Raw genomic sequence first — 60,948 nt, 5'->3', positions numbered from 1 at the left:
TGCGCAAGGCATCGTGGGATACAAATGTGAAACAGGAGAGAAAAATGAAGGACGTGAGTGTGCAAATGAAACGTGAAAGACGGACGACAGTAACAGAAAGCGAGAAGAAAAGACGTTATATTATATATATGTAGGAAAGGAAACGCAGGACCAAACTAATAAATATCGGTGGTCAGCGAGCACTTCGGTGTGATCAGCTGTTCATTTAGTGACAGAATGATGGAACTGTCAGTGCACACTCAAAGTAAACCTGTAGATGGCAGTAATGCAACACTGTGGATCCCAGCTGCTGTAAAACCCACAAGAAGAAGAAGGTAAACCTGCGCATGCGCACACGGACTTCCTCTGTCTGCTTGACTGTGCAATTTCATGCACATTATTTGCTTGGGAAGCCCCTCAAATTAAATAACTTCCCAGCCACAGAATGGTCTGATGTTTTTGTGAGAGATTGCAGAAATAAACATATATCACAATGACCAAATTTCAGAGGGAATTCCATTTCACTGTTTTTATGAAATTGAAAGGCCATCTCATTTTGAGCCTGGTTTATGTTTTCACCACTTCCCGCTGAACCAGAATGATGAGAAAAATGGTGAGCTGCAGTTAAACAGGAAGACTGGATGCCACAAAGCATTCCCGTGTGTGTGAATAACATTTTATATCAGGTTAGTATGAAAGCTCTGTTCAACATTAAAATGTAGATCTGAATGTGGACTTTTGTTTGAACGTGATATATTTTATTAGGGGCGGCACAGTGGTGTAGTGGTTAGCGCTGTCGCCTCACAGCAAGAAGGTCCGGGTTTGAGCCCCGTGGCCGGCGAGGGCCTTTCTGTGTGGAGTTTGCATGTTCTCCCCGTGTCCGCGTGGGTTTCCTCCGGGTGCTCCGGTTTCCCCCACAGTCCAAAGACATGCAGGTTAGGTTAACTGGTGACTCTAAATTGACCGTAGGTGTGAATGTGAGTGTGAATGGTTGTCTGTGTCTATGTGTCAGCCCTGTGATGACCTGGTGACTTGTCCAGGGTGTACCCCGCCTTTCACCCGTAGTCAGCTGGGATAGGATCCAGCTTGCCTGCGACCCTGTAGAACAGGATAAAGTGCCTAGAGATAATGAGATGAGATGAGATAAATAAAAGCAGGTCACCACATAAAATATAGACCATGGAATGCCACTAAAAATATGAATGAAATTTGCTTTTTTTTCAATTGCTGAAGAAAATTAAATCACTTTCTTGAATGACTTTTAAAGACCAGATAAATCTTTTCATGGATTCATTTATTGTAATTTACTGACATTTAGTGCCATTTATAAAGCATGTGTATTGAATACCTTTCGACATATTTAGACCTCGCTTATTAACTTTATAACTGAACACCAGCCTTCAGTCCCTTTAACAACTGATCTATTTCAGATGTTTTAATTGAATCATCATTTACAACTGAGGCAGCATGGTGGTGTAGTGGTTAGCACTGTTGCCTCACAGCAAGAAGGTTCTGGGTTCAAGCCCAGCGGCTGACGAGGGCTTTTCTGTGTGGAGTTTGCATGTTCTCCCCGTGTCTGTGTGGGTTTCCTCCGGGTGCTCCAGTTTCCTCCACAGTCCAAAGACATGCAGGCTAGACTAACTGGTGGCATAGAGGGATTAGTAGTTGACCTTTGCTCTGACAATGGCTCCAAATGGGAAGAACTCCATACAGCTGATTGTCATCCATATTGTAGTCCAGGTTGTTGATGAACAGTTCAACTCCCTACAGAACAGAAGGTAAAATCAACATCCAGTGTGTTAATTAAATTCATCAAAAAGCTTGGAATTTGAGCACAATACCTGGTCTAAAGCATAAAGTTGATAGTTTATAGTGAAGTTAAGGGAAAAGTGTAAAAAGTGTGTGGTGACAGTATGAGAGAGAGAGAGAGAGAGAGAGCAGAAGTGTGTGAGTTTGAGGTCAGAGAGAAGAGCAGTGAGGAGTGAAAGTGTGTCGCTGTCCGTGGTGTTGAAACGCTCATGACACAATGCACTGGTTGCCAGATCAACATAAATGACAGAACCTCAGTCAGCTACAAGTACACAACATGGGGTTGGGTGGGGTTTAAACTGTACTGCAGCCAGCCACTAGAGGGCCTTAGAGACACGGATTTACTTTTGAAGAACTGTCACAGTGTCCACCTATAGATACAGTCACTGCTGAGATTCTAGAACATTACAAGGCACCTGACAACACAAAATCAGCAGTTTAATCCTCCTGTGTTTCTTTTCATCAATAAACACACATAACTTTGCCTCATTTGGGGTCATGAATAAACTTGCAAAATGTCAACACTCTCATGTGTTGTCGAATATCTGTACAGTTTGTCCTGATGTCATTGTTTTGACTGAGTCTGACTGCACCTGCTCAGGGGGTTAAAAGAGTTTCCCCAAGATTCTTTCTTCAATACTGGAACAGACTTTCCTGACAGAGCAGCTCAAAAGGACACAAAGACCAGGACGCAATAATATACTGGATATCAAAGTGAACCCAAGTATCGCGTTTCATTTAATAGATCAAATGGTTCTTATAGTACAGACTGGTTGATGTTTAAGTCCCAAGTGTGCCAGTTTACTCAGAGCTGATCGCTACTGTTCAACAATTTCTATTCAGTGATGATAAATAAAAACTCCAGGGGTCCAGATTTACTTGCTGTTCTGTATCTTTGTCTTTGGTATGTGACAATAACAGTGATTTAAATTGTAAAATTAAGATTTATAGTGGTAGTGGCTACCATGCCACAATACTTAGTGGGAGGGGGGAGGGGAGTGAATGGTTTTATTTTTGAACTGAAAGTGGTCCCTGGCTGCAAAAAGTAACAATGAAGAAGGAACATAAAAGAAATACTGTGTCACTAAATGGAGGCAGTGCAGTGTGACAGGGTTCATAGAGGAAAACTCTGACATGGAAAGGGTTAAGGAGCGTGAGAACTGATGAGTTAGAGTCACAGAAGAGGACTGGAGAAGAAGAAGAAGAAGAGGAAGAGGAAGAATGCACTTATAAAATCTGAAACAAGAATGATCCCTCATTCCTCACAGGACTGCAGTAAATAAAAAGTTATGATGTCAAGACAAATCCATCTTTATTACCATAAGAAACTGTATTTTCACTATTTTCACTAATGCAGTAAGATGACAGCTTGCCTGTGACCCTGTAGGACAGGATAAGCGGCTACAGATAATGGATGGATGGATGGATGGATGGATGGATGGACTTGCCCTGCCTTCAGGACTCAACCACAAGACAGTCCATGTGTTCTGTCCATACAGTATCGATAACACTGTGAAAACACAGTGACAGGTTTAAGACAAGAAGAAATCCAGCTCAGTACGGTACACAGACATGCAGAGGATTCACTGTTACCAGCCTGAAGTTGATTATTTTCCTATGACAGCACAGCCCAAAGTGTTTTATTCCTCTTACACCACAGCAAATTTCCAATGATAACATCAGCCCAGTTCTCCTATTTATAGTATTTACAAAACATGAATAAAGAAGAGACGGCGGTCACAGCTACGAGTGTTCCTGAGAAATGGCACCTGCAGATGTTTGATGAGATCAGGACAAGTGAAGAAGGAGCTTTCTGCCCTGAGGTTTGTGATCTGGTGGATTATAAGAAGCTCCGCCCACTAACCTCGAATCAGGAAGTTCAGGGCGGGGTGTTGAGCTGCTGCTGAATCTCGGCCTGACACATGAAGGGGTGAGAACTTTTCGTGTCTGTTTTTCACTCACACATGAACAGACATGTTGGGCATCAGCAGTGTGTTTAATATTAACACCTTAAAGTAACAGCATTATAATGAATTACGGCTGCTGGCTGGTGGGTGGAGACTGAGAGGTGACCAAACTGAGGGTTAAAACAAACTAACTAACAAACAAACTAATAAATGAAAAAAAAAAAACCTTTCCTTTTCAGTATGTAATAAATGTAAATATTCTCTAATAACTGATATACCCATCATATTTTGCCTTAATAACCTCTTTCTTATCTTTTCTTTATTTATTTTTTATCTCTTTAGATATATTTTTGCATTGAAATGGTAAAAACAGATTCTTATATTTCACATCCAAAAACCTAGAGGGATGCAAACTTTTGCACTCGGCTCTATGCACAAGTCAGACGTGAATTTTCACAGCTCTGGGTCTCATAAGAAGCTCGTTCCCCTTCACTGTCCCTCAGCACACACAGAATGCACACACAGGTCTGGTGTGGGAAGTTAAAGCTGAGAGTGGTGTGGAACAGTCAGTGTGGGTTTTGCTCGCTGTGCCTTCCTGTTTACCCGAGCACACAGATTTATACTGAACAGCAAACTAATAAAATGAGCTAAAATAAAGTAAACAAACATTTTTGCCTCACAAACACACACAGTTTTGCATATTGACAAAATATTGATAAGTAAAACCAGAACTATAAAATTAATGTGGATGAAATAAACTTCATGTCAATAAATATACAGAATGAATGTGCAATTAGTTGTCCATTAGAAACACTGATGTCTCTGTGATCAATTAAAACTGATCCATATACAGTTGTGGTCAGAAGTTTACATTCCCTCATCATGGACATGAATATCAGGGCAATATTGGGCTTCCAGTGATTTATTTGAACTTTTCTTTTTCTGTTCATGGAAATCATTGAAAGCTCAATATTGCTATTACATTCATGTCCATGATGAGTGTATGTAAACTTTTGACTGCAGTTGTACCTTCTGCAAGGCCTCTACACACACACACACACACACACACACACACACACACACACACACAGAGTGACACAATGTGTAAACAGACAACAGTGATGTTTTCATCATCATCATCATCATCATGAGGATGAAGTGAATCTGAGTAACTGAGTGTGTAAATAACATTCTATCTGATGGCTTATAAACTCCGTGACCATGCTGCTGTGTGTTTAGAGCAGATTAAAGTGAAATCTGGTGCTTTAGAAGAGAGGAGTTACAATTTCACACATTTATAGAAAGGCTATGAAGATGATTCTAATTCTGTATCGTGTCTGAAAAACAACAGCGTGGCCTGAGAGAGAAAAAAATAACCGCACATCCTGTGGAAAGTTTGAGAGGTGAGAACCTGCAGGCCGCTCTGACCGCCTGAGTCGCTTTCTCAGAAACACCATCAGAGATGAAACACTCAGAGCTGCAGTGTGTCAAAGAGCAAAGAGATAAACAGAGCTACAAAACCACACACACACTTTACATACAGAAATAAAGACCTGTTTGTTCATCTTTGTGAGAAAACCTGTATTCATGCATGTATTTAACCTCCATCCAAATATTACATCATAATATATTTGTCTATAAAACGCGATCATATTCACTGAGCACCGAATTCTTTTTATTTCGCTTCTCTGATCCTGATTCATTAAAACTCATTTACAGAAAACCTGCACCACATGGTCTATCTCCTGACAGTTCATTTTAATATTTCAGTTTTGAGTCTTCAGTATGAAAGAGTGGGTGAGATCCGGGGTGGAGCGAGAGAGAGAGAGAGAGAGAGAGAGAGAGAGAGAGAATTTGATTGGTTCGAGTCACAGAGTGGTGAAGGAGGAGCCGCATTAAGGCCTGAATAAAACTCCAGCCGTATCAACACAAAAGTCTCACATCTCCTCATGATCATAATTCAGAAAAAGAGGGATGAGATTTTCCTAAATCTTTGGTCGTTGGTCAAAGTCAGGAATCAGTCGAGGAAGAAGGAGCTTGTAGAGGTTTGTAAGGGTTTTTCAAGGGTTCTTTAGAATATTAAGAGCTTTTATCTTCATAAAAGTGCTGCTACTAGGAACCCTTACTGAGAGACAAATACTCAGCTGGACTTTTACACTCTATACACTATATGGCCAAAAGTATGTGGACACCCTCCTATCACATCCATGTGTAGTTTTCTCTAAACTGTTACTACAAAGTTGGAAGCACACAATTGTACAGAATGTCTTTGTACGCTGCTGTAGGATTTACAATTTCCCTTCACTGGAGCTCAGAGGCCCAAAGACCTCGAGTGTCCTGTACAGAGCCCTGACTGAACTCAACCCCACTGAACTGAACCTCAGGCCTCTTCACCAACATCAGTGCCTGATCTCAGTGATGCTCTTGCAGCTGAATGAACACAAATCCCCACAGCCACGCCATCAAATCTAGTGGAAAGCCTTCCAGAAGAGTAGAGGATATTATAATAGCAAAGAGGGAATAAATCGAGAATGTGATGATTGGGTGTCCACATACTTTTGCTCTTTTGTGTATGTGGACAGCTGACCATCACACACATTTCATATGTGGTTCTTCCCCAAACTGCTGCAAGGCAGAAGCACAGAATTGTCCAGGATGCCTTTCTCTGCTGGAGCACTAACATTTCCCTTCACTGGAACTCAGAGGCCCAAACCTGTTCCAGCCTGACAATGCCCCTGTGCACAAAGTAAGGCCGAAAAAAGGCTGAAGTTGGCATAGAAGAACTCTAGTGTCCTGCACAGAGCCCATTGAACACCTCTGGAGTGAATTTAATGCTGAATGAGCGCCAGGTCTTTTTGCTGAACATCAGTGCCCGACCTCACTCACTCTCCTGTGGCTGAATGCCCCGGGGTTTGGAATGGGATGTGAAACACATACGGGTGTGATGATCGGATGTCTGAATACTTTTGATCACACTGTGTGGAACGCCTTAAGGATGTCAGGAGGAGGATCTCAATAATAAGTGCAGAAGCTTATGGGCCTCAGGTTGACCTCAAGGTCATGAGGTTTAATTCCCCAGGAAGTCGAGTGAATTTTACCTGCAGCTGAATCTACAGGATGAAATGTACACAGTGCAGGATGTGTTAATTATTTACACAGGTAAAGATACAACTTCCCTTTATAATCACTATATTTAATTTACTTTTAATTTAGCCAGACAAAGTGGTTTACAAGAGGCAGAACGCAGAGAGCCATTAAAGGAGAACACGGAAAGATCACAAAAAGGTTCGGCCAACAAACTAAGTGCAAGATAAAGTTAGAAAATACAGAAACTTCAGATTTATATATATATATATATCAGCTGGATAGTACAGTGGTAATGCTCACTGACTACGACGCAGGAGATCGGGGTTCAAATCCCGGTCGGGGCAAAACATCATCCAGTAAGGGTCCTTAGGCAAAACCCCTCATGATATATCAGCCTACCTCAGGAATGAGTGAAAACATAACTGATAGAGTCATACCGGCTCAGACGTCGCCCGGGTCAACAAGGTCTGCGTCAGTTGCTAGGGAACCAGGGCAAACTGATGAGAAATGGGCTACTGGAACAAGACATCGATGGACGAGGACAGAAAATACGGATTTGCTGGAATGCTACTATACAAGCAATCCCAGAGAGAGGGGATACATGCAGCGAATGTGGGACCATTGGATACTTCGAAACCCACAATCAAGGCTAACAAAGAAACAGCTATTAGCCCAGTGTTCCAACATCCATAATCGAAATCTGCTATCACAACTAGAGATTAATGAAATACAACAACGATGCTACGGCAAGGGGGAGCCAGGAAGACAGGTCAGTGGGGAGATGTCATCATCCCCACAACCAGAGATTGGGTACCAAGCCCCAACAGCTAACAGCCTCAACACAAGAGCTGCTGACCTGAGAAGGAAGATCGTGACCCAACTGGAAACCTGGAGCCCCCGACAAATACCGAAGCTGAGTTGCCAAGTACCTTCAGAAGATCTACTAGTAGATGTGAATGCTGCTCTGAAGACAATCTCCACAAGAACCATCACTGAGACCAACAAGCTGATACACAGTACAGCAACAGTAATCATGGAGATGCTTGGACACAAGGTGGGCTCGGGACATAACAAACAGTATCCACCATGGAAGAGACGATTAGAGGCCAAGATAAAGGCAGCAAGGAGAGAAGTTAGCCAGCTAGCTGAACTACAGAAAGGGAACATGGTGAATAAAGGGGCGCCCAGGAAGTACAACTCACTCTCCATACCAGAGGCACTCGAAACTGCCAAACAGCGACTAACAGCTCTGGCCACCCGGTTGAGGAGATACACCAAGGAAGGAGAGGCCAGGAGAATAAACAAGCTGTTCTCCACTGAACCAGCCAAGGTGTACTCTCAATGGCAGGGGAACAACAACCGGTCAGACCCACCAAGAGCTGAGGTGGAAAAATACTGGAAAGACATATGGGAAAGAAAGGCATCACACAACACCGATGCCCAATGGTTAGTGGACCTAAGAGCTGACCACAGCAACCTCCCAGAACAAGAACCAGTAACCATCTCAATGGCAGACGTCCAAGAAAGAGTGTCAAAGATGAAGAGCTGGACAGCACCAGGCCCCGATATGATCCATACGTACTGGCTGAAGAAGCTAACTGCACTCCATGAACGCCTAGCAGCACAGATGAACCAGCTGCTGAGGGATGGAACCCACCCAGAATGGCTAACCCAAGGCAGGACAGTCCTAATCATGAAGGACCCCCAGAAGGGACCCATCCCATCCAACTACCGGCCAATTACCTGTCTCTGCACAACATGGAAGGCCCTGTCAGGCATCATTGCGGCAAAAATGAGTAAGCATGTGGCTCAATACATGAGCGAGGCACAGAAAGGAATTGGCAGTAACACCAGAGGAGCCAAGCACCAGCTACTGGCCGATAGAACAGTCGCCCGAGACTGTAAGAAGAGACAGACCAACCTGTGCACTGCCTGGATTGACTACAAGAAAGCCTACGACTCAATGCCACACACATGGATACTGGAATGTCTGGAACTGTATAAGATCAACAGGAACCTAAGGACCTTCATACAGAACTCAATGGAAATGTGGAAGACAACCCTAGAGGCCAACTCAAAACCCATTGCCCAAGTCAACATCAAGTGCGGCATATACCAAGGAGATGCGCTATCACCACTGCTGTTCTGCATAGGCCTGAACCCCCTCAGTCAGATCATCACGAAGAGCGGCTACGGGTACCGATTCCGTAGTGGGGCAACAATCAGCCACCTGCTCTACATGGATGACATCAAGCTGTATGCCAGGAATGAGCGAGAAATAGACTCGCTGATCCACACCACCCGGATCTACAGCGATGACATAGGGATGTCATTCGGATTGGACAAGTGTGGCCGGATGGTCTCAAAGAGAGGCAAGATGATCCGGACTGAAGGGGTTGACCTACCAGAGGGCAACATAGGTGATATCCAAGACAGCTACAAGTACCTTGGCATCCCACAGGCTAATGGAAACCATGAAGAGGCCACAAGGAAGTCAACCACAGCCAAATACCTGCAGAGAGTAAGGCAGGTCCTGAAAAGTCAGCTGAATGGTAAAAACAAGGTCCGAGCCATCAACATGTACGCACTACCAGTCATCAGATACCCCGCTGGTATCATAAACTGGCCAAAGGAGGAGATAGAAGCCACAGATATCAAGACTAGAAAGCTCCTCACCATGCATGGAGGGTTCCACCCCAAGTCCAGCACCCTGAGACTATACACTAAGCGGAAAGAGGGAGGCCGAGGGCTAGTGAGCGTCAAGACCACGGTCCAGGATGAAACATCGAAAATCCGAGAATACATCAGAAAGATGGCCCCAAAGGATGAACTGCTAAGTGAATGTCTCAGGCAGCAGAACCCTGATGAGAGTGCAGAGGAGGAGGAGGAACAGACAACCTGGAGAGACAAACCCCTACATGGCATGTACCACCGTCAGATAGAGGAAGTGGCTGATATCAAGAAATCCTACCAGTGGCTGGATAATGCAGGACTGACAGACAGCACAGAGGCACTAATCATGGCAGCACAAGAACAGGCCATAAGCACAAGAGCCATAGAGGCCAGGATCTACCAGAGTAGATCAGACCCAAGATGCAGACTGTGCAAAGAAGCCCCTGAAACAGTGCAGCACATAGTAGCAGGGTGTAAGATGCTAGCTGGATCAGCGTACATGGAGAGGCACAACCAAGTGGCTGGGATAGTATACAGGAACATCTGCAACCAGTATGGAATAGAAATACCCAAGTCCCAATGGGCCATACCACAGAAGGTGGCTGAGAACAACAGGGCCAAGATTCTGTGGGACTTCAGCTTCCAGACTGACAAACAGATCCTGGCTAACCAACCGGACATAGTGGTGGTGGACAAAGAGCAGAAGAGGGTGGTGGTGATAGATGTGGCGATCCCAGCTGACGCCAACATCAGGAAGAAGGAACATGAGAAACTTGAGAAGTATCAAGGGTTGAAAGAGCAGCTGGAACAGATGTGGAAGGTCAAGGGTTGCGTGGTCCCCGTGGTAGTGGGGGCACTTGGGGCAGTAACCCCCAAACTGGGAGAGTGGCTCCAGCAAATCCCAGGAACAACATCTGAAGCCTCAGTCCAGAAGAGCGCAGTCCTAGGAACATCGAAGATACTGCGCAGAACCCTCAAACTCCCAGGCCTCTGGTAGAGGACCCGAGCTTGAGGATGACATGGATACCACCCCCCCCGCCGGGGGTGAGAAGGAGAGATATATAACACAATCATGATTGAAAAGAATCACGAAGGAATTTGGATTTGCTCAGCTGCATCAATTTGAAAATAAACATCGTGAAAACTTCAGAATAAAACCTTGAATTAGAACTCTAATCTATTTTTGAACAATAAAATATATTTGTAAAAGCAAGGAAACAAACAAACAAACAAAAACATTCCTTTTATAATTAAAATATTTATGTCATGGCCCGTGATAGCAGATGGAGTTCAGGAACTTGTTCTTCTCTTTTATATTCTACTTTGATTCACCAGTTTATTCAGTGAACTGATTTACTAATGAACCAGCATTTCATAATAAATAAATAAATAAATAAATAAATAAATAGATTTCTTTTGTCTCATATTCTCTGTCTTATTTTTATCTCCTTCACTCTTCTTATTGAATATCAGGACTCAGTGTCACAGGGCTGCAGTGGTTATCATTGTCTCCTCACAGCGAGAAGGTTCTGGGTTTGAACCTCACGGCCTTCCTGTGTGGAGTTTGTACGTTCTCCTCGTACCTGAGAAGGTTCCCTCTGGGTGCTCTGGTTTCCTCCCACAGTCCAAAGACATGTATTGAGGTCAGCTGGCTTCTCTAAATGATCCCCAGGTGTGAATGTGAGTGTGATTGGGCGTCTGTCTCTCTGTGTGAACCCTGAGATACAGTAGATTAGTGACCTGTCCAAGGTGAAGCCCATCTCTCACCCAGAGTCAGCTGGGATCAGCTCCAGCTTCCCTCCCGACCCTGAGCGATAAACGCTGTAAATAACGGATGGAACGGAAATATTTTTACTGAAGTCTTTAAAAATGATAGAAATGTGATCTCAATTTAATCACAAGACTCATTCATGACAATCATTATTTTTTTAATTATTAAACTTGCCTTTATAAAGTTCAGTTAAATATGAGGGTATTAGTCACTGTATTATGATGCAAAAAAACAAACAAACAAATAAACAACAACAACAACAATACACACAGGGGAAAAAATAGTGATTGGTCACAGGGTTGCAAAAGAGAGAAAAGTTCAATCAAACAGGAATTGATTTGCTCAATATCCTGACATGAAAACACAGAAATAAAAAGAGGATTGTAGGCCTCATTTCCTCATCCTTGAAGAGGATGTTGAAAGAGTTGTGAAGCGTGTGTTCAAATACCTTGAGGAGGGGCCACAGTCTACTATCTACTGCTTTGCTTTCTAGTCTAGATTGTGTCTCAAAAAAAAAAAATACCCTGGAAGTCTGTGATGTCAGAGATGTGATGTGATGTCACACCATCAGTCTTTGCCCAAAGTGAGCAGTGCTCAGTTTGACCGTCGATCAGTGCAGCGAGAGGAGACATGCTGTACACAGAGCTCACACTGAAGATGATCACACTGATGTGGATCACAGTGATGCTTTTTAATCAAACTGGTAAGTGTGGATGGTTCATTATGTTTCTGCTCATCAGTGTGCCGCTGTAATAAGGATTACTGACACAAAAACAGTTTCTGATCTTAATATTACGGGGTTGTGTCTGGATGAAGAGCTGTTTTAAGGGAAATCAGAATTTTTTAAATCTCAAATTGTTCCTATGAAAGATTTTTCTCCTTGAAATTTGATGATAAAACATAGAAACAATACACATTTCTGTGCAACACAAACATAAACACACTTTACACATCTCCTCTCTGACCTCCAGTCGCTGGTTACACTGGAAATTCAGTTTATTCAGCACATTGCATTGAGCTTGATAATGTCAGTAAGATTTAATGCTCATGTGATCTCACGTTCCTCACAATATTACACCAATCTCTGTGAATTACTGGAAGAAAAAATATTTTATTTTATTTTTTGCTCATGTTTCATTCTTTAATCATTTATATTAGATTCTGCACAGATAAATGATCTCAATCAGCCCAACCCAGTGATCGCTGCTGGTGTTGGTGAGAACGTGACTCTGCACTGCTTTAAAAAGCGAGAGGATAACCCTGAAACCATCATTTGGTTCAAGCAAAAAATTGGACAGGAGCCTTCTCTAATGGTCACAGTTCAACATGAACCCAAATATAAAGATGAGTTCAAGCCGCCAAAATTCAGCATCGAGAAAGAAGAAAAAACGGGCTTCCATTTGAAAATTGTTAATGTGGAACCATCAGATGAAGCCTTGTATTACTGTGGACTTTTGTATTATTGTGGACTTTCAACAAGTTTTGGAAAAGGAACCTTTTTATCAGTGAAAGGTAAGAATTTTATTTTGAGGTTTTCTTTATTTGTATAACTGAAGCGATCGCTCTATTGGCAGGAGATTGTGATTTGATGTTTGCTCAGATTAGAATGAGTGCTTTCAGGTATTACACTGTAGATGTGATTTAACCACATTTGGAAATACCTTTAGTGCTGCTGTTCTAGAAAATTAATCAACAAAACATCTCAACTGCGTGTTGCATCGAGTATAAAGATATTAGTCCAAAATGAACCAAACTAAGATCTCACCCCGTCTCTATCACTCTGAACAGGTGATGGAGATGTAAAAGTGTCAGTGATCCAGAGCGGCGTGTTGGACTCGGTTCCTGCAGGAGCGTCAGTGACTCTGCAGTGCTCGGTTCTCTCTGAGAGCAGAGCAGCAGAACACCAAGTGCTCTGGTTCAGAGCTGCTTCACCACAATCCCATCCTCAAATCATTTACACTCATCACAACAGCAGCCGTCAGTGTGAGAGCGGCTCTTCTACACACACCTGTGTGTACGACTTCTCCAAGCACATCCTCAGCATCAATGATACTGGAACTTACTACTGCGCTGTGGCCGTGTGTGGGAAGATCATTTTTGGGAACGGGACTCGAGTACAGTTGGGTAAGAACACGTGTGAGATTTTATCAGTAACTCAGAGGAAATTGGAGTTATTTTATCTACTTTATCTCTATCAAGTTGTCCATCAAATTCTGGCACAATGGTGTCTAATCACAAAGATTATTGATTGATTGATTGATTGATTGATTGATTGATTGATTGATTGATTGATTGATTGATTGATATTTATTTATTTTACAAAACATACATATCAAATCTTTATTCTCTCTTTTTCTCAATGACTTGAAATCGATTGTATTATGAAGCCACATGATCAGAGGTCGAAGGTGGACGTGGTGGAAATTCCAAACCCATCAGTTTTATGTTCTGGTTACTTTATCTCTTTACATCATCGCTCAGAGTGTATCAAGTTATTTATGTCCGCATGTTGTACCGATATTTAATCCTGTGATATTTCCTGTGTAGCAGAGAGATCTGCCGTGGATCCTGTAGTGATCTGTCTCGCTGGAGCTTTGGGAGTGTGTGTGGTTGTGATCTTTGCTTTGATCTTTATCATAACCTATAAAGGAAGAAACAGAGGTGAGTCTGCATTTTGGCATTTATTAAAGTTATTATATTCTTATAAATATAAATATTTTAACATTACACCAACTAGCCAAAAGTACCTGGACAGTGGCGTGCACAGACATTTTGGGGGGCAAGTGCTCTGGGGGGAAAAAAAGGCACTTTTTTGCACATGTGGAACACCTTATTATAAAAGTCTGAGATTTAACCCTCCTCTTGTGTTCATAATCATATCAAAGTTTTGGGTATTTTTCTGTAGTTCCATCTTTAAAAAGTCTGATAAAGTCTGAAAGTCTGATCTTCCCGTCACTGACTTGAGTCTCAAGACTGTGTTTATTCACAGATTTCCGTGAGATCATCTTAAAATTTGTAACGAAATATACACACTCAATGGGCTCAACGGAGCTCTCCTTTATTTGCATAACGGCGTGCATACTTGCATAACGTGATATTCTTAATCATGTTATAAAAACAGGTCGGAATTGATGGAGAGTGGGGTTGCCTCAATGGTTTAGGCTACATTTAAAATGTTGTTCAGTGTGTTTCTCCATATGGAAAGGGAGCAAATAAGCTGGCAAAGGCTGCCATGTGCAGTTGTTTCTGTATGCGACGGGCTACTTCATGACAAAATAATTACAGATTGGGCTTAGAGGGCAAACAATACATTTTCACTCGATTCATGTGTTAGCTGGCTGGTGGGGCAGGGGAAGAGCTGACTGACTGCCCGATGTGTTGTCTGCGCTACGACAAGGCCGTGGCTTCCAGGACGCTATGCTGCTGCAACCTCACATTGAATGCACTGCACGCTTGTTCACGTGACAGAGCAAGAGAGACAGAGGTCCGGCATGTGTGCGGAGGAGGCACACATCGGGACATTATTTTCACATGCTTTTAATGCCGCGGCTTTTCTAAAAGATCATGTCGACATTGGCCTCAGTAAACTGTAAAAAAAAAAAAAAATTCAAAAGGGCACTTTTTTGGACAGAGGGCAGAGGGGCAGGTGCTTGAGCACCACCTCGTGTCTATCTGTGCACGCCACTGTATCTGGACACCCAACCATCACACCCATCAGAGCACCCATCGTTTAACATTTAAAAACCCTGGGCTTTAACACAGAGTTGGTCCTCTTTTTACTCTTATAATAACCTCTAATCTTCTGGAAGGCTTTCCACTCGATTTTGGAGTGTGTCTGTGGGGATTTGTGTTCATTCAGGTACAAGAGTGTGAGTGAGGAGGTCTGGGGTGCAGTCAGTGTTCCAGTTCAGTGGGGTTGAGTTCAGTCAGGGCTTTGTGCAGGATATTCGAGTTCTTCCACTCCATGTCTTCATGGAGCGTGCTTTATGCACAGGAGCATTGTCATGCTGGAACAGTTTTGGATCTCTTAGTTCCAGTGAAGGGAAACTGTAATGCTCCAGGACACAAAGACATTCTGTACAATTGTGTGCTTCTGATATTGTTTCAACAGCTTGAGGAAGAACCACATGATCAGGTGTCCACATACTTGTGGCTTTATTGTGTATATAATTCCTATTACATACAGTACACTGAATGGACGATTTATTAGTTATCAGATCATGACTTCCATCAAATTGACAAAATACCCAAAGTTTCTGTTCATTAGATGTCCTGATGTGGTATGAAGCGGAGCTACTGTTCCCACCTCATCATCTCCTGAAGTGTTTTATTCCCCTTATACCACAACTCACCTCTTATCTTTACCTCTGACTGCAACAAAGTGCTCACACTGGAGACTCCTTCTAGAAATGTTCTAGAAACATCTCCTCATGTACAATTTCACCATCTCAACAATTACACACACATTTTAAAATCTGTTTATGAAGAACCAAAAAATGTGACCATTAAAAAAAAAGTGTGTCTCACTATAGAGACGTCCGCTGATCTGTCCATAAAACACATTTTGTTCTCAACAGTGAAACTCAAACAGAGTTCTGTGATGGACAAAACCCCAAATCAGGTAAATATTCAGCATGTGTGAGTACGTTACTTCATAAAAGGACAAACGATTAGTTTTTGTACTAAAAGTGTAATAATTGAGATCTCTGTTCTTTGTAATTTCGTATCTGTTCCTCCAGGACTGTGACACTGTGGAGCTGAATTACGCTGCTTTACATTTCAGTGAGAGGAGAGCCAAAAGAGGAAGAGTAAAGAAACAACAACCTCAGGATATTATATATTCTGATGTACAACGTCCTTCTAAGACTTAGAGTTTAATGATGAGAAGCCGCAGTATGGAAGGAATAAAACAACCTGAGTGTGTCTCACTGGAGTTGATTATATTTCTATAACAGCACATCCTGAAGTGTTTTATTTCTGATTTACTGCAGCAATTTCAAACAATTACAGGTTTTTTTTTCATTGTTACTGTTGCATCCTTTCATCATTTCGTACTTTAACCATCAAAAGCCAGGACATTTCTGGTCACATGACTGAAAAATTGAAGCAATATACGAGAGCTGTTAGAGAAATGTCTAACATCTCGTTGTTGTTGTTGTTGTTGTTGTTGTTGTTGTTTTGCTGACAATTTTGATTCACTGACTTTAACTGAGTAACACTGAAAGTAACAGAGTTGAACACGGAATTAGAAAATACACACACAAAAAAAGTTTAACTCCAGCATTCATGATAATGGCGTGATGATGTTAAACACTCTCTAACAATTAACTAATGATTTAATTAATAATTTATTTGTCATTTATAACTTGTGCCAAAGAGTTTGTGTTTTCACAGTGATCTGGTGAGTCAATATTACAATATGACTCGAAATAAAGGTGGAAAACAAAACAAGACTTTTCTTCAGGATGATCTTCAGGAAGTTTGAGTTCGATAGAGACTGTGACTAAAGTCACAGTAATTTGCGCTTGCTCTTATAGACTGGGACGTCTGGTCACTGTATCCTATAGATCTGGAACGGTAAGAGATAGAGAATGACGCTTAGTGAGGAAAAGTTGTGCCCTGAACAAAATAATAATAAAAAAAACTGATTGAAAAAAATCATGAAAAATGACAGTTATAAGTGATTGAAAAAAAATCCTGTTTTTCATGGATCATTTGGGCTCAGTGATCCAGATCAGCACCAAAAGTCATAGCAGCTTAATTCAGCCCAGAGGTTTCTTCATGTGAAATCTGGTGATCATTGGTTGAAAACTCAAGGAGAAATAGCATCCTAAAAAATTTTATAATAATAATAATAATAATAATAATAATAATAAAGAAAGAGCCTGAGTGAGAGAAACAATTTGTGCCAGCGCTGCTTGTGCAAATTAATGATCCAACTTCCTGTTGAACATGGGATTTGTGGAATATTCCAAATATTCCATTGGAGTGAATGTGTTCTGGTGAAGGCGTTGAGTGTGTGTTGTGGGAAACACTGGTGACGGCAGCCATAATCCTGTACGCAACACAGTTATGGTGATTCTGTGACTGTGTGTGAGAGATTGTGTGCAAATACGATCAATGAAAATAATTACACCACAATAGTCACTTAAATTTATAATAAATATCAGCAGATTAGACCTTCGAGAGGAGAGGAGAGGAGAGGAGAGGAGAGGAGAGGAGAGGAGAGGAACAAAATGAAAACACAAGAAAGGAGAAAGGAGTATAGAGGAAATATAAAATAAGTTATTCTATCCATATTCACTGGATATGAGCAATCACATGCTCTGATTGGCTACTCTATGACTAGGATATCAGCTCATATACCGTGAGGAGAGAAAAACAAAATGGCGGACCGTGTTGCTGAATCAACCGAGGACGAAATAAAAACTCGACTCGAAAATAAAACCACAAAAAATACAAAAAAGCAACAAAATAAGGAGAAAAAGTATTTGATCGTATGAACATATCTTTTTTTATTACATTTTTTTAGAGAATTATAATTATAGCTTTTTTTTTTTACAAATTGCTTCTGTCATTTCACTGGTTTGTTTACATTCTAAGTGGAAAAGATTTTGTCGGACATTTTGTATAAAGTTTTTATTTATTGAATTTGCAAAAAAAATAAAAAATAAATAAAATGCTCTGTTTCTCAAAATCCAGTGAGAGTGGATTGAATAAAACAGTTATTCCACTCAATCTCGTCGTACATGGCTTATGAGCAACTTGGTGCTACGCGGCTCATCAGCTATCAGCTCATGTACGACTCGATTTCATGGAATAACTGTTAAATATAGACAGATTGTGACTTAAGATGTAGATATAGTATACTGTATATACACACACACACACACACACATTAGACACAGATACAGTATATAGGGCGCAACTGTTCCGCAAACTTCATATCTACGTAACTGTGAGGTGATCCGGGAAACGCATCATTTGTGGTCATGACTAAAAAAGATGGAAAACAAAAACAAACAGTTTTACCACATTTTTGTCATCCTGTAATGTACCTTCATACCTTCACAATAATATTTTACCAAAATGATGTGGAAATGATTTTATGCTGGAAGCCATGGCCTAAAGGTCAGCAAAGCAGCTTCAGGACAAAAAGGTCACCAGTTCAATTCCCTGGACCAGCAGGAAAGGCTGAAGTTCTCTTGAACAAGGCACCGAACCCCCAACCGCTCCCCAGGCCGCTCTGTATGTTCTGTGTCGCTCTGGATAAGAGCATCTGATACGTAAATACCTTTAATGTAATGTGTTTAATGTGTAACTTTGCTTTAGAGTTCTGTAAAGATCATGTTGGTAAGGAGCCAGTTTTAAAAAACGCAGGAGCAAAAACAGTCAATTTGCCGTAAAAATGTCTGAAACCTCACCAAGGCCTCATCTGTCTTGTTTGAAACTGGAGGTTTTATTCCTCAGATTTCAAAAAATTCCCACAAATAGCAGTTTTGAGAAAATTTCCCACCACATGAAAATGATTTGAAATCTCTCACATGAGCAGGTCAAACAATTCAGTGGTGACAGAAAGCCTTCAACTGCTGTTAACATGGAGCATCATCTTCATTAATGTTCTTCATGTTTTCACACGGGGCGGCACGGTGGTGTAGTGGTTAGTGCTGTCGCCTCACAGCAAGAAGGTCCTGGATTCGAGCCCCGGGGCCGGCGAGGGCCTTTCTGTGTGGAGTTTGCATGTTCTCCCCGTGTCCGTGTGGGTTTCCTCCGGGTGCTCCGGTTTCCCCCACAGTCCAAAGACATGCAGGTTAGGTTAACTGGTGACTCTAAATTGAGCGTAGGTGTGAATGTGAGTGTGAATGGTTGTCTGTGTCTATGTGTCAGCCCTGTGATGACCTGGCGACTTGTCCAGGGTGTACCCCGCCTTTCGCCCGTAGTCAGCTGGGATAGGCTCCAGCTTGCCTGCGACCCTGTAGAACAGGATAAAGCGGCTAGAGATAATGAGATGATATGATATGAGATGAGATGAGATGTTTTCACACTGGTCAGGATCACATTTGACCAAAATCCGTACTGTATATGAAACGAAAAATGACCAACACAAGGATCCGAGTGGACTGATGTTCAGGAGGAACGACTGATTCAACTCACACTGATTTGAAATCTGTGTTTGCAGTGCGGTTTGTCAGATCTGAGGGTTGGATTCCGGAGCACTGCAGGACAGATTATATTCTGGTGCACAAAGATCTACTGAAAAGCCGAGCAATGCTCTAACTTTTAATTTTCAAAAAGTTTTCTTCTTATTGATGTTTTTGTCCTGGTTTAGTTCCATCTCACTGGACATGCAGAGGAAACTTCACACAAAAACCACAGACTTCTGATGAACTACAGTGTGGTTCAAAAATAGAAACGTACCTGAAAAGGAAATTTAACTCGTGACTTGAAGCAGCCAATCAGATGAAAGTCTCAAGAACAAAAACACAACAGCTTTTCAGCAGCTCGAGCTGAGTGTGACTTCACCTCTGAAGATGACATCACTGTGGATTCTTCTCTTATCTCTGAACACCATCAGTGAGTTTTAAAGAGGTTTTAATAAAACTAATAATAATAATAATAATAATAATAATAATAATTTGTTTGTTTATTTGTTTATTTATTTATTATTTTCTAGCTCCAGCCCAATCTGTGGATTTTTCCAAACCATCATTTCTCTCAGTGAAGTCTGGAGAACGTGTGACTCTTAACTGCTCATTTAGAGCCACTAATAAGGGTGAAAGTTTGTTCTGGTACAAACAAATATTTGGAGAAATGCCTCAAAAAGTGGGAGGAAAATTAGCTTATGAAGATATCAACATTTCGCCCATGTTCAAGACGTCAGGAATTAAAATGGAGCAGACTGAGAACAGCGTTTCTCTGACAATCTCACATGTAAAAAAAGAAGACGGAGGATTTTACTACTGCGGGAAAGTTTACTTGGACAAAGCTACGTTCATCACAGGAACTGTCTTGGCTGTAAGAGGTAATTAACTAAATTAAAACTGTTTGTACAATACACACTCAATTTCTGAACACTGTATATTTAATTACCATCATAAATAACAAGTTAATACATTCTGGAAAGGGTTAGGGTTTTTTTTTAATTCTTTATTTTAATTACTATTTTGTGGTGTTTTTGTTTTGGTCTGTGGTCATCAAGTCAAAGTCCCTCTGACGCCAGAATCTGGTTTTCCCAGTCAGTCTCCTGTCCCAGTACTAACCAGCTCTTTCAGGCGTATGGGTGCGACGCCGATCTCTGTTTCGATAGCCCTCGGCCTCTCACCTATACAGCTAGGGTTACAGTGGTGGTGGTGGTGGTGGGGGGGGGGGGGGGGGGGGTCGTCTCTGGTAATCATGGCGGTGATTTAACTGAAAAAATAAAAAAATTAAAATCCCCAGCAGTGTGAATTGAAATTAATACATTCTGGAAAGGGTATATTATTATTATTATTATTATTATTATTATTATTAAATTGTGATTAAACTGTAAATAAATAAATAAATAAATAAATAAATACCACATTATTTAAAATGAATGAATGAATGAATGAATGAATAAAAGAAAATCCCTGGCATTGAGAATTGAAATTAATACATTCTGGAAATGTTTAATTTTTTTTTTTTCTTAAAAAAAAAAAATATTGGTGATTAAACTGCAAATTTAATAAATTAATTTTAAAAAACAGCTTGTTAAAATTAATTAATTAATAAAAGTCTCTGTCACAGTGAATTGAACCAAATTTATGGCCAGATTTAAACAAAAAAAATCAATTCAATTACAAGATATTATTTTATTCATATCATACTTTTAACAATTGGCAGCTTTACAGAACTCCAAATATCACGATTGATTGAGTTCTATCCCTAAAAACATAAACATTCTTCACTGTAGAGGTTTTAAGAGGTCCACACTGCACTGTAAAAATGATTTGCTCTTTTAACTTAAAAAAAAAAAAAAGTTAGTACCCGGACTGCCTTAAAATTTTGAGTTCATTGAAATTCATATCAGAAGTTAAATTGTTTGTCTCATTGTGTTAATTTACGAAATGAATTTCAATGAACTCAAAATTTTAAGGCAGCCCGGGTACGAGCTTTAAGTTAAAACAACAGATCATTTTTTACAGTCTGGACAACATTGAAAACTTCACTGTAATTGACGACTCTGTGTGAGAACCAGAAGTAATTTGGACCAAAACAGTGAGTTTGTGAATTATATCTCTGTTTTATGTACAAATAACAACCATTTTGGACTAAAGACTCAAAAGTACAATGAGAAAAGAACTCATGAAGCTCATATCCACCAGGTGAAGGGCTTCATTGGTGGCCACAGATACCGTATGTGCACGATGGAGGATTTTGGTAAAGAGCCTTTTTTTCAACATTTTATTGCTTTGATTTAATGATCCCAACTTTGACTAATATTAGATGGAGTTTTAAAAATGTTGGTTGGACAGACAGTGGAACAACAGGCTGATCGCGAAATACATCTCTTTAGACAGGTGTTTGGGGAATATGAATGCACTAGGGATGTGTTTTATGGATTAATTGTGTTTTTATCCCTCGCCCAAACAAAGTTTGGGTGGGGGATATAGAAATGGGTTCCGTCCATCCGTCCAGTCACGTTTTCATTTCTGGGCCATATTTTGAAAACTACTTAAGATATCTTCATGAAACTTTGTAGACATATCAAGCAACATGTGAACTGGTGTCTTTTGCTATTTTGGATTTTTGAAGAAAAAAAGTATTTTTCAAATATATACATAAGAATAGATGTTGACTTAGTTTCTAAGTGCAATGTTCATTTCCAGAGCATCTATCCAAAACTATTCATGATACGGATTTGAAACTTGGTATACATGTTAACAAGGTGATGTAGATTTGCCTTTTCATTCTAAGGAATTTTAGAAATTTTCATTTTAGTCTTCAGGGTAGGTTTTGTTTCCATAGCAGAACTAGAAAACTATGAGTGGTTTGGTCTTGAAAGTTGGAATATGTGTTGATTGAGTAATGTATATACAAATGTGCCTTTTGATTCTAAGAAATGTAAGAAATTTTCATTTTTAGCTCACTTGGACCAAAGGTCCGGTGGGTTTATGCCATGGGCTGCTGAGGTCAGTGTAAAGAGGTCGGGTTGGTTTCCTGCAGCAGAACTTAAAAAAATGTGACAAATAATATCTTGAAACTTGGTATATAGTTTAATAAATGATGTAGATGTGCCTTTTGATATGAGAAAATTGAAGAATTTTTCATGTTTCTATGAAAATACATTCTGAATATGAATGAAAAGGAATTTTTGAGCGATATTAACTTTTCACACATTTACTTGTTTTGATGTGTTTGTAAAGTGACATTTCAGACCTTTTATATTTCATGAACATTTACAAAAGCACAGCTGCAATAGGGTAGACGACTTCCTCACATAATTAAGAATACAACCTTTATGGATACCGTGAAAGGTACTGATTATAATTAGGGAATTAATTATAATGCTCTGGGGCATTAGACATAGACCTGAAGATCTTTCAGTCTCCACCCCAGGTTGTCACATATTATATTGAATGTGATAAATCCCTGTTTGTTTGTTTTTTTAATGCTAAAGAAGAAGAAAAAAAAGGAAAATGTGTAGATTGGCATCTGCACTTGTTGCAGTTCTACAGGTTTTTGTTGAGTGGTAGCTGATTGGAGCAGGGCTCATATTATATCCAATACAGTACTTCCATGTGGACTGAAATGAACATGGTAGTTATACAAGTAAAACACCTTCACTGCTTAACAGAAATGAACCAATTTCCTTGCACTGGAATGAATTTATGAACTCCGGCTATGACTGAATTAACACTAATTTGAAACTGTAAGCATTACTGTTTGCATGATAAAGAGTTTTATCATACAATGGAGTGGTTTCTCGGCTGGATAAAGCCAATGGATAGAAACTTCCAACAAATCTGCTGGCAGGGTGGGGGATATAGATGACTCTGTCTGCTTGTTAGTTTTATAAGTCTTTGAAATGCATGGCTCTGGTGGTAACTTCATCATCTATTCTTTTCGTTTTTATGCTGTACCGTAAAATAGCTCTTGTTAGGCACTTTGTGATGTTTCTCTGTGAAAAGCATGATATAAGCAAATTTTCATTCCTTACTGACTTACTTTATCACATCGAGACTGTTTTTTTTTTTTCTTTTTAGTCGAGCGATTCTGTAGCCGTGATTCTTCTACTCTTGTCCTTTCAGTTTGAGAACTTGTTTGAAAAACAGTTTACTGGTAAATGTACAGAAAAACACCTGAGATCTCACCCCGTCTCTGTCACTCTGAACAGGTGATGGAGATGTAAAAGTGTCAGTGATCCAGAGCGGCATGTTGGACTCGGTTCCTGCAGGAGCGTCAGTGACTCTGCAGTGCTCGGTTCTCTCTGAGAGCAGAGCAGCAGAACACCAAGTGCTCTGGTTCAGAGCTGCTTCACCACAATCCCATCCTCAAATCATTTACACTCATCACAACAGCAGCCGTCAGTGTGAGAGCGGCTCTTCTACACACACCTGTGTGTACGACTTCTCCAAGAACATCCTCAGCATCAATGATACTGGAACTTACTACTGCGCTGTGGCCGTGTGTGGGAAGATCATTTTTGGGAACGGGACTCAAGTACAGTTGGAGAACTCTCCAAAATGTGGTTGGTAATAAAAGTTCTGTCATCCATCCATCCATCCATCTATCTATCTATGAAGTTATTAATATGATCGGTGTTCTTTCTGTCCTGAAGTGATCTACCTCGCAGTGGTGGTGGCAGTGTGTGTGGTTGTGATCTTCGCTCAAGCTTTTATAATCTGTAAAATGAGGAACTGTGAACAAATCAGAGGTGAGCCTGAATCATACAGAAGTGCATAGAATTTTGCTAATTAATTTTTCTGTCTACTTCAGTATTTCCGAATGCTTTGTGTAGATTTCTAACATTCCAACAAATATCCCTTACGTTCTAGAAAACATATATATATACATGTAATCAGTGTTATATATATACAGTGGGGCAAAAAAGTATTTAGTTACCAATTGTGCAAGTTCTCCCACTTAAAAAGATGAGAGAGGCCTGTAATTTTCATCATAGGTACACTTCAACTATGAGAGACAAAATGAGAAAAAAAATCCAGAAAATCACATTGTCTGATTTTTAAAGAATTTATTTGCAAATTATGGTGGAAAAGAAGCATTTGGTCAATAACAAAAGTGCATCTCAATACTTTGTTATATACCCTTTGTTGGCAATGACAGAGGTCAAACATTTTCTGTAAGCCTTCACAAGGTTTTCACACACTGTTGCTGGTATTTTGGCCCATTCCTCCATGCAGATCTCCTCTAGAGCAGTTATGTTTTGGGGCTGTCGCTGGGCAACACGGACTTTCAACTCCCTCCAAAGATTTTCTATGGGGTTGAGATCTGGAGACTGGCTAGGCCACTCCAGGACCTTGAAATGCTTCTTACGAAGCCACTCCTTTGTTGCCCAGGCAGTGTGTTTGGGATCATTGTCATGCTGAAAGACCCAGCCACGTTTCATCTTCAATGCCCTTGCTGATGGAAGGAGGTTTTCACTCAAAATCTCACGATACATGGCCCCATTCATTCTTTCCTTTACACGGATCAGTCGTCCTGGTCCCTTTGCAGAAAAACAGCCCCAAAGCATGATGTTTCCACCCCCATGCTTCACAGTAGGTATGGTGTTCTTTGGATGCAACTCAGCATTCTTTCTCCTCCAAACACGACAAGTTCAGTTTTTACCAAAAAGTTCTATTTTAGTTTCATCTGACCATATGACATTCTCCCAATCCTCTTCTGGATCATCCAAATGCTCTCTAGCAAACTTCAGATGGGCCTGGACATGTACTGGCTTAAGCAGGGGGACACGTCTGGCACTGCAGGATTTGAGTCCCTGGCGGCGTAGTGTGTTACTGATGGTAGCCTTTGTTACTTTGGTCCCAGCTCTCTGCAGGTCATTCACTAGGTCCCCCCGTGTGGTTCTGGGATTTTTGCTCACCGTTCTTGTGATCATTTTGACCCCACGGGGTGAGATCTTGCGTGGAGCCCCAGATCGAGGGAGATTATCAGTGGTCTTGTATGTCTTCCATTTTCTAATAATTGCTCCTACAGTTGATGTCTTCACACCAAGCTGCTTACTGATTGCAGATTCAGTCTTCCCAGCCTGGTGCAGGTCTACAATTTTGTTTCTGGTGTCCTTTGACAGCTCTTTGGTCTTGGCCATAGTGGAGTTTGGAGTGTGACTGTTTGAGGCTGTGGACAGGTGTCTTTTATACTGATAACGAGTTCAAACAGGTGCCATTAATACAGGTAACGAGTGGAGGACAGAGGAGCCTCTTAAAGAAGTTGTTACAGGTCTGTGAGAGCCAGAAATCTTGCTTGTTTGTAGGTGACCAAATATTTATTTTACCGAGGAATTTACCAATTAATTCATTAAAAATCCTACAATGTGATTTCCTGGATTCTTCCCCCCCATTCTGTCTCTCATAGTTGAAGTGTACCTATAATGAAAATTACAGGCCTCTCATCTTTTTAAGTGGGAGAACTTGCACAATTGGTGGCTGACTAAATACTTTTTTGCCCCACTGTGTGTGTGTGTATATATATATATATATATATATATATATATATATATATATATATATATATATATATATATATATATTCCCCTTTCTTTTGACAGTGAGATCTCAACGAGATTGTGTGGTCGAGGAAACACCCAATCAGGTAAATAATCTTAAATAATGTCTCCATTCTCTCAGGAACAAACTCCTCGATTTCTCGGTGTCACTGTGATGATTGAGATCTCTGTTTGTCTGTTCGTTCTCACAGGGTCGTGATGCAGTGGAGCTGAATTACGCGGCTTTACATTTCAAAAAGAACAAAACGAAAAGAGTGACAAGAAAGACAGAAAAACCTGATTGTATTTATTCTGAAGTGTCTTCTGGTACCTAGATTATATTTCTAATTTATTTTATTTAATGTATTAAAGAGTTCTGTTTTAAGGTTTACTTTTCAGAAGTGAAATTTATTCCACGTGTGGTGAGTTTTCTCTTGTGCACTGATTCGGACTGTGAGATTCGATCTGAGGACTAAAACCTAATGTCTATGAAATAAAAATCCAGGTGTGTGATTCTTTCTGCGTGAAATTCCGCACAGTCAAAAATCAATCTGTTCTTGGAGTTCACTTTGTGTATGATGATGTTCAGTGACAAAAAATCTACAGACTTGTCCTTGAAGTGTATTTTATATCTACACTGGGACATTTTCAAAGAGCATGTCCTGTAGTGTTAATGCCAGAATTACGCACACTGTTATAAAACTCACTACAAGTGCTTTTTCGATAACAAGTGAACACGTGTTAGTGACAAATTTCATTTCCTGCTCTTGTGGCTAACTGCTGTGACTGATGATGATGTGTTAAAAAAAAAAAATTAAAACCATCTTCATGCACATCTTATTTATCTAAACTATTTTGTCAGTAATACATCACCAAACATGTGCACTCACTTTTAATAAAGCGTGCATTTAGAGTCACATGACAATCCGAGAGTGGAGAGCAGACGATGAAGAAATCCTTAAAGACAGAAATTTTGCAGTGTCATGTCAGATGGTGGAGACGGTTGGAATTACAGGTGATTTTTATTAAATTCAAGCAAACAGTCTCACACTTGAAATAAGATCAAGGTCAGAGATTCAGGTGATCAGTGAACCACAGAGACAAAGCAGAATCCAGGAAGTGCAAAACCAGTAAACAAGCGAGACAAACAATCAAAGAGGTTGGTAAATCAGACAGTGATACTCTGAGCGTTGCTGTATGTCCGCAGTCTGTTTGTCCAGGTGTAGGTGTGATTGGGAACATGATCAGAAGTCCAGTGAGTGAGGGTGAGCCATGTTTGTAGCCTACAAGTTGTGATGTGAACTGGAGTTGACATGACAAAAGTCTTGTTCTTGTTTTATCACGAGTGTTAATTGTTCATGAAGGTTAAACTGTACGTACACACTTCTTTAAACACATGTACAGAAGTAAAAACATGGGATCATTTTTGTTGCATAAAGCATTTTATGTAATTTTATTTCACATCAGAGTACACACACTTCTCCGAGAAGCCAGTTTTCCTTTTCTCAGCTTTGGCTTTCCTCTTGGTAAAATGCAAAGGTGTGTAATTCAGTGTTTCAGTGTCAGAATGCTGGAAAAAAAAGAGGCTTTGTATAAAGCTGTAATGAACATAGTGAACAGTATTCGACTGTCTCAGCATGTTAATAAAATACATTAGGAGTAAAGAGCGATCAGTTCAGGGATTCATACACTACCGTTCAAAAGTTTGGGGTCACTTTGAAATGTCCTTATTTTTGAAAGAAAAGCACTGTTCTTTTCAATGAAGATCACTTTAAACTAATCAGAAATCCACTCTATACATTGCTAATGTGGTAAATGACTATTCTAGCTGCAAATGTCTGGTTTTTGGTGCAATATCTCCATAGGTGTATAGAGGCCCATTTCCAGCAACTCTCACTCCAGTGTTCTAATGGTACAATGTGTTTGCTCATTGCCTCAGAAGGCTAATGGATGATTAGAAAACCCTTGTACAATCATGTTAGCACAGCTGAAAACAGTTTAGCTCTTTAGAGAAGCTATAAAACTGACCTTCCTTTGAGCAGATTGAGTTTCTGGAGCATCACATTTGTGGGGTCGATTAAATGCTCAAAATGGCCAGAAAAATGTCTTGACTATATTTTCCATTCATTTTACAACTTATGGTGGTAAATAAAAGTGTGACTTTTCATGGAAAACACAAAATTGGCTGGGTGACCCCAAACTTTTGAACGGTAGTGTACATGGCTAAAGTAGAGATTGTCATCTCTCTAGAAAATACAGACTTTATAAACAAAATTACAGAATTATAAAACAGACACGATATTTTTTTTTGCACATGTGCTGTACCTGTCTCGTTCCTGCTGAACCTTCTGTTGAAGCCTTCACTATTAATATGGAACAAAAGCCGATTAGTGACAGAAGTGAACTGAAGTCATCATTATCTGATCACAGAATCACTTACTTTTATCCCATTTTCTTCTCCTCAGTATGAAATAAATGAGACAGAAAATCAGAAGTGTACACAAACCCAAAGCCGTTCCCAAACCGAGCACTGAGGAGTGGAGAGATCTGGTCACTTCTGAGAATGTTACCATTTTATTTTATCACACTATATTATAAATGATGGCATTACCTGTTTTCTCTTGTGTGTTCATGTTGGTGCTGTTTCCATACAGTGTTGGTTCACAGCCCACTGAATTATCACACAGAGCTGGTTTAGATGTTTCTGATGAAATAGCATCATGAACATTTTTATCATTCACTGACTAAATATGTGGAACTCTGTATTGTTCAAGAAAACACAGTTAGTGTTAACCTGCTCCCTATAAACATTCATCACAGTTCACTTTTTCAGCTTGAACATGCTCATTGTGATAAAAAGCACAACACTGCTGCATGGTACAAAACCAGTTACAAAATCAAATTGAACAGAAATCCTACCTTTAATTTTTAAATAAGTCCCATCTCCAAACACCGTGTCTGGGGATCTGCGTGCACAGTAGTACATGGCTTCATCAGACCGGGTGGTTTTTAACATCGTCGTATTGAAACAGTTTCCATACGTTTCGATTTGGAAAGGAGTGTTTTGGGATTTTGTGTAAAACTTGTCTTCGGCACTTTTATACAGCATGACCATCGTCTGAGGTTGTTTTCCCTTTGGTTGCTTAAACCAGACGATGATCCCAACAATGTTTTCAGAAACACAACACCATAGAGTCGCTGAGTCTCCGATATTCACACTGAGCTCTTTATCAGGCTGATAAACTGGTGGCTCGGTGAGGGATTGTCCAGTAACCCAGCATCTACCAGGCTGGACTGGATCTAGAAATAAAGAATTAAATAAATTAATTTCATGAGGTAATGAATGCAATTATGGTATTTTTACATACGAAGAATTATTAAAGGTAAAATGAAATTAAACTTGAACGATGTGAAAGGAATGATATCAGTAAGTCCTGATATCAATGTCTTGCAAAAGTATTAAATGTCTTGGAACAACCAAGTCAAAGCCCAGACCTCAATCCAATTGAGAACCAACACAACTTGAAGGAGTTGGAGCAGTTTTGCCTTGAGGAATGGACAACAATCCGAGTGGCTAGATGTGCTAAGCTAATAGAAACATACCCCAAGAAACTTGCAGCTGTAATTATAGCAAAAGGTGTCTCGACAAAGTATTGACTTTGGGGGGTGAAAACCTATGCACACTCCAGGTTTCTTTTTTTTTTATCTTAATTTTTGTTTGTGTCACAATTAAAAAAAAAATGATGGGAATAATTGACTCGTATTACTTACACATGGTGCTGAAGATCAGAATTAAATTCCCAAAACAAGTCATTTTTTCATTCCTTATAAATTCTACACTGTTTGCGTCTCATTTCTCATCAGAATATGAATGCACTTGAAGCAGGGCTTGAGTTTATACGCTGTGTACTGAACACGCCCCAGAATATGGTGTGACCAGCAAGTATACTGTATTCTGACCTACATCTCCACCACATTGTTCCAGATACTGTGTATGTTTCGGTGCTGCACAGAGATATCATGACATACAGTTGTGGTCAGAAGTTTACATACAGTGACATGAATGTCATCTTGGAGATGAATGTCATGGTGATATTTGCGTTTTCAGTAATTTCTTTGAACTGTTCTTTTACTGTGGCAGAATGTACAGCATACATCTTTAATTTAAAAAAAAAATGAAAAAAAGAGAACCCAGGGTCAAAATTATACATAGAGTACACCTAATATTTGGGTAAAATGTCTTTTTGCAAGATTCACCTTGACCAAACATTTTTGTTTACCATGAACAAGCTTCTGGCAGAATTCTGGTTGGATATTTCATGACTCTTCCTGGTAGAATAGGTACAGTTCAATTATTATTATTATTATTATTATTATGGCGTCACGGTGGTGTAGTGGTTAGCACTGTCACCTCACAGCAAGAAGGTCCGGGTTCGAGCCCCGTGGCTGGCGAGGGCCTTTCTGTGTGGAGTTTGCATGTTCTCCCCGTGTCCATGTGGGTTTCCTCCGGGTGCTCCGGTTTCCCCCACAGTCCAAAGACATGCAGGTTAGGTTAACTGGTGACTCTAAATTGACCGTAGGTGTGAATGTGAGTGTGAATGGTTGTCTGTGTCTATGTGTCAGCCCTGTGATGACCTGGCGACTTGTCCAGGGTGTACCCCGCCTTTCACCCGTAGTCAGCTGGGATAGGCTCCAGCTTGCGTGCGACCCTGTAGAACAGGATAAAGTGGCTAGAGATAATGAGATGAGATTATTATTATTATTATTATTATTATTGTTATTATTATTATTTTCTTGGCATGGATTCAATTTATAAGCATGGTCCATATATTTTCAATAGGGTTGGAGTCAGGACTTGTTTTAAGCTTAATGTTAGCCTGCTTTATCCTCCACAACCAGCTCTGATGTGTGTTTGGGTTCACTGTCCTGTAACTCCCACGTCCCAAGTCATGTTCAAGTTTCTCATGGTTTATGCTGAAGAATTCTGAGGTCGTCCTCTGCGCCAGTAATAGAACATAACTTTTGTTTAAACTCAGAAATTATCTGATAATGTTGAAGATTTTTGTTATGTCTTTAGTTAAATTGTGAATAAATTTATTGTCTTGAGCAAAACTCACAGTCATACAGATAACATGACAAAATCCACACAAAGTGCAACATGGAAGCGTCCTATTAAACAAACAAAAAACAATCAAACAAAAAATTGAGGTAACTATGACAATTTAGTGAATGTTAATAAGAGGACAGTTTAACCCCTTCAGACCCTGCACTATAACCCCCTTTTTTTTTTGAACAAGTGTTGCCAGGCAAAACAAACCTCACCTGGCAGCACTTATTTTATACCTATATGCTGATAATGGTAATACTTCTCAATCTTCAGCTGTCAAGGTACACAGTAGTCCAATGAAAACCCATGACCTTCAGTTTGATCTTTCAAGGTCACTCAAGGTCAAAGATTATGATGCCAAATGAAAGCCCATATGGCACTTCTTACATGATGATAATGCTAAATTCCTGTCGACCATCAACCGTTTTCAAGTTATAGCACTCTGAAAATCTGTGACCTTGAGTTTGACCTTTAAAGGCCACTCAAGGTCAAAGGTCACGATGCCAAATGAAAGCCCATATGGCACTTCCTACACAGTGATAAGGCTAAATTTCTGCCTGCCATTAACAGTTTTCAAGTTATAGCTCTCTGAAAATCTGTGACTTTCAGTTTGACATTTCAAAGTCATTGAAGGTCAAAGGTCATGGTGGCAAATGAAAGCCCATATGTCACTTCCTATAAGTTGATAAGTGTTAATATCTGTCTACCATCAACTGTTTTCAAGTTACAGCCCTCTGAAAATCCGTGAGCTTGAGTTTGACCTTTCAAGGTCACTCTAGGTCAAAGATCATGGTGCCAAATGAAAGGCCATATGGGGGAGTTCCAATATGTTCATAAGAGTAAACATCTATCTATCAGCAAGCATTTTTGAGTTATAATGGAGCCTTATTTTGACCAAGATTAGATTAGATTAGATTAGATTAGATTAGATTAGATTAGATTAGATTAGATTAGATTAGATTAGATTAGATTAGATAAAACTTTATTGATGCCTTTCGGAGGGTTCCCTCAGGGAAATTAATATTCCAGCAGCATCATTACAGATAAACAGAAAATAAATGGAGAAAACTTCTAGATAAATTAAAATAAATTAAGTATTTACATATACAAATATGAAAAGAATAAGATTATGGGGAAGAGAGGAAGGTGAGAGAGGGGAGGGGGAAAGGGGGGGAAGGGGGGTCAGCAGGAGAGATATTGCACATTATATTCCACATTATATTGCAGATTGTCCGGTATTGCTTATTGTCAGGCTAGGCTACTGCTCCTTCCCATCCTCTGTCCTCCTGTTACCCCTCCTCCCCCCCAGAGAGGAGTTGTACAGTCTGAAAGCATGAGGGACAAAGCAGTTTTTAAGTCTGTTAGTCCTGCACTTGGGAAGGAGCATTCTGTCACTGAACAGGCTCCTCTGGTTGCTGATGACGGTGTGCAGAGGGTGACTGGCATCATCCATGATGTTCAATAGTTTGTCCATAGTCCTCTTCTCCACCACCGTCACCAGAGAGTCCAGCTTCATGCCGACCACAGAGCCGGCCCGCCTGATCAGTTTGTCCAGCCTGGATGTGTCCGTCTTGGATGTGCTGACCCCCCAGCACACCACGGTGTAAAACAGGACACTGGAGACCACGGACTGATAGAACATCCACAGGAGTTTCCTGCAGATGTTAAAGGACCGCAGCCTCCTAAGGAAATATAGCCTGCTCTGTCCCTTCCTGTATAAGTGATTGGTGTTGCAAGTCCAGTCCAGCTTGCTGTCCAGCCACAGCCCGATTCCAGTGACCTTGACCTTGACCTTGATCTGATCACCCCCAAAAATTCATCAGGAAATCTCCAAATTATTGCCCACCTACGTTGGCAATATGAATTCAATCAGTGCAACCGTCTACATGCTAGATTGTTAGACAGACAAACAAGCAAACCATTCTGATTACAATACCTCGCCCCACCTACTCCATCGTGGGTGGGGTAATAATGCTTGGTCACTGATTGGTTGCTGATTATCCAATCACAATGAAGTTATGACCTGTAACTTGCTCTCAGAAAGTTTCAGCCATCACACAAGACAAGCATGGCTCACCATGTGGACAGGAGGAGGAGCCAAGCACCTTTCTCACCTTTCGATATTAATTTATGTCTATGGTAGTGTAATATATTTGCCCTAAATATAATCTTAATCTTATCAAGTGATTGTATTTAAAGTTAACTTGAATATATTTCAAAGCTCTAAAGCACAGGATTTAAGTTTAATGTCCATCACAATGGACTTCAGGTGCTGAAAGACAACAGCAGGAGCTTGATGATTTAGTGTTCGTATACCAGGCTGTGAATTTCTGGAAGCATTTCAGAGCCAAAATGTAGGTTGACAATATATTACTCATCATCGAAGTACTTTTTTTTTAAATAATGATGTACTTTTAGAGTATAAAATCACAGACTGTCTTGAACCTCTGAATGGAGAACTGTCTGATCTTGACTGCTTTGATTCAGGAAATGAGGCAGATGAGACCAGGAGTAAGGGAGTAAAGTGAGTAAAAGATGATGTTTTATTGGTTTCAGAGAAGGACAATGACAATGGAGAGGTTTCACTGTCATTGAATACCAGAAGAATTTGAGGTAGCAGCTGAGGTTGAGGTAGAAGACAGTGTAGGGATAGAGGAGCATGAGGATCTAACAGTTACCAGGAAGGAAGAGATTAAATAGCATTGTAGGCCTTTCACTACCATCCTGGATCTCCTTCATTTCTAAATGAATGTCTTGTGAGAGTGGAAAAACCAGTGGGGGTGAAACGTGGAAGGTCCAGCACGTCTCCTGAGCCAGTTCACATCCATCAACCCAAACACGATCAGAATATAAGGCTCCGACCTGAAGTACAGTTAGACATGGTGGACCACATGCCGAATTATGATGACAAGAAAGAAGCTACCAGATGCAAGAGGATCTACGGTATATGTATATATAAGTCTTTTGTGACAAATGCAACATTCAGCTGTGCTTTGTACCAAACTGAAATTGTTTCAATGCATTACTCATATAAAATATAATATAAAATAATACTAAATAAATAAATAAATAAAATGTTACTTAAATAATATGGCAAGTTGTTCTGAAGGTTTCTTGATATTTTATGTTCATTTAGTCCTGGTGTCTGTTGCAATGGACAAAAAAAAGAATAAAAATATGTGTTGGCAAAAAATTTATATTTGGACTTCATTTCTACATTGAAGAAAAGTAAAAATCAGCTGTGGAAACATTTTTTTTTGCCCAGTAGAAAAAAAAAAAAAAAATCAGGTCTGAAGGGGATAAAGAACATTTTGCAACAGTGAATAAAAATATCATGATTATGGGCAAATTTATTTAATATGTATTATTATTTAGCTATTGTGAACAAATATAAAAATATTATCAGCTTTCTGTTTTTTCCCTTTTTTTGTACTTTCACCAAATACAGTCATTTTGCTTCTAGAAATCCGTTCATCATTCTGCAGATCAATTATCTGTCCAGCTGAAATGAGCAAAAATATTTAACAATAGTTTAATAATCTTTGAGTGATTAAAAGCTTGCAATGAAAAATATGGAATAAATTGACACACAGTCGAGATATTTAACCTGCTAAAGCATTTTCACTGCTTCTGCCGTGTGTTTCTCCATTTATTATGAATCATTTATGTTACAGCGTGCAGTTTTATTCACATCAGCGTACACACACTCATCTGATGAACCAGATTTCTTTGTTTCAGCTTTGGGTTTCCTCTTAGAGAAATGCACAGCTGCATAATTCAGTGTTTCAGCTTCAGATTCCTTTAAAAATATTAAGAATAAAGCAAAAACAAAATAAGAATTTCAGCTCACAGTAAAAACCAGACAATCTGTGGAACTGCACGATACACACTCACTACACAGTTAATGTTCATCAACATTAAACATAAAAGCTGGGGATTGTTGTGAAATCTGATCAAACTGACTGTATAAATGACATAGAGAACATTATCAGGAAAAATATCTGAATGGAGCAACATTTCACATGTAGACTAATGAGTAAATAAAGGAGACATAGTGATATCTACATTTTAAAAACAACATGATTAAAGTGTAGAGTATATAATAGAATAAAATCCAGTGCTATTTTTAATGCACACGTACCTGATTCATTCCTGGAGAATTTTCGACAGAAGCGTTTACTATTAATACAGAAACACACATTAGTGTCTTTGATAGGAATAAAAGTCACTGGAATTTTTATCTGATCACAGAAACACTTACTTTTATCCCATTTTCTTCTCCTCAGTATGAAATAAACGAGACAGAAAATCAGAAGTGCACACAAACCCAAAGCCGTTCCCAAACCGAGCACTGAGGAGTGGAGAGATCTGGTCACTTCTGAGAATGTTATTTCACTATATTATGAATTAAGGATGATTAATTAATAGTGAATTATCAGGCATCTGACCTGTTTTCTCTTGTGTGTTCATGTTCGTGCTGTTTCCATGCAGTGTTGGTTCACAGCCCACTGAATTATCACCCAGAGCTGGTTTAGATGTTTCTGATTCAATAGTAACATGTTCACCTGGAAACATTTATCATTATTCACTGACTAAAAGTCTGTAACTCAGTGTAGTTGAAGAAGAAAACACAGTGAACATTTCACTACTTCAGGATTATTTGTCTTCCAGGTTGAACATCACATCACACACATCACATTATCTCTAGCCGCTTTATCCTTCTACAGGGTCGCAGGCAAGCTGGAGCCTATCCCAGCTGACTACGGGCGAAAGGCGGGGTACACCCTGGACAAGTCGCCAGGTCATCACAGGGCTGACACATAGACACAGACAACCATTCACACTCACATTCACACCTACGCTCAATTTAGAGTCACCAATTAACCTAACCTGCACGTCTTTGGACTGTGGGGGAAACCGGAGCACCCGGAGGAAACCCACGCGGACACGGGGAGAACATGCAAACTCCGCACAGAAAGGCCCTCGCCGGCCCCGGGGCTCGAACCCAGGACCTTCTTGCTGTGAGGCGACAGCGCTAACCACTACACCACCGTGCCGCCCAGGTTGAACATGTTAATGATAATAAGGAAAAATATCATGACATTAAACCAGGAGTTTAAGAAAGTTTAGTGGAAATCCTACCTTTAATTTTTAAATAAGTTCCATCTGCAAACACAAGGTTGGGTATCGTCAGTGCACAGTAGTACATGGCTTCATCAGACTGAATGGTGTTTAAAATGGTCAAATTGAAGCAGTTTAAATGTTTTTCTGTCTGAAAACCAGGATTTTGGGATTCAATGGAAAATGTTTCACCAACATCTTTAAAGAGTCTGACTATAATCTGAGGTTTTTTCTGTTTGGTTGCTTAAACCAGGCGATCATCCCAACTACATTTTCAGAAATACAACACTGCAGAGTCGCCGAGTCTCCGATATCCACACTGAGCTCTTTATGAGGCTGATAAACTCCTGACTCTGTGAGGGATTGTGCAGCAACCCAGCGTCTACCAGGTTGGACTGGATCTAGAAAAGAAGAAACAAAAAACACATTAATTAGATAGTGAATGCATTTCAAAAACATCAACAAAAATGCTTCAACATACAGCTTCACAAACTGGTTGAGAGTAATAAGCTCAATTGACTTCTTTTATTTTTGAAACTAGATGTGAATAATTGACTCATATTACTTACACATGGTGCTGAAGATCAAAATTAAAATCCACAAACAAGTCATTTTTCATTTCTTCGTACTTCTACAGTGTTTGTATCTCATTTATGAACAGAATATGAATGCACTTGAAGCAGGGTTTGGATTTATATTTATACTCCAGGCGCTCTGTACTGAACACGCCCCAGAATATGACGTGATTGGGTGTAATAAAAAAAAAAAGACATGATCAGAGAGCACATGATATTCTGATCTGCCTACATCGACCCCACATTGTTCCATATTTGTGTTTTGGTGTTGCACAGTGAGGTCTTGACAAAGATGTTCTGACAGAATGGAAAATGTGGTTTACTCGTACACTCTCGTGCGCCTACACTAATGCCTTATTGTTTATTTTAGTTGCCTTCTTAATTTAACCTGTATGAACAAAATTCCAAATCATTAAATGTAAATGCTGTAAAAGTGAATGATCTCGTGACACATTTGACCCAAAAGTGACCATCCTGGAACATGGGCGTGTCAGTGTTGTGCTCTTCTGAGATATGAAGCACAAATGTAACCTCAAGGTCAAGATTCAAGATTCAAAGTATTTTATTGTCAATTCACTGTATATCCAGGACATATAGGAGAATCGAAATGTGAGTTTGAGCCTTCTTGGCCAGCAATGCAGTATTGTTGGACCAGGAGACGTCCTCAGTGATGTACATCCCTAGGAATTTGGTGCTGCTCACCCTCTCCACTGCATCACTGTCAGTGGTCAGAGTGGGATGCTGTGAGTGACCTCTTCTGAAGTCGACCACTATCTCTTTGGTCTTCCCCACATTCAGGAAGAGATTGTTGTCTTTACTCCACTGGACCAGTTGGCTCACCTCATTCCTGTAGTTGGCTTCATAGTTACAGGGTTAAACTGTCCTATAATTAACATTCACTAAATTGCGCAGAATTATCTGGAGGTACTTACCTCTTGCAAATATTTTATGTGTACATACATCACTTAATATGACCATATAATGGTAAACAAGGATTTCCCAATTTATCATTGATTATAATTCTATTTGCAGGCTCGCGCTGCTGTGGCTGCAACAACTAAGGAGACGACTACTGTACCAACCCACCATTCATCTGATTCAGAAACCAGAGACAGCTGTTAGCTCTTTCACTGTGAGAATTTCGATTATTGAATACTGGTTCACCATTAAATATTTTCTAGAGCCAGAACAAAAATAATGGTTGGCATGTGTGTAAATATTGCAGTCAGTCTCTGTAGGCTTTTATGCCATTTTAGTGTAATGTAATATCTGACCAGCGGCCATCATAAAAGTGAAGAATAATACCTTTAAGTTCCTTTGCATATTCATGATTACATTTGATTCAGGTAATGCAAGTATTAATCTTATATTTCATCCTGTGAAACTACAACACATGATCTGTTATGTTTGTCAATTGTACTAGTTTTATATATATTGTTCACATTTCTAATCTAACCTGGCTGATGCAGCTTTTTTTTTTTTGAAATAAATGCACTGACTATACAAAATATTGTTGCTTTTTCCATGTTTTCTGCATAATATTACTCGGGTTTTGTAAGGTAGTAGAAAGGATGTGAAAATGTAAGGTGGTGAGAATGTGACCATATGAGTGTGAAAGTATCCATAGTATAGTGGGAAGGTCCCCATAGGGTAGTGGGAAGGTGCCCATAAGGTGGTGGGTATGTAGTTTCTCTATGTAACTTCACGACGTAGTAAAAACGTTGCTGGTAGTCCAGAATTTTACGTAGTAACTATGTAAAAACACTACGTAACATCTACCAAACCACTGCATTGTAAGTACGTAGTTACTACATAAAATTGTTACCTGGGAAGGTGTGAAAACCATCACAGGCCACAATACAAAGACCAGAGTCATTGAGGGGACAGTGGAGAGGGCGAACGGGTTGAATGACTTCTTCAACCGGTTCAACCAGCCCACGTCCCCCCCCACCCTCCCCCTCAGTGCAGCCATCTCTCCTTCTTCCCTCAACACACCTCCCCCCAGTCATTGCAGCAGCCCTCTCCTCCCCCTCCTCCCCCACCTCAACACAGACTCCTCCATGCATTACTGCAGACCAGGTCAGAGGTCAACTGAGGAAGCTTCACCCAGAAAAGCAGCAGGCCCAGACAAGGTGTGTCCCCGACAACCAAAGACCTGTGCTGCTGAACTGGGTGAACCACTCCAATGCATCTTCAACCTTAGCCTGCAGCTGGAGAGAGGTCCCACCCTCTGGAAGACATCATGTATCATTCCAGTTCCCAAAAAGAATCGGCCCAGGTACGACATGCCCAGGACTGTTTCCAGTTTGCGTATCGGGCAGGTGTTGGTGTGGAAGACGCCATCCTCTACCTGCTACACCGAGCCCACTCGCATCTGGATAAGGGAAATGGCACAGTGAGGATCCTCTTCTTGGACTTCTCGAGTGCCTTCAACACCATCCACCCCCTTTGGCTTCAGGACAAACTGAACAGGATGCGAGTGGACCCCTGCCTGGTAACCTGGATCTCCAGCTACCTCACCGACAGGTCGCAGTACATCAGGCTGAAGGACATCACGTCTGACACTGTGATTAGCAGCACTGGACCACCCCAGGGCACGGTGCTGGCCCCTCTTCTCTTCACTCTGTACACTGCGGACTTCTGCTACAACTCGGAGCTGTGTCACATTCAGAAGTTCACTGATGACACAGCCATCGTTGGGTGCATCAGTGACGACAGAGAGGAGGAGTATAGGAGTCTGGTGAGGGACTTTGCTGTGTGGTGCAACAGGAACTATCTGCAGCTCAACACCTCAAAGACCAAGGAGCTGGTCATTCACTTTGGGAGGTCCAGACCAAGGTCACAAACAGTTCTGATTGAAGGAGTCGAGGTGAAGGCTGTGGATTCCTACAAGTACCTTGGGCTGTGGCTGGACAGCAAGCTGGACTGGACTTACAACACCAATCACTTATACAGGAAGGGACAGAGCAGGCTATACTTCCTTCTCTGTCTCTGCTTGCAGAAAAACTTCTTTATGAGTTTAAGCTGGATTTTAATACTGTTGGATGGATTTTAGATTTTATGACACAGAGGACACAATGTGTTAGAGTAAATGGTGTACTCTCTGAAAAAAGCTGTTCTTCCACTGGATCCCCCCAAGGATGTGTTCTTTCTCCTCTTCTGTACATACTGTACACAAACAACTGCAGAAGTCAGTATGATAACAGAAAAATTATTAAATTTGCAGATGACTCTGTTATAGTCAGTCTGTTGAAGGGGGGAGAAGCAGAGCATGGTCAGGTGGTAAATGACTTTGTCAGTTGGTGTAAAGACTCATACCTTGAAGTCAATGTGACCAAAACTAAGGACATGGTTATTGATTTTAGAAAATCGGCACCTATCCCTAAGCCCACTGAGATGTGGGGGGTGGAAATTGAACAGGTGGAAAGCTATAACTACCTTGGGACTGTCCTAGACAGTGACTTGTGCTTTCACAAGTCTCACAATTTTCTTCAGCTGAACGCAGATAAAACTGAAGCAATTATATTTGGCAAAAAGGAGGAAAGGCTTAGGATTGCCACTGTTCTTGAAACTAAGGGGCTTAAAGCAAAGGATACTGTCAAAAACCTTGGTGTCCTTATTGACAGCGAACTTAACTTCAACAGTCATATGAAAGTGGTAAAAAAGTCTGCATTCTATCACCTAAAAAACATTTCTAAACTCAGGGGTCTCATGTCAAAACATGATCTAGAAAAACTTATTCATGCTTTCATCTCCAGTAGGGTTGATTACTGCAATAGCCTTTTCACAGGTCTTCCAAAAAAGACCATCAAAGAGCTTCAACTAATCCAAAATGCAGCAGCAAGGGTTCTTACAAGAACAAAAAGGGTAGTCCATATCACTCCAATCCTAAGGTCTCTACACTGGCTCCCAGTGAGCTATAGAATTGACTTTAAAGCACTACTTCTTCTATTTAAAACATTAAATGGGATGGGACCCAGCTACCTACTGGATATGTTTCAATTATATGCACCAACTAGGTCTCTAAGATCACAGGAGAAAAACTTGCTCGTAATACCAGCTGTCAAAACGAAGTGTGGTGAAGCAGCCTTTAGTTGCTATGCTGCTAAGCTTTGGAACCAACTTCCAGACGATTTCAAAAATGCTCCTACTGTTGTTTGTTTTAAATCCAGGCTCAAGACAAAGCTGTTTTCAGATGCTTTCACTTGATTAATTTTTACCTAAGTAATTAATTTCCTTTAACATAATTTCTTTTAATTTTGATTTTAATGATTTTACTTTCTTTATTTTAATTTCTTTTTAATCTTGGATTTTAATGATTTTACTTTACGATTTTTGGTGATCCTCGTAGATTTTGTCTGCGGGACGATTTTATTTGGTGATCCTCATAGATTTTGTCTGCGGGACGATTTTATTTGGTGATCCTCGTAGATTGTGTCTGCGGGACGATTTTTGGTGATCCTCGTGGAAGAGCCACGGGAAGAGCGCGCTTTATGTGATCCTCGTAGATTTTGTCTGTGGGACGATTTTATTTGGTGATCCTCATAGATTTTGTCTGCGGGATGATTTTATTTGGTGATCCTCGTAGATTTTGTCTGCGGGACGATTTTTGGTGATCCTCGTGGAAGAGCCACAGGAAGAGCGCGCTTTATGAGTTAAACCCATAATAATAATTAATCTCGAGGTTGATTCCTTTTTTGAACTTTATTTCATTTTATTTCTTCTATTGTTTAATTCTTATTATTTTTCTTCCCCAGTTATTTTATGTAATTTTATTTTCTATTGTTTACTGTTCTGCTATTACTTCTGTAAAGCACATTGAACTGCCACTGTGTATGAAATGTACTATATAAATAAACTTGCCTTGCCTTGCTTTCAGCCTAATTCATAGGCCATATATAAAAAGGTCCAGCAGCGTCTCTATTTTTTTAAGAAAAATGAACACTTTTAATGTATGTACTAAAATGATGTCTTTGTTTTACAAATCTTTTATTGAATCGTTCCTGTCTTTTTCTATTAATATGTGATTTGGTAACCTAAAACTTGCTGAACGCAACAAGCTGGGTCAACTTGTTACTGTTGCGGGGAAGGTCATGGGGAGAACAGAGCCGTCCCATAGGCTGTGCGAACTGTGCAACTGCACAGGGCCTCGCGCCACTAGGGGGCCTCGCGCCTTAAATCTTGCTGTGTTTTTTTTAATTATTATTATTTTTTTAAATAAATACATTAGTTATGTATGATTTTGTATCAATGAGATGTCACATAAAAACAAACAAACAAACAAATAAAAAACAAATCCAAACAATGCGAGTTTTTCATTGTCATTACGTAATGCGTCCTCACTGAAGACGGGAGAGGAGGAAAGTTAAAGCGGGGGAAAGTAAACATGTCGACGGCAAGAGAACGCGACCGATTTCGCAAGCACGAATCGGGTGCTGAGAAGAGGATTTACGCATCCATGTCAAAGATTAGGGCCTCGCATTTCAAGTTCGCACAGGGCCTCGCACCCCCCCTGCGACGGCCCTGGGGGAGAAGCAGACTCCCCTTTGTGAACTGTTTAACCGCCATGTTCTCAGGAAGGCACTTTCAATTATAGACTGCGTTGATCACCCTCTCTATGGGGAGTTTGAATTTCTGCCCTCAGGCAGAAGATTTAGAGTTCCCACCCATAGGACCAAAAGGTACAAATGCTCATTTGTTTGCACAGCCATAAACATGTTGAATTTGCACAAATAATGCTTCCTCCTGCACTTTCTGCATTTTTGCACATTGGACTCCTGGACTGGACTACTCTCCATGTTTTGATCTTATTTTTACCCTCTTATCCTTTTTATCTGTTTTTATTTTTATTTTGTGTATTGGTCTCAGTCTATATGGTTGGGGGCCTTATGTCTACGTGCCTACCTGTGTCCCTGTTTTTATGTTGTTTTTATTATTTGGTGTCTGTTTGTGTTTTTAAATACCTGCTACAAACTAATTTCCCCTTGGGGACAAATAAATCAACTTGAACTTGAACTTAGGAGGCTGCGGTCCTTTAACGTCTGCAGGAAACTCCTGTGGATGTTCTATCAGTGTGTGGTCTCCAGTGTCCTGTTTTACACCGTGGTGTGCTGGGGGGCAGCACATCCAAGAAGGACACATCCAGGCTGGACAAACTGATCAGGCGGGCCGGCTCTGTGGTCGGCATGAAGCTGGACTCTCTGGTGACGGTGGCGGAGAAGAGGACTATGGACAAACTATTGAACATCCTGGACGATGCCAGTCACCCTCTGCACACCGTCATCAGCAACCAGAGGAGCCTGTTCAGTGACAGAATGCTCCTTCCCAAGTGCAGGACGAACAGACTTAAAAACTCCTTTGTCCCTCACGCCATCAGACTGTACAACTCCTCTCTGGGGGGGAGGAGGGGTAACAGGAGGACAGAGGATGGGAAGGAGCAGTAGCCTAGCCTAACAATAAGCAATACTGGACAATCTGCAATATAATGTGCAACATAAAGTGCAATATCTCTCCTGCTGCCCTGCCCCCCTTTTTTCACCTCCCCCTTCCTCTCTTCCCCATATCTTATTCTTTTTCTATTTGCATATGTAAATCCTTAATTTAATTTATCTTGAAGTATTTTTTCTCTATTTTCTATTCTCTGTTTATCTGTAATGATGCTGCTGGAATCTTAATTTCCCTGAGGGAACCCGCCCAAAGAGATCAATAAAGTTTAATCTAATCTAATCTAATCTAATCTAATCTAATCTAATCTAATCTAATCTAATCTAATCTAATCTAATCTAATCTAAAATGTGAAGGTCGTGTGCTGGATTGTGGTTGAGGCGAAGTAACTATAGATTACATAATACAAAAATAGTTAAAAATTGTATTTAAAATTGGATTTTGTCAGACATTGTAGACAGGGATTATCTATCACTCACTTCGTTAATACACTCATGTATACACTTGGTCACTTTATTAGGAACACCCAGACCTCCACCTGCTGTTTTCTGCAGTTCTCTCATCAGCCGATCACTTGACAGCAGCACGATGCATCAAATCATCCAGATCCAAATCAAGAGCTTCAGTTAATGTTCACAATGTTCAAACATCAGAACAGGAAAAATTGTGATCTCACAGTGAAGTGTGACTTTCTTACACTGCAGCATGGGGGTTGGTTTGGTTCTTCTTATTGATGTTTTTGTCCTGGTTTAGTTCCATCTCACTGGACATGCAGAGGAAACTTCACACAAAAACCACAGGCTTCTGATGAACTAGTGTGGTTCAAAAATAGAAACGTACATGAAAAGGAAATTTAACTCGTGACTTGAAGCAGCCAATCAGATGAAAGTCTCAAGAACAAAAACACGGCAGCTTTTCAGCAGCTCGAGCTGAGTGTGACTTCACCTCTGAAGATGACATCACTGTGGATTCTTCTCTTATCTCTGAACATCATCAGTGAGTTTTAAAGAGGTTTTAATAAAACTATTATTATTATTATTATTATGAATAATATGTTTGTTTATTTGTTTATTTATTTATTTATTATTTTCTAGCTCCAGCCCAATCTGTGGATTTTTCCAAACCATCATTTCTCTCAGTGAAGTCTGGAGAACGTGTGACTCTTAACTGCTCATTTAGAGACATTGATCCGGGTGAAAGTTTGTTCTGGTACAAACAAATATTTGGAGAAATGCCTCAAGAAGTGGGAGAAAAAACAAATTATCAAGATATCAACATTTCCCCCATGTTCAAGACGTCAGGATTTAAAATGGAGCAGACTGAGAACGGCGTTTCTCTGACAATCTCACATGTAAAAAAAGAAGACGGAGGATTTTACTACTGTGGGAAAGTTTACTTGGACCAAGCTACGTTCATCACAGGAACTGTCTTGGCTGTAAGAGGTAATTACTCTCGGCTCTGTTCTGTGGGTGACAGGGCTTTCAGTGTAAATGGCCCTAAGCTGTGGAATGCCCTGCCACTAGCGTTGCGCCAATGCTCAACACTGTCCTCTTTCAAAAAACAGCTAAAAACACATCTCTTTAGCTTGGCTTTTTCTCTTTGATTTTTAATAACGTTGTTATTATTATTATTATTGATTTCTTATTATTTTATTGTTGTTATTTTATTGTTCTGCTTTTATTGTTTGTTTTTTACTGTTCAGTGTCCTTGGGTACCTTGAAAGGTGCTTATAAATAAAATGTATTATTATTATTATTATTATTATTATTATTATTATTATTATTATTAACTAAATTTAAACTGTTTGTACAATACACACTCAATTTCTGAACACTGTATATTTAATTACCATCATAACAAGTTAATACATTCTGGAAAGGGTTAGGGTTTTTTTAATTCTTTAATTTAATTCCTATTTTGTGGTTTGTTTGTTTTTTGTTTTGGTCTGTGGTCATTAAGTCAAAGTCCCTCTGATGCCAGAATCTGGTTTTCCCAGTCAGTCTCCTGTCCCAGTACTAACCAGCTCTTTAAGGTGGATGGGTGCGGCGCTGAACTCTGTTTCGATAGCCCTCGGCCTCTCACCTATACAGCTAGGGTTACAGTGGGGGGCGGGTTGTCTCTGGTAATCATGGTGATTTAACTGGAAAAAATATATATATATATATCCGTCAATTTCTAAAAAAATAAAAAAAAAATCCTTGTCAGTGTGAATTGAAATTAATACATTCTGGAAAGGGTATATTATTATTATTATTATTATTATTATTATTATTATTATTATTATTATTATTATTATTATTTTGTGATTCAACTGTAAATAAATAAATATATACCATCTTTTTCAAAATAATAAAAAAACACAAGTAAATAGACAAATTGATAGATAAATAAATAAATAAATAATTTCTAGCAGTGAGAATTGAAATTAATAGATTCTGTGAATTTTTTTTATTTTTTAAATGTATTTATTGGTGATTAAACTGTAAATAAATCAATCAATAATTTAAAAAACAGCTTGTTGAAAAAAATAATTAATAAATAAAAATCCCTGTCACAGTGAATTGAACCAAATTTATTGCCATATTTAAAAAAAAATCAATTCAATTACAAGATATTATTTTATTCAAATCACACTTTTAACAATTGGCAGCTTTACAGATCTCCAAATATCACAATCGATTGAGTTCTATCCCTAAAAACATAAACATTCTTCACTGTAGAGGTTTTAAGAGGTCCACACTGCACTGTAAAACATGATTTGCTGTTTTAACTTAAAAAAAAAAAGTTAGTACCCGGGCTGCCTTAAAATTTTGAGTTCATTGAAATTCAAATCGGAAGTTAAATTGTTTGCCTCATTGTGTTAATTTACGATTTGAATTTCAATGAACTCAAAATTTTAAGGCAGCCCGGGTACGAACTTTAAGTTAAAACAACAGATAATTTTTTACAGTCTGGACAACATTGAAAACTTCACTGTAATTGACGACTCTGTGTGAGAACCAGAAGTAATTTGGACCAAAACAGTGAGTTTGTGAATTATATCTCTATTTTATGTCAAAAAAACCCAACCATTTTGGACTAAAGACTCAAAAGTACAATGAGAAAAGAACTCATGAAGCTCATATCCACCAGGTGAAGGGTTTCATTGGTGGCCACAGATACAGTATGTGCACGATGGAGGATTTTGGTAAAGAGACGTTTTTTTCAGCATGTTATTGCTTTGATTTAACGATCCCAACTTTGACTAATATTAGATGGAGTTTTAAAAATGTTGGTTGGACAGACAGTGGAACAACAGGGCTGATCGCTAAAGACATCACTTTAGACAGGTGTTTGGGGAATATGAATGCACTGGGGATGTGGTTTATGGATTAATTGTGTATTTTTATTTTTCTAAGTCTTTTAAATACATGGCTCTGGTGGTAAATTCGTCATCTCTGTTTTTCTTTTTCCATTATTATGTTGTAAAATGGCTCTTGTTAAGCACTTTGTGACATTTCTCTGTGAAAAGCACAATACAAGCAAACTTTCCTTCCTTACGACTAACTTTATCACATCGAGATTTGTTTTTTAGTCGAGTGATTCTGGTGCCATGATTCTTCTTCTACTTTTGTCCTTTCAGTTTGAGAACTTGTTTGAAAAACAGTTCACAGGTAAATGTAGATGAAAACACCTGAGATCTCACCCCGTCTCTATCACTCTGAACAGGTGATGGAGATGTAAAAGTGTCAGTGATCCAGAGCGGCGTGTTGGACTCGGTTCCTGCAGGAGCGTCAGTGACTCTGCAGTGCTCGGTTCTCTCTGAGAGCAGAGCAGCAGAACACCAAGTGCTCTGGTTCAGAGCTGCTTCACCACAATCCCATCCTCAAATCATTTACACTCATCACAGCAGCAGCCGTCAGTGTGAGAGCAGCTCTTCTACACACACCTGTGTGTACGACTTCTCCAAGAACATCCTCAGCATCAATGATACTGGAACTTACTACTGCGCTGTGGCCGTGTGTGGGAAGATCATTTTTGGGAACGGGACTCGAGTACAGTTGGAGAACTCTCCAAAATTTGGTTGGTAATAAAAGTTCTGTCATCCATCCATCAATCTATCTATCTGTGAAATTGTTAATATGATCAGTGTTCTTTCGGTCCTGAAGTGATCTACCTCGCAGTGGTGGTGGCACTGTGTGTGGTTGTGATCTTCGCTCAAGCTTTTATAATCTGTAAAATGAGGAACTGTGAACAAACCAGAGGTGAGCCTGAATCATACAGAAGTGCATAGAATTTTGCTAATTAATTTTTCTCTCGACATCAATATTATAGAATGTTTTGTGTAGATTTCTAACATTCCAACAAATATATTTTACGTCCTAGAAATCATATATTATCTAAACATATAATCAATGTTTTGTATAAATAAACAAACATTGATTATCTCATTACAATGTGGGTGTGATATATTTGGCAGCATGAGAATAGTCAGTTCTTGAAATTGATGTGTTGGAAGCAGGAAAAATGGGCAAGCGTAAGGATCTGAGCAACTTTGACAAATTGTGATGGATAGATGACTGGCATCTCCAAAACTGCACATCTTGTGGGGCGTTCCTGGTATGCAGTGGTTAGTATCTACCAAAAGTGGTCCAAGGATCCAAAGGACAACCAGTGAACTGGCAACAGGGTCATGGGTGTCGAAGGCTCATTGATTCACATGAGGCATGAAGGTTAGCTCATGCAGTCCAATTCCACAGCAGAGCAACTGGAGCACAAACTGCTGAAAAAGTTCATGCTGGCTCAAACAGACAGGTGTCAGTATGAACGTTTTCAGCAGTTTGTGCTTCAGTAGTTCTCCTGTGGGATTAGACCATATGAGCTAACTTTTGTGCCCCATGTGAATCAATCTGCCTTTGACACACACGATCCTGTCGCTGGTTCACTGGTTGCCCTTTGGATCCTTGGACCACTTTTGGTGGGTAAAAATCATTGGATATGAGGAACACCCCACAAAATGTGCCGTTTTAGAGATACTCAGACCCAGTCATCTAGCCATATAATATATCCATGGTTAGGGTTAATCTTAGGTGCATGTAAAGAAATGTTTTTGACCAAAAATGGCTTAAAATAATGAAATTAAATGTTCCAACATAAAAAAAAAATATATATATATTATCAACAGTAATTTGTAAGCCAATATAAATGAAAGAAAATCAATATTTGGTGCAAGATGAAATTTCCTTTGCTTTAAAATAAATAAAAAGTAGTGTCAGGTCAAATGAGTGCAGTTTTATGCAGAAATGAGCTGTAGGTTTTACTGAACATCTTACAGAACCAGACACAGTTCTTCTGAACGCTTTACTATCACACTCACTTCTTTATTTGGCACTAAAACCCAGCAGCCTTCATTCTGTTTTCTTTTTTAATCTGAAAAGAAAGTGCTCTCTTATGGAATATGCTGCTCAGACAGAAAGTTTTTTTTTTGCCTGTAATCTTTAATTTTGTGCTTGAACAAAACAAACGTTTGGAAGTCTAAAATGTTTTTGTAATGTTTTGACTTGATAATGTCAAAAAAAAGAAATCTATAACAGAGTTTATAAGAAAGAAACAATAGGGTGCCAAGACTTTTGCACAGTACTGTATTCTTTCTTTCGACAGTGAGATCTCAACGAGATTGTGTGGTCGAGGAAACACCCAATCAGGTAAATAATCTTAAATAATGTCTCCATTCTCTCAGGAACAAACTCCTCGATTTCTCGGTGTCACTGTGATGATTGAGATCTCTGTTTGTCTGTTCGTTCTCACAGGGTCGTGATGCAGTGGAGCTGAATTACGCGGCTTTACATTTCAAAAAGAACAAAACGAAAAGAGTCACAAGAAAGGGAGAAAAACCTGATTGTATTTATTCTGATGTTGCTTCTGGTACCTAGATTATATTTCTAATTTATTTCATTTCATGTATTAATGATTTCTGTTTTAAGGTTTACTTTTCAGAAGTGAAATTTATTCCACGTGTGGTGAGTTTTCTCTTGTGCACTGATTCGGACTGTGAGATTCGATCTGAGGACTAAAACCTAATGTCTATGAAATAAAAATCCAGGTGTGTGATTCTTTCTGCGTGAAATTCCGCACAGTCAAAAATCAATCTGTTCTTGGAGTTCACTTTGTGTATGATGATGTTTAGTGACAAAAAATCTACAGACTTGTCCTTGAAGTGTATTTTATATCTACACTGGGACATTTTCAAAGAGCATGTCCTGTAGTGTTAATGCCAGAATTACGCACACTGTTATAAAACTCACTACAAGTGCTTTTTAGGTCACAAGTGAACACGTGTTTGTGACAAATTTCATTTCCTGCTCTTGTGGCTAACTCCTGTGACTGATTATGATGTGTAAAATAAAAACTCAACACCATCTTCCATCAACCACCAACACAACACACACTCCCTGGTCAAGAAAGCCCAGCTCCACCTGCACCGTCTCAGAAAGCTGAAAAAGTCAGAGCTGTAATCAGCGTTTACCCCTTTATCAGGAATTGTAATATTCTCCAGTATTGGAAAGCAAGAGGATGGAGAATAATCAGAGTTTCTATCCATCCCAACCACAGACTCTTCTGCCTACGAGCTTGTGGTAAGAGATACTGCAGCGTTTGAGCCACAACAACAGACTCTCGAACAGCTTCTTTCCTCAGGATGGAAACGTCATAAATGTTCAGCTCTCAGGACTCAAAAGCAGATTCACCACTCGGCCTCTTTACACGATGTGTTGGAAAACCAGCACCATTTACAATGCTCATTTTATACCTTTAGACATTTTGTAAGAAAGCAACAAGAACAAAACAAATTAAAATCCTGGTCGCGACAATACATGATTATGAATCACTTTCTGGAAGGATCCATCTTGCTTGTTTGATGCTTCACTTCACTTTTCTTCATGTAAAATGTGTTTGAAGAGGTTTTACTCAACACTCAGTGATCAAGAAAAAACTACTTTGGTATTTCTGGGCACCACATTCACAGCACCTGATTTTCAGTGTAATTTCACTCGAACCAGGAAACCCAAGCAGCACAGAGGTGCATGAATAAACAAGCCCCGCCCCCAGGGAATGGACTCAGTCACAGTCCTTGACTTCAGTTGAAGGCAAACACACATCATTTTTATAAACACGCCAGTAATTGAAGTAATTAAACATAACTTTTATTTAAACTCAGAAATGTTCTGATAATGTTGAAGATTTTTGTTACGTCTTTAAGTAAATTGTGAATACATTTATTTTGTCCTGAGCCAAACTCAGAGACAGACAGGTGACACCCCTTCAGACCCTGCGTCCACTGGGATGGACATGACATACCCTATTCTTTGTTTTAAACCAATAAAAATGCATTTTTTTCAATTTAAATAAGTGTTGCCAGGCAAAACAAACCTCGTCTGGCAGCACTTATTTTATCCCTATATGTTGATAATGGCAATATTCCTCAATCATCAGCTGTCAGGTTATAGTCCTATGAAAACCCATGACCTTGAGTTTGACGTTTCAAGGTCACTCAAGGTCAAAGCTCATGGTGCCAAATGAAATCCCATATGGCACTTCCTAGAAGTTGATAATGGTAAATATATGTCAACCATCAACCATTTTCAAGTTAAAGCCCTTTGAAAACCCATGACCTTGAGTTTGACTTTTCAAGGTCAAAGATCATAGTGCCAAATGAAAGGCCATATGTGAGTTCCTATATGCTCATAATAGTAAACATCTGTCTATCGGCAACAGTTTTTGAGTTCGCATAGAAAATATATTATTCTGACAGAATGGTTGACCTTTCCAGTGACCTTGACCGTCACCTTGATCCAATCACCCCCAAAATGTAATCAGGTAATCTACAGACCATTGCCCCCCTACCCTGAAAATTTGAAGTCAATTGGTGCAACCGTCTAGACACTAGATAGTTAACAGACAGACACACAAACAAACAGCTCTGATTACCTCACCACACTTACTCTGTCGTGGGCGGGGTAATAAAGCTTGGTCACTGATTGGTTGCTGATTATCCAATCACAATGAAGTTATGACCTGTGACTTGCTCTCAGAAAGTTTCAGCCATCACACAAGACAAGCGTGGCTCACCATGTGGACAGGAGGAGGAGCCAAGCACCTTTCTCACCTTTCAGTATAAATTTATGTCTATGGTAGTGTAATATATTTGCACTAAATATAATCTTAATCTTATCAAGTGATTGTATTTAAAGTTAACTTGAATATATTTCAAAGCTCTAAAGCACAGGATTTAAGTTTAATGTCCATCACAATGGACTTCAGGTGCTGAAAGACAACAGCAGGAGCTTGATGATTTAGTGTTCGTATACCAGGCTGTGAATTTCTGGAAGCTTTTCAGAGCTAAAATGTAGTTTGACAATATATTAATCATCATCAAAGTTTTTTTTTTTATAATGATGTACTTTTAGAGTATAAAGTCACAGACATTTTTGAACTTCTGATAAATGGAGAACTGTCTGATCTTGACTGCTTGGATTCAGGAAATGAGGCAGATGAGGCCAGGAGTAAGGGAGTAAAGTGAGTAAAAGATGATGTTTTATTGGTTTCAGAGAGGGACAATGACAATGGAGAGGTTTCACTGTCATTGAATGCCAGAAGAATTTGAGGTAGCAGCTGAGGTTGAGGTAGAAGACAGTGTAGGGACAGAGGAGCATGAGGATCTAACAGTTACCAGGAAGGAAGAGATTAAATAGCATTGTAGGCCTTTCACTACCATCCTGGATCTCCTTCATTTCTAAATGAATGTATTGTGAGAGTAGAAAAAACAGTGGGGGTGAAATGTGGAAGGTCCAGCACGTCTCCTGAGCCAGTTCACGTCCATCAACCCAAACACGATCAGGATATAAGGCCCCGACCTGAAGTACAGTTCGACATGGTGGACCACATGCCGAATTATGATGACAAGAAAGAAGCTACCAGATGCAAGAGGATCTACGGTATATGTATATATAAGTCTTTTGTGACAAATGCAACATTCAGCTGTGCTTTGTACCAAACTGAAATTGTTTCAACACATTCCTCATATAAAATATACTACAAAATAATGTAATAATAATCTAAAATAATAATAAATAAATACAAATAATATAAAATGTTACATAAAGAATATACAAAGTTGTTCTGAAGGTTTCTTGAGATTTTAACTTGATTTAGTCCTGGTGTCCATTGTAATGGACAAGAAAAAAAAAGAAATAAAAATATGTGTTGGCAAAAAATAAATAAATATTCGGACTTCATTTCTACATTGAAGAAAAGTAAAAATCAGCTGTGGAAACATTTTCTTGCTCAGTAGAAAAAAAAAATCAGGTCTGAAGGGGATAAAGAACGTTTAGCGACAGTGAATAAAAATATGATTATTGGCAAATTTATTTAATATGTATTATTATGCAATTATTGTGAACAAATATAAAAATATTATCAACTTTTTTTTGTTTTTTCCCTTTTTTTGTACTTTCACCAAATACAGTCATTTTGCTTCTAGAAATCTGTTCATCAGTCAGCAGATCAATTATCTGTCCAGCTGAAACGAGCAAAAATATTTAACAATAGTTTAATAATCTTTGAGTGATTATAACTTTGTAATGAAAAATATGGAATAAATTGACACACAGTCGAGATATTTAACCTGCTAAAACATTTTCACTGCTTCTGCCGTGTGTTTCTCCATTTATTATGAATCATTTATGTTACAGCGTGCAGTTTTCTTCACATCAGCGTACACACACTCATCTGATGAACCAGATTTCTTTGTTTCAGCTTTGGGTTTCCTCTTAGAGAAATGCACAGCTGCATAATTCAGTGTTTCAGCTTCAGATTCCTTTAAAAATATTAATAATAAAGCAAAAACAAAATTAGAATTTCAGCTCACAGTAAAAAACAGACAATCTGTGGAACTGCACGATACACACTCACTACACAGTTAATGTTCATCAACATGAAACATAAAAGCTGGGGATTGTTGTGAAATCTGATCAAACTGACTGTATAAATGACATCGAGAACATTATCAGGAAAAATATCTGAATGGAGCAACATTTCACATGTAGACTAATGAGTAAATAAAGGAGACATCGTGATATCTACATTAAAAAAACAACATGATTAAAATATAGAGTATATAATAGAATAAAATCCAGTGCTATTTTTATTGCACACGTACCTGATTCATTCCTGGAGAATTTTCGACAGAAGCGTTTACTATTAATACAGAAACACACATTAGTGTCTTTGATAGGAATAAAAGTCACTGGAATTTTTATCTGATCACAGAATCACTTACTTTTATCCCATTTTCTTCTCCTCAGGATGAAATAAACGAGACAGAAAATCAGAAGTGCACACAAACCCAAAGCCGTTCCCAAACCGAGCACTGAGGAGTGGAGAGATCTGGTCACTTCTGAGAATGTTATTTCACTATATTATGAATTAAGGATGATTAATTAATAGTGAATTATCAGGCATCTGACCTGTTTTCTCTTGTGTGTTCATGTTAGTGCTGTTTCCATGCAGTGTTGGTTCACAGCCCACTGAATTATCACCCAGAGCTGGTTTAGATGTTTCTGATTCAATAGTAACATGTTCACCTGGAAACATTTATCATCATTCACTGACTAAAAGTCTGTAACTCAGTGTAGTTGAAGAAGAAAACACAGTGAACATTTCACTACTTCAGGATTATTTGTCTTCAAGGTTGAACATGTTAATGATAATAAGGAAAAATATCACGACATTAAAGCAGGAGTTTAAGAAAGTTTAGTGGAAATCCTACCTTTAATTTTTAAATAAATTCCATCTGCAAACACAAGGTTGGGGTTCGTCAGTGAACAGTAGTACATGGCTTCATCAGACTGAGTGGTGTTTAAAATGATCAGATTGAAGCAGTTTGAAGATCTTTCTATTTGGAAACATGACTTTTGGGATTCATTGTAAAATATTTCTCCAGCACTTTTATACACCCTGACTATAATCTGAGGTTTTTGTCTGTTTGGTTGCTTAAACCAGGCGATCACCCCAACTACATTTTCAGAAATACAACACTGCAGAGTCGCCGAGTCTCCGATATCCACACTGAGCTCGTTATCAGGCTGATAAACTCCTGACTCTGTGAGGGATTGTGCAGCAACCCAGCGTCTACCAGGTTGGACTGGATCTAGAATAGAAGAAACAAAAAAAACACATAAATTCAGGAGTGAATGGATTTGAAAAAAATCAACATAAAAGCTTCAACATACAGCTTCACAAACTGGTTGAGAGTAATAAGCTCAGTACACTTTATTTATTAATTTTTAAACATATGAAACTAGATGTGAATAATTGACTCATATTACTTACACATGGTGCTGAAGATCAAAATTAAAATCCACAAACAAGTCATTTTTCATTTCTTCGTACATCTACAGTGTTTGTATCTCATTTATGAACAGAATATGAATGCACTTGAAGCAGGGTTTGGATTTATATTTATACTCCAGGCACTCTGTACTGAACACGCCCCAGAATATGACGTGATTGGGTGTAAGAAAAAAAAAAAAAGACATGATCAGAGAGCACATGATATTCTGATCTGCCTACATCGACCCCACATTGTTCCATATTTGTGTTTTGGTGTTGCACAGTGAGGTCTTGACAAAGATGTTCTGACAGAATGGAAAATGTGGTTTACTCGTACACTCTCGTGCGCCTACACTAATGCCTTATTGTTTATTTTAGTCGCCTTCTTAATTTAACTTGTATGAACAAAATTCCAAATCAGTAAATGTAAATGCTGTAAAAGTGAATGAACTCGTGACACATTTGACTCGATTCACACTATAGTGACCATCCTGGAACATGGGCGTGTCAGTGTTGTGTTTTACTGAGATATGAAGCACAAATGTAACCTCAAGGTCTGATCAACAACACTGACCACCTGGTTATTTATTTATTTATTTATTCCATCCATCCATCCATTATCTGTAGCCGCTTTATCCTGTTCTACAGGGTCGCAGGCAAGCTGGAGCCTATCCCAGGGCGAAAGGCGGGGTACACCCTGGACAAGTCGCCAGGTCATCACAGGGCTGACACATAGACACAGAAAACCATTCACACTCACATTCACACCTACGCTCAATTTAGAGTCACCAGTTAACCTAACCTGCATGTCTTTGGACTGTGGGGGAAACCGGAGCACCCGGAGGAAACCCACGTGGACATGGGGAGAACATGCAAACTCCGCACAGAAAGGCCCTCGCTGGCAACGGGGCTCGAACCCAGAACCTTCTTGCTGTGAGGTGACGGTGCTAAGCACTACACCACCGTGCATTTATTTATTTATCTATCTCCAGACTTGTGTGCTTTCTCCCAAATACAGAATAAAATAAACCAGACAACAGAAAACATCTGTACAAAACACAACAGGAGAGTATAACATTTATTATTGAAATTTTTCAAGTAATTACAGTCATGTACAGATTTGCATTTTTTATGTAATAGATTGTTAATAATCATTTTGATGGAATAATAATAAGAAGAAAATAGGACGCAGTTGTATAATATTTTACAGTTTCATATACATCATTTCAGAGTACACCAACTTGTCTGAGAAACAAACTCCACTTCCCTTCTTGGGAAACTGTAAAGCTGCGTAAGTCCAGGAGTCGACATGAGAGTCCTGGGAAAGATAAATAAATAAATAAATAAATAAATAGTCCAGAGTAACAGATGGGATACAGCGTGTCAGTGGTTTGTATAATGTGAGTGAATCTTAAATCTAAACCATTATAATTAGCACTGAATGAATGTAGCAGCATATAAAGAGGATGAATGAGTCAGGAAATGTGATTGGAGGTGAGATTTCTCCAGAACTAAAGGACACATCGACATTTAACCAGAATTACAAAAGAGTATATAAATACTATATCACCTGTAATCTACAGACTCACCTCCCTCGTTCCTGCTGAACCTTCTGTTGAAGCCTTCACTATTAATATGGAACAAAAGCCGATTAGTGACAGAAGTGAACTGAAGTCATCATTATCTGATCACAGAATCACTTACTTTTATCCCATTTTCTTCTCCTCAGTATGAAATAAATGAGACAGAAAATCAGAAGTGCACACAAACCCAAAGCCGTTCCCAAACCGAGCACTGAGGAGTGGAGAGATCTGGTCACTTCTGAGAATGTTATGAACCATGAACGCAGTTTATTGTGAATTATAAAATTATGAGACATCTGACCTGTTTTCTCTTGTGTGTTCATGTTCGTGTTGTGATCACACAGAGCTGGTTTCGATGTTTCTGATTCAGTGGTAAAACTCTGACCTGTAAACATTTATCATGAATCACGGACTAAAAATAAACCCTGAATGCCGTGTTGTTAAAGTTACCAAACACAGTGAACATTTCACTCCTTCACACACTAACAGTAATGAAGAATGAAACGTTTCTACATTTAACCAGCACATTATTCATTTCAGTAGAAATCCTACTTTTAAATTTTAAACCAGTTCCTTCTCCAAACACAGGGTCGGGTCTCGTCACTGCACAGTAGTACACGGCTTCATCAGACAGCGTGGTGTTTAAAATGGTCAGATTGAAGCAGTTTGTATGTTTTTTAATCTGGAAACGAGGATTTTGGAATTCATTGTAAAATGTTTCTAGAGCAGCGTTAAAGAATCTGACGATTATTCGAGGCTGTTTTCTGTTTTGTTGCTTAAAAAAGATAATTTCTTCAACTTCAACTTCAAAAATAAAACACTGCAGAGTCACCGAGGCTCCGATATCCACGATGAGTTTCTTATCAGGCTGATAAACATCTGGCTCTGAGGATTGTGCAGTAACACGGCGTCTACCAGACTGGACTGGATCTAGAAAAAACACAACCATTAATTTTGTGAAAAAAGCAACAAATAAATTTAACAACATTTGCCGACAACTGATCAGCTGCAGGCTTTTTTTTTATTTATTTATTTATTTATTTATTTTTTGAGATATAGTCTGCTCCTTAAAAGTAATCCTAAAGAACCAATAAACAGAATGAGAAAAAATAAAATACTCACACATGGTGCTAAAGACCAAAACTGAAATCCAGAATCCAGTCATTTTAAATTTCCTTTCGATCTCATTTATAATCAGATTATGAATGTGCATGAAGCAAGGATTTTATTTATACTATCACTGGTCTGGACTGAGCACGCCCCAAATACACCATGTGATTTTTTTTTTTCTAATAAAAAGAAAAAAAAAGCAGACACAATAAGCCACGCAGTGTTTTGACCAAACCACATCTCACCCCATTCAGCTCCAGTGGTTTCTGTGCGCTCACATGTGGAATGGAAACTTCACTGAAGTTTATTTTCAGGCCCGAATCATAACCAGCTTTAAAGAAACTCTTGCGTGAGTCGTTCAATCAGCATTGTTGATAACGTCAGAAGAAAATCTTATTAATTTATATTTATTTCATCCATGTGATTTTATCGAGAGCAACTTCCAGATTCACAAATCAAGATGTGAAAGAAACAAGTTACAAGCTACAAATGTAATAAACAAAATCCAGTGAATCTACACAGCATTACGATTGAGCATTTTAGCCTTTCAGACCACTGAACATCTTTTAAATCAGTAATATGTTCATATGATTAGAAATAAAGTATGAGATTCTGAATTGGCTCAGTGTTATGTGATTTTTTATCCTTTTATAGTTATGTGTAATGTTATGGGATGTCCATGAAATGAGTAAGTTCCTGTTATCACTTCGCAGCGTAAACTGGAGATATTTCACCAGCTTTGTAACACGCAGCTTGTCATGTGACTGAGAAATAAACACTCACATAAACACTGCTGTCCTGACGAGCTCTGAAAATGTTAAAGTACAGCTTTATTTAACAGGGATTTGAACATGTGAGCGCTGCGTGAGGGAAGCTAAGGACAGCTACAGGAGAAAGGTGGAGCAGAAGCTGAAGGAGAACAGCATGAGGGAGGTCTGGGAAGGTGTGAAAACCATCACAGGCCACAATACAAAGACCAGACAGTGGAGAGGGAGAACGGGTTGAATGACTTCTTCAACTGGTTCAATCCAGCCCACCTCCCCCCCACCCTCCCCCTCACTGCAGCCATCTCTCCTTCTTCCCTCAACACACCTCCCCCAACTCATCGCAGCAGCCCCCTCCTTCCCCACCTCAACACAGACTCCTCCATGCATTACTGTAGACCAGGTCAGAGATCAACTGAGGAAGCTTCACCCCAGGAAAGCAGCAAAGCAGACCTGGACAAGGCGTGTCCCCAACTACTGAAGACCTGTGCTCCTGAACTGGGTGAACCACTCCAATACATCTTCAACCTTAGCCTGCAGCTGGGGAGAGTGCCCACCCACTGGAAGGTACCATGTATCGTTCCAGTTCCCAAAAAGAATCGGCCCAGCAAGCTGAATGGCTTCCGACCGATGGCACTCACTTCACATCTAATGAAGACATTGGTGTGGCTCTTCCTCAGCCTCCTCAGATCAGGTACAACATAACCAAGACTGTCTGCAGTTTGCGTACCGGGCAGGTGTGGGTGTGGAAGATGCCATCCTCTACCTGCTACACTGAGCCCACTCGCATCTGGATAAGGGAAATGACACAGTGAGGATCCTCTTCTTGGACTTCTCGAGTGCCTTCAACACCATCCAGCCCTTTTTGCTTCAGGACAAACTGAACAGGATGCGAGTGGACCCCTACCTGGTCACCTGGATCTCCAGCTACCTCACCGACAGGCCGCAGTACGTCAGGCTGAAGGACATCACGTCTGACACTGTGATTAGCAGCACTGGAGCACCCCAGGGCATGGTGCTGGCCCCTCTTCTCTTCACTCTGTACACCGTGGACTTCTGCTACAACTCAGAGCTGTGTCACATTCAGAAGTTCGCCGATGACACAGCCATTGTTGGGTGCATCAGTGACGACAGAGAGGAGGAGTATAGGAGCCTGGTGAGGGACTTTGCTGTGTGGTGCAACAGGAACCATTTGTAGCTCAACACCTCGAAGACCAAGGAGCTGGTCATTGACTTTGGGAAGTCCAGACCAAGGTCACGACCAGTTCTGATTGAGGGAGTTGAGGTGGAGGCTGTGGATTCCTACAAGTACCTCGAACTGTGGCTGGACAGCAAGCTGGACTGGACTTGCAACACCAATCACTTATACAGGAAGGGACAGAGCAGGCTATACTTCCTAAGGAGGCTGCGGTCCTTTAACATCTGCAGGAAACTCCTGTGGCTGTTCTATCAGTGTGTGGTCTCCAGTGCCTGTTTTACACCGTGGTGTGCTGGGGGGGGGCAGCACATCCAAGAAGGACACATCTAGGCTGGACAAACTGATCAGGCGGGCCGGCTTTATGGTCGGCATGAAGCTGGACTCTCTGGTGATGGTGGCGGAGAAGAGGACTATGGACAAACTATTGAACACCATGGATGATGCCAGTCACCCTCTGCACACCGTCATCAGCAACCAGAGGAGCCTGTTCAGTGACAGAATGCTCTTTCCCAAGTGCAGGACTAACAGACTTAAAAACTCCTTTGTCCCTCACGCCATCAGACTGTACAACTCCTCTCTGGGGGGGAGGAGGGGTAACAGGAGGACAGAGGATGGGAAGGAGCAGTAGCCTAGCCTAACAATAAGCAATACTGGACAATCTGCAATATAATGTGCAACATAAAGTGCCATATCTCTCCTGCTGCCCTGCCCCCCTTTTCCCCCTCCCCCTTCCTCTCTTCCCCATATCTTATTCTTTTTCTATTTGTATATGTAAATATTTAATTTATCTAGAAGTTTTTTTCTCTGTTTTCTTTTCTCTGTTTATCTGTAATGATGCTGCTGGAATCTTAATTTCCCTGAGGGAACCCGCCCAAAGGGATCAATAAAGTTTTATCTAATCTAATCTAATCTAATCTAATCTAATCTAATCTAATCTAATCTAATCTAATCTAAACGTGAAGGTCATGTGCTGGATTGTGGTTGAGGTGAAGTAACTATAGATTACATAATACAAAAATTCTTTAAAATTATATTTAAAATTGGATTTTGTCAGACATTGTAGACAGGGATTATCTATCACTCACTTTGTTAATACACTCATGTCCAAACGGACCCCACATGGTATGATTAAGGTGTAAAATAGCATGGTAGGATGAGGGTTAATACACTCATGTATACACTTGGCCACTTTATTAGGAACACCCAGACATCCACCTGCTGTTTTCTGCAGTTCTCTCATCAGCCGATCACTCGACAGCAGCACGATGCATCAAATCATCCAGATCCAAATCAAGAGCTTCAGTTAATGTTCACAATGTTCAAACATCAGAACAGGAAAAATTGTGATCTCACAGTGAAGTGTGACTTTCTTACACTGCAGCATGGGGGTTGGTTTGGTTCTTCTTATTGATGTTTTTGTCCTGGTTTAGTTCCATCTCACTGAACATCTCATCTCATTATCTCTAGCCGCTTTATCCTTCTACAGGGTCGCAGGCAAGCTGGAGCCTATCCCAGCTGACTACGGGCGAAAGGCGGGGTACACCCTGGACAAGTCGCCAGGTCATCACAGGGCTGACACATAGACACAGACAACCATTCACACTCACATTCACACCTACGGTCAATTTAGAGTCACCAGTTAACCTAACCTGCATGTCTTTGGACTGTGGGGGAAACCGGAGCACCCGGAGGAAACCCACGCGGACACGGGGAGAACATGCAAACTCCACACAGAAAGGCCCTCGCTGGCCCCGGGGCTCGAACCCA

General features: G+C 39.8%; 4 protein-coding genes and 2 long non-coding RNA genes across 6 annotated transcripts; 3 read left to right on the top strand and 3 right to left on the bottom strand.

Annotated features, from left to right (window-relative positions):
* The first annotated feature begins 11,843 nt into the window (after positions 1-11,843).
* LOC132890412 (uncharacterized) lies at positions 11,844-16,149 on the top strand. The gene is made up of 6 exons (XM_060927234.1): positions 11,844-11,929; positions 12,385-12,738; positions 13,015-13,350; positions 13,777-13,887; positions 15,804-15,847; positions 15,966-16,149. The coding sequence occupies exons 1-6, from the start codon at positions 11,857-11,859 to the stop codon at positions 16,095-16,097; spliced, it is 1,050 nt and encodes a 349-aa protein (XP_060783217.1). The 5' UTR covers positions 11,844-11,856; the 3' UTR covers positions 16,098-16,149.
* Positions 16,150-19,748: 3,599 nt separating this feature from the next.
* On the top strand, positions 19,749-26,247 carry LOC132890350 (uncharacterized). The gene is made up of 6 exons (XM_060927163.1): positions 19,749-19,800; positions 19,901-20,248; positions 23,582-23,935; positions 24,026-24,121; positions 25,976-26,019; positions 26,125-26,247. Exons 1-6 carry the CDS (start codon positions 19,758-19,760, stop codon positions 26,245-26,247), a joined length of 1,008 nt encoding a protein of 335 aa, XP_060783146.1. The 5' UTR covers positions 19,749-19,757.
* Positions 26,248-34,647: 8,400 nt separating this feature from the next.
* On the bottom strand, positions 34,648-35,578 carry LOC132890419 (uncharacterized). Its single transcript, XR_009655191.1, has 3 exons — positions 35,468-35,578; positions 35,161-35,370; positions 34,648-34,818 (listed from the first exon to the last, which is right to left on the bottom strand). It is a non-coding gene; the product is annotated as an uncharacterized LOC132890419 (long non-coding RNA).
* Positions 35,579-44,104: 8,526 nt separating this feature from the next.
* LOC132890349 (uncharacterized) lies at positions 44,105-51,888 on the top strand. The gene is made up of 6 exons (XM_060927160.1): positions 44,105-44,155; positions 44,254-44,601; positions 46,868-47,221; positions 47,308-47,403; positions 51,604-51,699; positions 51,791-51,888. Exons 1-6 carry the CDS (start codon positions 44,113-44,115, stop codon positions 51,886-51,888), a joined length of 1,035 nt encoding a protein of 344 aa, XP_060783143.1. The 5' UTR covers positions 44,105-44,112.
* Positions 51,889-52,804: 916 nt separating this feature from the next.
* LOC132890414 (uncharacterized) lies at positions 52,805-54,569 on the bottom strand. The gene is made up of 6 exons (XM_060927238.1): positions 54,527-54,569; positions 53,964-54,344; positions 53,662-53,778; positions 53,475-53,564; positions 53,355-53,392; positions 52,805-53,012 (listed from the first exon to the last, which is right to left on the bottom strand). Exons 1-6 carry the CDS (start codon positions 54,567-54,569, stop codon positions 52,866-52,868), a joined length of 816 nt encoding a protein of 271 aa, XP_060783221.1. The 3' UTR covers positions 52,805-52,865.
* A 1,059-nt stretch (positions 54,570-55,628) lies between these two features.
* On the bottom strand, positions 55,629-56,616 carry LOC132890418 (uncharacterized). Its single transcript, XR_009655190.1, has 3 exons — positions 56,231-56,616; positions 56,116-56,153; positions 55,629-55,844 (listed from the first exon to the last, which is right to left on the bottom strand). It is a non-coding gene; the product is annotated as an uncharacterized LOC132890418 (long non-coding RNA).
* Positions 56,617-60,948: the final 4,332 nt, after the last annotated feature.

The sequence above is a fragment of the Neoarius graeffei genome, chromosome 8 (genome assembly GCF_027579695.1).
Source record: "Neoarius graeffei isolate fNeoGra1 chromosome 8, fNeoGra1.pri, whole genome shotgun sequence".
NCBI lineage: Eukaryota > Metazoa > Chordata > Actinopteri > Siluriformes > Ariidae > Neoarius > Neoarius graeffei.
This window is presented reverse-complemented; position numbering and strand designations above follow the sequence as displayed.

Coding starts and splice junctions, on each gene's coding strand:
- LOC132890412 (XM_060927234.1), top strand. CDS start 11,857: ATGCTGTACACAGAGCTCACACTGAAGATGATCACACTGATGTGGATC. Junction 13,888..15,803: donor CTATAAAGGAAGAAACAGAG/GTGAGTCTGCAT, acceptor TGTTCTCAACAG/TGAAACTCAAACAGAGTTCT. Junction 15,848..15,965: donor TGGACAAAACCCCAAATCAG/GTAAATATTCAG, acceptor CTGTTCCTCCAG/GACTGTGACACTGTGGAGCT.
- LOC132890350 (XM_060927163.1), top strand. CDS start 19,758: ATGACATCACTGTGGATTCTTCTCTTATCTCTGAACACCATCA. Junction 20,249..23,581: donor AACTGTCTTGGCTGTAAGAG/GTAATTAACTAA, acceptor CACTCTGAACAG/GTGATGGAGATGTAAAAGTG. Junction 24,122..25,975: donor GAACTGTGAACAAATCAGAG/GTGAGCCTGAAT, acceptor TTCTTTTGACAG/TGAGATCTCAACGAGATTGT.
- LOC132890349 (XM_060927160.1), top strand. CDS start 44,113: ATGACATCACTGTGGATTCTTCTCTTATCTCTGAACATCATCA. Junction 44,602..46,867: donor AACTGTCTTGGCTGTAAGAG/GTAATTACTCTC, acceptor CACTCTGAACAG/GTGATGGAGATGTAAAAGTG. Junction 51,700..51,790: donor TGAGGCAGATGAGGCCAGGA/GTAAGGGAGTAA, acceptor ATTGAATGCCAG/AAGAATTTGAGGTAGCAGCT.
- LOC132890414 (XM_060927238.1), bottom strand. CDS start 54,569: ATGACTTGTTTGTGGATTTTAATTTTGATCTTCAGCACCATGT. Junction 54,345..54,526: donor TTTGATCTTCAGCACCATGT/GTAAGTAATATG, acceptor CTTCTATTCTAG/ATCCAGTCCAACCTGGTAGA. Junction 53,565..53,661: donor GAACACACAAGAGAAAACAG/GTCAGATGCCTG, acceptor TCCACTCCTCAG/TGCTCGGTTTGGGAACGGCT.